Source organism: Nyctereutes procyonoides, unplaced genomic scaffold (assembly GCF_905146905.1).
Source record: "Nyctereutes procyonoides isolate TBG_1078 unplaced genomic scaffold, NYPRO_anot_genome, whole genome shotgun sequence".
Classification (NCBI taxonomy): Eukaryota; Metazoa; Chordata; class Mammalia; order Carnivora; family Canidae; genus Nyctereutes; species Nyctereutes procyonoides.
The window spans coordinates 48,103,886-48,175,974 of NW_026575131.1; the positions used below are offsets into that span (position 1 = coordinate 48,103,886).

The following is a 72,089-nucleotide window of genomic DNA, read 5'->3' on the forward strand; positions in this document are numbered from 1 at the left end:
CAGTATCATTGTGGAGAACCGAGAGGGCCTCTAACTGTAACAATGTTCATGGTTGTGATTTTTTTTAAATAAAATTCCAAATGTTTATAAACAAAAAAACAAAAATCCTAGAGGAGGACACAGGCAACACCCTTTTTGAACTGGCCACAGCAACTTCTTGCAAGATACATCCACGAGGGCAAAAGAAACAAAAGCAAAAACGAACTATGGGGACTTCATCAGGATAAGAAGCTTTTGCACAGCAAAAGAAACAGTCAACAAAACCAAAAGACAACCTACAGAATGGGAGAAGATATTTGCAAATGACATATCAGATAAAGAGCTAGGATCCAAGATCTATAAAGAACTTATTAAACTCAACAGCAAAGAAACAATCCAATCATGAAATGGGCAAAAGACATGAACAGAAATCTCACAGAGGAAGACATAGACATGGCCAACAAGCACATAAGAAAATGCTCCGCATCACTTGCCATCAGGGAAATACAAATCAAATCAAAACCACAATGAGATATCACCTCACACCCGTGAGAATGGGGAAAATTAACAAGGCAGGAAACCACAAATGTTGGAGAGGATGTGGAGAAAGGGGAACCCTCTTGCACTGTTGGTGGGAATTTGAACTGATATATATATATATATATATATATATATATACACACACACACACACACACACACACACACAATGGAATATTACTCAGCCATTAGAAACGACAAATACCCACCATTTGCTTTGACATGGATGAAACTGGAGGGTATTATGCTGAGTGAAATAAGTCAATTGGAAAGGACAAACATTATATGGTCTCATTCACTTGGGGAATATAAAAAATAGTGAAAGGGAATAAAGGGGAAAGGAGAAAAAATGAGCGGGAAATATCAGAGAGGGAGACAGAACATGAGGGACTCCTAACTCTGGGAAATAAACAAGGGGTGGTAGAAAGGGAGGTGGGTAGGGGTTGGGGGTGACTCGGTGACGGGCACTGAGGGGGCACTTGATGGATGAGCACTGGGTGTTATGCTATATGTTGGCAAATTGAACTCCAATAAAATAAAATAAAATAAAAAACCAATAACTAATAATAAAATAGAACAATTCTAAGAGTATCCGTAATGAACATTAGGTGAATGTGGTCTCTCTCTCAAAATATCTTATTGTACCATACTCACCTTTTTTCTTCTTGTGACGATGTGAGAAGACAAAATGCCTATGTGATGATGAGATGAAGCGAAGTGAATGACATAGGCACTGCAGATGTAGCATGAGGCTACTATTGATCTTCTGACGACACATCCAGACCATGGGCAACAAACTATGGAAAGTGAAACCACAGATAAGAATAGACTACTGTATCCCAGAAATGGACCCTCAACTCTATGGTCAACTAATATTCAACAAAGCAGAAAAGAATATCCACTGGGAAAAGGACAGTCTCTTCAATAAATATGGTGCTGGAAAAATTGGACAGCCACATGCAGAAGAATGCAACTAGACAATTCTCTTACACCATACACAAAGATAAACTCAAAATGGATGAAAGAAAAAAAACAAAATGGATGAAAGATCTAAATGTGAGACAAGATTCCATCAAAATCCTAGAGGAGAACACAGGCAACACCCTTTTTGAACTCGGCCACAGCAACTTCTTACAAGATACATCCATGAAGGCAAGAGAAACAAAAGCAAAAATGAACTATTGGGACTTCATCAAGATAAGAAGCTTTTGCACAGCAAAGGATACAGTCAACAAAACTAAAAGACAACCTACAGAATGGGAGAAGATATTTGCAAATGACGTATCAGATAAAGAGCTAGGATCCAAGATCTATAAAGAATTTATTAAACTCAACAGCAAAGAAACAAACAATCCAATCATGAAATGGGCAAAAGACATGAACAGAAATCTCACAGAGGAAGACATAGACATGGCCAACAAGCACATGAGGAAATGTTCCGCATCACTTGCTATCAGGGAAATACAAATCAAAACCACAATGAGATATCACCTCACACCCAGTGAGAATGGGGAAAATTAACAAGGCAGGAAACAAGTGTTGGGGAGGATGTGGAGAAAGGGGAACCCTCCTGCACTGTTGGTGGGAATGTGAACTGGTGCAGCCACTCTGGAAAACTGTGTGGAGGTTCCTCAAAGAGTTAAAAAGAGATCTGCCCTACGACCCAGCAATTGCACTGTTAGGGATTTACCCCAAAGATTCAGATGCAATGAAACGCCAGGACACCTGCACCCCGATGTTTCTAGCAGCCATGTCCACAATAGCCAAACTGTGGAAGGAGCCTCGGTGTCCATCGAAAGATGAATGGATAAAGAAGATGTGGTTTATGTATACAATGGAATATTCCTCAGCCATTAGAAACGACAAATACCCACCATTTGCTTCAACGTGGATGGACCTGGAGGGTATTATGCTGAGTGAAATAAGTCAATTGGAGAAGGACAAACATTATATGGTCTCATTCATTTGGGGAATATAAATAATAGTGAAAGGGAATAAAGGGGAAAGAAGAAAAAATAAGTGGGAAATATCAGAAAGGGAGACAGAACATGAGAGACTCCTAACTCTGGAAAACGAACTAGGGGTGGTGGAAGGGGAGGTGGGCGGGAAGTGGGGGTGATTGGGTGATGGGCACTGAGGTGGGCACTTGACGGGATGAGCACTGGATGTTATTCTATATGTTGGCAAATTGAACAGCAATAAAAAATAAATTTATTTAAAAAATAAAAGAAGTTCAAGCTCAAAAAAAATAAAAATAATTTATAAAAATAAATAAATAAATACATTTATTTTAAAAAAAGATGTGGTATATATATACAATGGTATATTACTCAGCCATCAGAAAGGATAAATACCCACCATTTGCTTCAATGTGAATGGAACTGGAGGGTATTATGCTGTGTGAAATAAGTCAATCAGAAAGGACAATAATCATATGGTTTCACTCATACAGGGGATATAAGAAATAGTGAAAACAATTATAAGGAAAAGGAGGGGAACTGAGTGGGAAAAATTAGAGAGGGAGACAAACCATGAGAGACTCCTAACTCTGGGAAACTTAGGGTTGCAGAAGGGGAGGTGAGTGGGGGGATACGGACACTGGGTGACAAGCACTAAGTAGGGCACTTGATGGGATGAGCCCTGGATGTTATACTATATGTTGGCAAATTGAATTTAAATTAAAATGTTTTTAAAGTTTTAAATTTTTAATAATAATAAAAGAGTAGACTACTGTACCAGGGGGAGTTGGTATAAGGCCAAAAATTAAAGTCCAGTATTATGTGCTGCCTTGATACCTGCTGGAAACTAGATGGACTTGAATGACCTAACCATGATTTTGCCTCCCCACTCTGCTCCTATGGAAAAGATCCGCTAGCCAAACAACCCTCTGTATCATGAGGACCAGGCACAATTGCTGCTCATTCCTGAGTAGTAGGCCCCAGCGCCCTGCCAGCCTGCAGAATGATGCAGACAAGCCAATCACATCTTCTCATCGTGGAGAACCAGGAGGCACCTCTTCCTCTTGTTACTACAAAGCCTGCTTCTCACGGCTCCTGGCTATTCACTCTATTCCCAACTGCAATCCTATGGGGCCCCATGTGGCATGTGCCATCCTCCTCCCCTGATCTATGAACATATGTAGCGAATAAACTGCTGTCGATCTCATCTGTCTGGTGTCAGAAGTCATTTGTCAGGAAGGAATCCCTCCCTCAGCAAAGAGGTGAAGAAGAGGCAATCAAAGCAGGAGGATATAAGTCATAAATTTTTTTAAAGTACCATTGGGACAGACCAATCACAAATTCAGATATGCTTACCTTTCTACTCGGTTCTAGTGAATTTTCCTAAAGAAATATTTACACAGGATCTTAGTGTCAAAACACATAAGGCTGTTCATTGTAGTATTTTTTGCTATAAGGTAAGCCTGGAAGCAGCTTACATGTACATCAGTAAGGGATTGAATAAGTAATTCTATTTAATGCAATATGGTGAAGTCATTAAAATTGAGGTGATAAAACAATGTTGAATGATACAGAAATAATTTCACAGTATATTTTATGGTAGCTATTTAAAATATGTCAATGTCATGAGTTAATTATGCAGCAACATCTTTATTTTTCTCCCATGGCATTTATCTATTCCCAAACTTGCCCTGCACCAATTCTATTATTTTATTTCCTAGAACTATTTCCATAAAAATGTATTTTTTAACAAATAAAGGAAAGAAAATCAAATTTTGTTAGTGCCATCGATGTGTTTTTTTCCACTGAAGAGTAAAGGAATTGGCAGGATTTTAAATGAGAGAAAATTAAGATTTAGTACAATTAATCAATGTGACATGAAATCACCAAACACAGAGACGGTATCTCTTAAACATTTGTTGGATGGATGGATGGATGATGGATGGATGGATGGATGGATGGATGGATGATGGGAAGATGGTTGGAAGGGATGGATGGATGATGGAAAGATGGGTGAATGGATAGATGGGATGGATGGATGGATGGATGGATGGATGGATGGATGATGGAAGGATGGATGGACTAATAAATGTGAATCCCAGGTTCCATGCACCTATTACTAAATTTAACTTATTAATTCAATAAGTATCTTTGGACCTGAATTCCCAAATGCAATAAGAATATAATAGTATATTTCAGAAACTAATTTTTAAAAAGAATATAATTACATTTTTACATTACATTAAGGTAATGTAAAAAAAAAAAAAAGTACCGGTTAGTAAATATCTCTGTAGGATTTGTCTCAACTCCTTATACCCTAAGGATTTATTTTTTTTTCTTGTATCTCAAAGATGTCTTCAATATATTGTTCTTTTTTTTAATAATAAATTTATTTTTTATTGGTGTTCAATTTGCCAACATACAGAATAACACCCAGTGCTCATCCCGTCAAGTGCCCCCTCAGTGCCTGCCACCCAGTCACCCCCACCCCCCGCCCTTCTCCCCTAAGGATTTAAATCTAAGGATTTAAATCTTCATTCTCAATCTTGCTTTATAAACCAAGCATTTGAAGCTACCTCAAATTTCTTATCCCTTAGTTTTCCCGGAAGGTGGCAGTATGGTATAAAGACTAACTTCATTGTATCTAGATCGAAATAGGATTTCACCAACATTTTCATCATCATCGTTGTCAATAAAATTATATTTCTAAGGGATCTTGCCTGTGCCTCATCATAATATAATTTTTCAATCTTGTTTCAAAGCAAAATCAGAAAGAGGAAACTTGAACTATTTTTTCCAATGTTATTTTGCTGACATAACTTAGTAAGGGAGGGATTGTTAGGTCAGGCTCCCAAGGATTGTGATTCACTGGAAACTGCTCTCAAGAGAGAGAATAAGGCAAGCAAGATAAGGCAGATGAAGGGATTGACCAAAGACAACAGTTGAGCTGCATTCAAATATCAACCTGACCCCATAGGGAGCCCTGGAGCATGAGTGATACCCCATAGGTGCTCCCCTTAGAAACAAGGGGCTGACCTTCTGTATCCCTACCTCAGAACAATACTGGCTATAAGATGCCCCCTAGGGATGAGGGTCATAACTTCCTAGAGCAGCTTCAGTTCAATTGAAGGCAATTCTCTAGAGAAAGGGGCAGATATGAGTAATAACAGCCAAACCAAAATAGCTGGGGTATGGAAACATAAAAATCAATTTATTCTTTAGGGAAAGAAATACATTCACGGGATTAACAATATTCGTTTTTTTTTTTTTTAATACACTTTAGTGGTGCCTAAGTGGCTCTGTCGGATAATGGCCAACTCTTGATTTCAGCTCAGGTCAGGACCTAGAGGTCCTGGGATGGAGCCCCACGTCCAGCCTCTGTGCTCAGTGGGGACAAAGAGTTCTCCCTCTTTGTCTCTCCCACTGCCCCTCCCTTGATGCATGCTCACTTGCCCTCTCTATATATATCTCTCAAGTAAATAAATAAAACTTTTAAATAAATAAATACACTTTCATGGAAATGGTTTTATGAAAGAGGCCAGGAAAATAGGATCTGGGTGAGGCAACAAAAGCATCCTCTATAGACATCTACACCAACGCTTGCATGAATTAATCCTAACTGACAAACTGTCTGCCATCATAATCCTTGAGACTTTAAAGTATTAAGAATCATGTGGATAATGTATAAACTTGTTCAATCACTATGTTGTACATCCCTGAAACTAATGTAACATTGTGTGTGAACTACACCCAAAAGAAAAAAAATTCCTTTATACAATCATGTGAGATCTGCTCTCTCCCAGTTTTATCACGTAATGATACAATGGGAAATCAATGTTATTTTGAGCACTTTAAAATAAAGAGAAAGTGACATTCATATTCTGCATAGTGATGTTTGAGGTAGTAGATATATATAACCCAGAGAAAGGTTTGAGCACTGTAGTGGGCGCTTCTGGTGCTCTGCCCAGATCCCATCCATCACTGTGCCTGTCAGGTTCTGTCCCCACTGCATCCCAAGGGGCAGCCCACAGCCAGTGATTGACTGGCCCAGGATATGAAAGGCCTTGCCTCGAGGTGGATGGGCTCCACAGTTCACACTCCAGACCTCCCCTGAGGAACTAAGCTGAGGCTAGACTCCTGCTGAGACCACCTCCCAATTTAGCTCCTTCCTCTGCCTGTTTCCTTAGTACACTTCTTCTGAGCGCATCCTCCTTCAAAAACTCATGTTCATCCCAGGCCCTATCCTGTGCCAACAAAATATGTGCATCCGACCCCTATTCTCCCCCCAACACATCATGTGCTTCCCAATTCCTACTTCAGGATCTCCTTCCAGGCAACTGGTCTAAGACAGCCATACTATGAAGGCTTTTCTATCAATTAGTATAGGCTAACTTTAGGACTATTGTGAGGGGTTTTCTGGGAGGAAATGCTTCTGGGTCTTGAGGAACTGGGAGGGGGACTAGTTATTAGAGGGAGAAAGGGAACTCCAGGTACAGGGAACAGCATGTGCAAAAAAGGCTTTATGAGAATGGGGATTTTTGTCTGTTTTGTTCACTTTTTTTTATCCCTTGTGCCTAGAATAGATCAGTGCTTTCTGGGATTAGAGTGTGGAGGTCGAGCTTGGACTCTGAAGTATGTAGGTGCCTGGAGATTCCCGCTGTTAGGAGCCAACCTGCTGGCCCCCCTCCACCAGGATACCTCTAGAGAGCTAGTCGGGAGAGTTAGGAACTTGAAGTCACCAAGGGCAGCCACTTCTGAGAGTAACTGATAACCACCCTCCAACCAGATCTTTGAGTCCATTCATTTATGAAATCAGTACTTAATGAGAATCTACTATGTGCCAGACCCTACAGCAATGAATAAACCAAACCAAATGCCTTGCCCTGTGGAGCTGGCATTCCAATAGGGCAGAGAGACAGCAAACAAAATTAATGAAGTAAATAAGCAAGTTGTCTTGTATATTAGAAGGTGGTGGGTACAATTAATAGAAATAACTAAGCAAAGTGGATGGAGGATGTGAGAGAGTTTGAGAAAGAAAAGGAGGGAGGGAGGGGGAGGGGGGCAGAGAGAGAGCGATTTTAGACAGGAAGGTCATGGGACACCTCCAGGGGACGCTAAAGCAATGACTTGAAGTAAGCCAGGGAGCCCTGTGGTTACAGGCGGTAATCTAAAGGAAAGCATTTAAGAAGAACAGCCTTAGGTAGAAAGCATTTAGGGAACAAGTACAAAAACCCAGAGGCAGGAGTGTTCCTGGCATGTTCAAGGAAAGGCAAGGAACGAGTAGTGTGGCTGAAGCAAAGAAAGCAGAGGACAGGGTGAGGGAGACTGGGAGGGGATGAGGGCAAGGTGGTGACCAGAGCAGATCACACAGGGTCCTATGGGCCATGATGAGGACTTTGGCTTTTATTTTAAGTGGGAGTTGTGAAGGCTCTCATCAGAGGAGGAACAGGATCTGACTTAGATTTAATATTATCTTTGGTCCCAGTAAAGCTTTATTAAACATCACAGCCTGGCTGAGATATTCCAGGAGGAAGCAGAGAGAACTGCATTTCCAACCTGAGTCTAGGGCTAGGAGTCAGCAGTAGGAATCAGCATAAGACAATGAAGAGACTGTTCACTGAAGTCAACAGTAGTAAAGACAGCAGTCAATAAGATGAAAAATATAGGAGGGAGGAAGAGATGGAGAAATGGATGGATGGATGGATGGATGGATGGAGCATAGAGGGATGGGTGGACAGACATAAAGGGCATCTGTGAGCTGAAACTGCAGGAGACTCTCAGAAATAACTGAAAGAGGGACGCCTGGGTGGCTCAGTAGGTGAGCATCTGCCTTCATGCCTTCAGCTCAGGTCGTAATCCCGGGGTTCTGGGATTGAGTCCTACATCGGGCTCCCCTCAGGGAGCCTGCTTCTCCCTCTGCCTATGTGTCTGCCTCTCTCTGTGTGTCTCTCATGAATAAATAAATAAAATATTTTTAAAAAAAGAAAGAACGAAGAAGACACTTTCAAAAGGTCTGATTTTCAGCAAGAAATCCCCTGAAGTTTCATGCTGTAAAGTCATTACAAAAAAGCATTATAATTTCATTTTCTATCATAAGTAAAAGGCTAGGGACACTCTGGTCTATACTTACCTGCTCTATGAAGCAATGTGACGGTAATAGAGAGCCAGCAGGTCAGGTGGGCAGCTCAGTGGTTGAGCGCCTCCCTTTGGCCCAGGGCATGATCCTGGAGTCCCAGGATCTAGTCCCACATCGGGCTCCCTGCATGGAGCCTGCTTCTCCCTCTGCCCGTGTCTCTGCTTCTCTCTCTGTGTCTCTCATGAATAAATAAATAAAATCTTTAAAAAAGAAAGAAAGAAAGAAAGAAGAAAGAAAGAAAGAAAGAAAGAAAGAAAGAAAAGAAAGAAAGAAAGAAAGAAAGAAAGAAAGAAAGAAAGAAAGAAAGAAAGAAAGAAAGCTAGCTAGCTAGCTGAGTCTGGAGAGGTGGACTGGGGCCAGATCAGGTGGGCTTTATGAGCCTGCTAAGCACATTTAGCCAGCAAAGTATCCATGGGACTGTGAGGCAGGCATGGGATGGGCTCAGATTCGTATTTCAGAAAGGTCTCCCAGCTGCAGAGTGAAGAATTAGATGGAAGGACAACCAATTAGAAGACTATTGAAGTTATCCCAGATCAGAGATGTCTGAGAGCAGAGAAGTTGAGTGACTTTCCCAAAGTCACACAACTAAAGTGGCAGAGCTAAGATTTGAACCCAGGTGGTCTGGGTCTAGAACTGACACTCTGCAATAGCAGAGGCCTGGCCATTAGGTGACACCACCTGTCTTTCCTAATCAACTCTTGCCTCCAACTATAACCACACTCCCAGAGGAACAACAGGGAGAAAGAACCGGAAGTTTCATTGCAGGACTGCTGGGCCACAGGGCATGGTGAGACGTTGAGAGCCTAACAAACTTATTATGCAGGACTTGTGATCTTGACAACCCCAAGAGCCAGCAAATTCCACCGTGCTCCAACCACCTGAGGAAATCCATTTGTTCTTTTTCCTTGCTCACACACTTGCCTCCAAGAGTCTCTGGAGTTGACTATACTTACTATCTCCCCTTCTTCACTTTTCATTTTCCCTCAACCAACTCTATTCTGACTTCCACTACCATCATCATCATCACTACCACTATCACCAATGCCACCTCCACCACCTTCACCACTATTATTACCACCATCGTCACCTCCACCACCTCACCACTGCCATCGTGTCCACCATTTTTACTACATCATCATCACCACTACCGTCACTGCCTTCATTATCACCACCAGCACAACCAGCACAACTGTCCCCACCACCACCATTACCTGTACAACCACCTCTACTATCTTCACCACCAACATTATTTTCACCATCACCACCACCATCTCCACCGCCTTCATCATTGTCATCTTTATCATCATCACCACCATCATCCTCACCACTGTAACTTCTTTTGATAAGAATATAACAACCTCCCGACTGCTCTGTCCTTTGAATATTTTTCAGTCTTAATTCAGTCTGATCTCTTTCCTTTCCTTCCATGACACCGTACTCTACTCATTTCCCCCATCTGTCTAGCCACTCTTGTCCTGTCCCCTCTATTCCCTGATATTTAAACTACTTACTCAGGGCTCTCTTCTCACTCTACTATCTCTTCTTACATGATTTCATCTAGTACCATGGCTACAATTACCACCTGGGGACTGGGGGGAAAAGCCTGTCTTTTGTGAACTAGGCCATATATGTAATGAATATTGAAATCACAGTACCTCAAAATCAACTTATCCAAAACCTAATGCCATCTCTCCCCAAAAACCTGCTTTTCCCGGATGCCAGGAGCTTATTTCCCCTTAGATGTTGTAGATGCCCAGCAGTTGAGCATCTGCCTTTGGCCCAGGGTGTGATCCTGGAGTCCTGGGATCAAGTCCCACATCGGGCTCCCTGCATGGAGCCTGCTTCTCCCTCTGTCTATGTCTCTGCCTCTCTCTATCTCTCTGCGTCTCTCATGAATAAATAAATAAATAAAATATAAAATAAAATAAAACCCTGCTTTTCCTCCAAGTGCCCTTTCTCTGTAGTTCTATATAGAATGTTAACTTTGTTCTGGTGTTGTAGCACAGATCCTGTCACTTAATAATATTTGTCTTAAAAAATATTTGTTGGGGCAGCCCAGGTGGCTCAGCGGTTTAGTGCCGCCTTCGGCCCAGGGCATGATCCTGGAGACCCAGGACCAAGTCCCGCGTCGGGCAGCCTGCATGGGGCCTGCTTCTCCCTCTGCCTGTGTCTCTGCCTCTCTCTCTTTCTCTCTGTGCCTCTCATGAATAAATAAATAAAATATTTTAAAAATATATTTGTTGAAGGAGGGAAGGACTTTGTTTTTATCCCAAACCCTGCAATTGGTTTGGATTGCCCCAAATAACCAAATAATTTATCACCCTCTACTGAGTTTACTTTGAGACTCTAGCCAGATCTGTTGAGTACCATCCACTAAGCGGGTAAAAATGATAACATTTGTGAAAAATGACTCCTCCAGTAACTTTATTTTTTTTTTAAAGATTTTATTTATTTATTCATGAGAACACACAGAGAGGAGAGAGAGGCAGAGACACAGGCAGAGGGAAAAGCAGGCTCCATGCACCGGGAGCCCGACGTGGGACTCGATCCCGGGTCTCCAGGATCGCACCCCGGGCCAAAGGCAGGCGCCAAACCGCTCCGCCACCCAGGGATCCCCTCCTCCAGTAACTTTAGATACCAACAAAGATACCCTAAGTTCTGGCTTACCCAGCTCAAAACCACAGGGTTATTTAAGCTTTACTTTGACCCCAAAGTCACTTCCCATTCCTCAGACAATGATCTATGACTAAAAACCATTACTTTCCTAGGGTCAATCGGTTCTCTCACCCCAAAGGCAATCAATAGTAGCTATGAAAACCTACCACCAAAGAAGCATATGAAAACAACTGTAGAAAATAAACAAGTAAAAAAGCAGAACCATGGGTTTGATGATGAAAGATAAGAATGAGTTCCCTTTTCTGATAGAAATTTCCTTAGTCAGCTAACCTATGTATATCAATTCTCATAAGATTTCGTTGAGATAGGATAAGTGGTCAGGATAAAGCAACAAAGAACTTCAAGAGCTGGCCAGCAAGGGTATTCTGAATGCAGGAATGCGAGGGCCATCATTCCTTCCAGGTATGTGTAACCTTGGGAATGACTGTATCTTAACCTACCCCCTATCAGAAGCTACTGGGTTCAACAATTACCTGTCTTTTCCTTAGCCTTTTTCTTCTGCTCCACTTTAAACATTCTCTTTTTCCCCTGGGATTATGGTTTCCTTCCTCACCACCCTGTTCAAACTGTACCGTCAAATATCCCTAAAAATTTTCCTGATGGTCCAATCCAACCAGTTGTTCATATTCATCTTCGAAGGTTTTGTTTTCTAATTGACATCCCCTTCTCCTTGATAATTCTGTGACTTAGCACTGCCCTGACTTTTCTCTTCCTCTCTTGCCATTCTTTCCTTCCCCTTCTTTTCCTCCGTACTGTACCAGGAATATTAATATTATCCCCATCTTAGGGATGAGAAAACTGGGGCACACAGAGATTGTACTACCTGCTCAAAGTCACACAGCTTGTAAATGGCAGAGTCAGGATTCAAACCTAAGCTGCCTGGCTCCAGATCTTTGCCATAATGCTCTTCCCACAGGATTCTGCTTGAGTTTTCTCTTTTTCTGCTCCCTTTCCTAGAGGAAATTCTTTTGTTTTTAAAGATTTTATTTATTTATTCATAAGAGAGAGAGAGAGAGAGAGAAGCAGAGACACAGGCAGAGGGGGAAGCAGGCTCCCCGCAAAGAGCCCAATGCAGGACTTGATCCCAGACCCCAGGATCACGCCCTAAGCCAAAGGCAGATGCTCAATCGCTGAACCACCCAGGCATCCCTAGAGGAAACTCTTGATCCTTTGGCTTCAGTTGCCACCTCTGTGCAGATGGTTCCCCAACCCGGGAGCCCCAACCATCTTTCTGGCTTCATATCAAATAACACTATTAATAGCCACAATATCGACCTTACATTTACTGAACACATACTTTAGCCTAAAATTGTTTTACCTTCATTATTGCACAACACCTTCGCATGACAGATGCAAAATAGCATTACAGAGAGATTATAAGATTTGTTTAACGTCTCAGAGCTGTTCAGTTGTAGAGGCAGGTGGTAGATCATGAAGTCTATCAAAACAATATAAGCTTCTTGAAGGTAAATGCCATGTGCTCTCACATTTGCAGTGCCTTCCATATCTTATATATAAGAGGTGTCTGATATTTATCTATGAAATCAAATTTAAGTGAGACAGTGTGCAATTTTTTATATATCTCAATAAAGCTTAAATAAAATGTAAAAAAAAAAAAACAGAGAGAAGCCCAAACAAGATGTTTCCTGCTTTTGCCAACTGGAGGCAGAGTCCTGGACACTTCTGGGATGGATTATTTGTGAATTCAGTTACCTGTGTACCCTCTGCCCACATCACTGGATGCAACAGGCAGTGTAACCGAATGAGCCTCTGGTCAAAAATAAGAATAGGATTCTAGTGCAAATAAAATGGTAACAGAAAAAAAAAAAAAAACAATGGTAACAGAGACAGCTAGCATTTATGGAGTGATTGCTGCCATACATTGTGCTTCATGCATGCCCTTGTTTATGTCATCACCCTTAACCCCAGGTAGTAGGTAATTCTGTGGCCATGTTTCATATAAGGAAACAAATTAAACAATTTGCACAAATAGAGTCCAAGCCACTTGACCTCCAGGGACCTGTTTCCTCATGAACAAAATGAGTCAGTGAATGATTTCTAAAGTTTCTTAGGACTCTTAGATGCAAGCATGCTCATGACTCTTAGGAAACCCTAATTTAAGACACATGTACGTATTATTGAGCACAGGGTTGCTGGCTGGACTTGAAGACTAGCCTTGAGGAAACCTGGTAGTGCCCAGACTGCCTGAACTTCAGGAACTAGGAAATGCTTTTCTTTTTTTTTTTTTTAATTTTTATTTATTTATGATAGTCACAGAGAGAGAGAGAGAGAGAGAGAGCAGAGAGGCAGAGGGAGAAGCAGGTTCCATGCACCGGGAGCCCGATGTGGGATTCGATCCCGGGTCTCCAGGATCGCGCCCTGGGCCAAAGGCAGGCGCCAAACCACTGCGCCATCCAGGGATCCCCAGGAAATGCTTTTCAATCTGTATGTTTTACCAACTGGCTCTGTGAGCTATAGTCATCATTTGGGCAGGTGTAGTGTTACTGCAGCTTCTGCAAATTAATTATTATACAAAAGTAGTGGAAGGGAAATTTAAATTCATTGGGAAATATGCCAGGGCCCTGCCATTAAGCAATTTACAGCTCAGCTGAGAATATTTTCACTGAACAATCAAAAATATTCACAATGCTCCATGAATGCAGTTGCATAAAGTATCTGATAACAACTGGCACCTTCTCTGATGAAAGATGGGAGCATGAAAGGATGAATAACAGCCCTCCAAAGATGTCAATGTCCTAATCCCCTGGAACCTGTGAATATGTTAGCATAATTGCATAGGGGAGAAAACACTTCACCTCTACCCTCTTAGGGTCTCTGGTTGAAAATCAGAATTGTGCTGACAAAAGACAAATTAATAGGAGAGAAGCAGACAAGTATTATTAAACTGAAGCATGTAAATGAAAGCCTTCACAAGGGAATGAAGACCCAGGGAAGTGGCCAGAGCACAAAGTTTTTGTGCCTTTTGGACAAAGAAATGATGACTTTGTGAAATGACAAAACAAAGAAAGGGATTTGGGCTAGGGATGGCGAATTGCAAGAAAGTACTAGGGGGTCTGTCCACAGGGTAACTGGAGGAAGACAAGAGCTATTTCAGAGAGTGTTGTACAGATCCATTTCAGTGTTCATGCCCAGTCTCTGGTGATAAGGACATTCTTTCCTTCCTGGCACAGGGAGGGCACCTTTCTCAGGGGAAATTGTATAGCCTGATTTTAAGTAGGAAAAGATAGGTCAGAAAACCCTTCCAACACATGCTGTTTCTCAAGTGCCTTCTACTCCAAATAAGCAACACACCAAAGTGGCATATTTTGGGGTGGCATGTCCTGAGCAACTTCACGTGGTCAAAGGGACTTTATAGATATGGATTAAGCTAAGGATCTTGAGATGGGGAGATTATCCTGGATTATACAGGCAGGCCCATTATACTCATGAGGGTACTTACAAAAGGGAGGCAGGAGACCAGAAAGGAAGGTGCTACTGGCTATGAGGATGGAAGAGGAGACCATGAGCATGGAATGTGGGTCACTTCTGACAGTTAGGAGTGGAAGGAAATGGATTCTACTCTAGAGTTTCCAAAAGGAAGCAGTCCCACTGATATCTTTTTTTTTTTTTTTTAGATTTTATTTATTTATTCATGGGAGACGCAGAGAGAGAGAGAGAGAGAGAGAGAGAGGCAGAGAGAAAAGCTCCCTCCATGCAGGGAGCCTGATGCGGGACTTGATCCCAGGACTCTATCCCAGGACTCCAGGATCACTCCCTGGGCCAAAGGCAGGAGCCAAACCGCTGACCACCCAGGGATCCCCATCCCACTGATATCTTAATGTCAGCCCAGTGAGACTAACTTTGGATGTCTGGCCTACAGAACAATATGGGAATACATTTCTGTTGTTTTTAAGCCACTAAATTCATGGGAATTTGTCAGCAATCAGAAATTTATACCAGGAAACCCAAAAAGAACTGGCATTGCCCTCCCTCCCACTGTTAAAGGATCACTGCTAGCCCATAGGGCTTTGTCTCCCAAATCTTGCATTGGTCGAGATCCCCAAATAACCAGGTAATATATTCCACCTCCTACTGGACTGTCACATCTGGGGAACACCACTCCTGGAAGAAAAGGCACCTTTTCCTCAAGTCAGCTGTCACTAGAAACATGCCAATCTCAACAGCAGCCCCATGCACTGGGCATGTGTGGGATTTCTGCAAGAGAGGTCATGGGTTGGGGGGTAGATTATCAGCAGGAACCCAGCACCTGAGTTTAGTCTCAGCTCTACCACTGACAAGCTCTGGGAAATGCAGCAAATGCCTTAGCCCTCTGTGCCTCTGTTTCTTTTTTTTTTTTTTTTTTTTTTTTTTTTTTTTTACATAGGAAATCTCTATTTTTATTCTTTCAGTTTTCAGTATGTTCCAAATTTTCCTTAGTGAACATTAAAAAAATTTTAAATATGCATTTTTTTTTATAAATTAATTTTTATTGGTGTTCAATTTACCAACATACAGAATAACACCCAGTGCTCATCCCATCAAGTGTCCCCCTCCGTGCCCGTCACCCATTCACCCCCACCCCCCGCCCTCCTCCCCTTCCACCACCCCTAGTTCATTTCCCAGAGTTAGAAGTCTTTATGTTCTGTGTCCCTTTCTGATATCTCCCACACATTTCTTCTCCCTTCCCTTATATTCCCCTTCACTATTATTCATATTCCCCAAATGAGTGAGAACATACACTGTTTGTCCTTCTCCGATTGACTTACTTCACTCAGCATAATACCCTCCAGTTCCATCCACGTTGAAGCAAATGGTGGGTATTTGTTGTTTCTAATGGCTGAGTAATATTCCATTGTATACATAAACCACATCTTCTTTATCCATTCATCTTTCGATGGGCACCGAGGCTCCTTCCACAGTTTGGCTATTGTGGACATGGCTGCTAGAAACATCGGGGTGCAGGTGCCCCGGCGTTTCATTGCATCTGAATCTTCGGGGTAAATCCCTAACAGTGCAATTGCTGGGTCGTAGGGCAGGTCTATTTTTAATTCTTTGAGGAACCTCCACACAGTTTTCCAGAGTGGCTGCACCAGTTCACATTCCCACCAACAGTGTAAGAGGGTTCCCTTTTCTCCGCATCCTCTCCAACATTTGTTGTTTCCTGCCTTGTTAATTTTCCCCATTCTCACTGGTGTGAGGTGGTATCTCATTGTGGTTTTGATTTGTATTTCCCTGATGGCAAGTGATGTGGAGCATTTTCTCATGTGCATGTTGGCCATGTCTATGTCTTCCTCTGTGAGATTTCTCTTCATGTCTTTTGCCCATTTCATGATTGGATTGTTTGTTTCTTTGGTGTTGAGTTTAATAAGTTCTTTATAGATTTTGGAAACTAGCCCTTTATCTGATATGTTATTTGCAAATATCTTCTCCCATTCTGTAGGTTGTCTTTGAGTTTTGTTGACTGTATCCTTTGCTGTGCAAAAGCTTCTTATCTTGATTGTGCCTCTGTTTCTTAATCTGCACAACCAGGATCATGCTAATAGCACTCACCTCCTAAAGTTGTTGCAAAGCTGAATTAAGTTCATGTGATGGTGCTTAGAAGAACAATGCCTGGCATTCAGTAAGAGTTTATTTCCCCTTAGATGTTGTAGAGGCTGGCCTTTGTATTTTGCCCAGCCCACTCTGTGTGTGTATGTGTTTGGTGAGAACATATAACACAAGATCTATTCTTTTAACATATCTTGAAGTGCACAACACCGTATTGTTAACTATTGGTACTAGGTTTTATGGCAGATCTCCAGAACTTATTCACCTTGTATAACAAAAACTTTATACCTATTGAAAAGTAATTTCCCAGGGTGTTATAATATATGTTGGCAAATCTAACTCCAATAAAAAATATACAAAAAATAATAATAATAATTTAAAAAGAAAAGTAATTTCCCATTTCCCTCTTCCCCTAGCCCCTACTGACTACTAATCTATTCTCTGCTTCCATGAGTTTGACTACTTTAGATATTTCATGTAAGTGAAATGATGCAGTATTTTTTCTTCTGTGTTTGGTTTATCTCACTCAGAATAATGTCCTCTAGTTTCATACCTATTGCCACAAACGTCAAGATTTTCTTATTTTTTTAAGGCCAAGTAATATTTCATTGTATATATATATATATATATATATATATATATATATCACATTTTCTTTACCCATTTATCTGCAGGACCCACTTTCTCAAGGGGTAACCAAAGTTGCAAATAAGATGACTGGCCACCAGAGCTAAATTTCAACCAGTGCACACTAGAAGAGCCACCAGTTGGTTGTTCATCTTGAAATATCCTCACACCATTTGTAAATAATCATTGCTAAGAACCAGCTCCCACCACATTCCTGCCAACCCAGACCCTGCCCTGGGACCCCACCCACCCCACAATTCAGTAGCTAAAATAACAAACATCTGCTATAACAGCAGAGAAGGATCTCCAGTGTCCTCTCTGATTGGTCAATTCCTGCACCATTCCAGCTGTCAATATTGTCCTTGCAAATGGCAAATAGATCTAGACATTAGTATGTAATAAGAGAATGAAAAAAAGGTGAGGAGAGAACTAGCAGAGTGGTGTCGGATTTCTCAGGAAAGAAAAAGAGAAGCAACTCATCTATCCAGGAGCTTTGGGTCTTTGTAGAAGGAGGAACATGGCTGCTGACCTCATGAGCAGTTGAAAAGGTTTGGGGAAGAGAAAAGAGCACTTTATCAACCACAGTAAATCAGCCTATATTTCCCAAGCTGGCCAAAACCATACTTCCCTTCCAAGAAGTGCTTTAGAATCTTGCCAACCTTCCCTCAAAAGGAAGAATGATTCTTATCCACTTGAATCTGAGTGGACTTGTAATTTGCTTGTAACCAAGAAAATGTGGTGAAAGATGAATTGCATGGCTTCCAGGGCTGGATCCTAAGGGGAGACGTACCCTTATTGGCTGGACCACTTCTACTTAGAGCTCTGAACAGCCATGCAAGCTGAGGTCACCATGTTGGGAGCAGGCCACACTCCTTGAGTCTGAGGCTATGGGAGGGGTTGACAGTGCACAGCCAGTTCCCAGCTGCTCTAGCCCCAGAACTACCTAACTGCAGCTGTACAAGAAACCTTAAGCCAGAATCACCCAGCTGAGCCTTTCCCAGATTCCCAAACCACAGAAACCATAAGAGATAGGAAAATGACCATTGCTCTTTTAAACCACTATATTTCATGACAGTTTTTATGCAGCTGTGAATAACTGACGAACAGCCCTTGGAGAATTTCCTGGAATCTTTCCTCATTTATTTCATGTGTCTCCTTTCTGCTTCCCTATTCCAGGACTCTTCTTTCTGCTGAGTTTATCAGAAGTCATCATTCATAAGACCAAAGGTAAGTGCTCAGTGCCTGACTTCTCCACAGCCAGAGACCAAGAAGGGTGTAGACCAAGGATGTACCTGGGATAACTCACATTCTCCAATGGACTAGAACAAAGGGGCTTGTTCTGGGAGCAGAATTTAGGGAGGCTTGCTCCTGTCATTCTTTTTTAATTCATCATTTCATCAAATTTTAATGCATTTGTTTAAGTTTCATTAATTTAAGTAATCTCTACACCCGACATCAGGCTCAAACTCACAAACCCAAGCTTAAGAGTCACATGCTCTTCCAACTGAGCCAGGCAGGCGCCCCTTAATGTATAATTTTATTTTATTTTCCTTTGTTCATCTGTTTTCAGTAACCACAATATGCCCAATGTAGGAATGGAATAGTGGCTAAAACATACAAAGTCTCACTAAGTGAACATTCTGGTGGGTAAAGACAGCATTATGGTAACCATTTCATTCTGATCATAAGTGAGTCACCAAAAAAAAAAAAAAAAGAATGTGATGATTTTAGACTAACTTTAATCCCTTGGAGCTCTCACCAGATTCTGATTCAGCAGGTTTAGGGTAGGTCCTGAGATTCTTCCTTTCTAGCCAACCTCCAGGGGATGCCTCCTGAGTAACCAGACTGTGCACTGTGGCCCCCATCACATTCCCAGCCCCCACTCCCTGTGAACACTGCACAGTTCCCAGATTTCTCCACTAGACCCAAAGCTCGAGATACTTTCTTAGCTCCACTCATTACCAAGGGGGCTCAAATTAAGATCTTTAATGTCTCTCTGTCCAAATGAAGTTATACATAGTGTTACAAAGATAACATGTAGGGATCCCTGGGTGGCGCAGCGGTTTGGCGCCTGCCTTTGGCCCAGGGCGCGATCCTGGAGACCCGGGATCGAATCCCACGTCGGGCTCCTGGTGCATGGAGCCTGCTTCTCCCTCTGCCTATGTCTCTGCCTCTCTTTCTCTCTCTCTGTGACTATCATAAATAAATAAAAATTAAAAAAAAATTAAAAAAAAAAAACAAAGATAACATGTATATATCAGAATATACCTCCTGTGGATCCCTACAAATTCAAATTTTTATAACCCTAACTAATACTTATTATGTGCCAAGCACTGCCCAACACATTTTATATGTATCAATTCACTTACTCAGTCTACAGATGAGGGTATTGAGGCACAGAGAGGTTAAGACACTTTTACAAAGACACACAGCTGGTAAGTAGCAGAATCAGAATCAAACCCAGGATCTTAACCAATTCATTCCATCTTTTATAAATTCTTCCAGAGAATAGCACAATTATATCACGTTGAAATTTTTGTGTTAAAATTAATTTAAGACCTTTATCATGCAAACGAATCTTTTGTTGTTGTTGTTGTTCTGTAACTTGGGTTTGGTATCTCTCATTTTTTAATGTACTGAAATCTCACAAGTGAAAAAGGGTATAGGCAGCTTCATCCTCTAGAGGGCCTGGTTACAGGCAAAGCCAAATGATAATGGGACATCCTTTAACCTCAGGGATGTTTGACCTACCCCTCCTTCTTCCTGCAGCTTCCTGTACCTGCCCCCAACATGCTTACTGTGTCAATGGCACTCAGTGTACCTGCGACCATGGATACGTTTCTAGGTCTGGGAATGAATTCTTCACATTCCCCTTGAACACATGTGAAGGTAAGGGATAATTTTCAAACCACCTGGAGCCGGGAGTGGAAAGGAAACACCATAGAGATCATGAGGAGATCATGAGGAAACAAATGCCAATAATGTGTACTGCTAAAAAGTCTACCAAGTCCACCCTCATGAAGAAAGAAACACTTATACAAAATCAGCATTTCCCCTTAAATGTTTTTTAAGAGAGAATGAGTAAGAATGGAGGGTGAGGGAAGGGGAGAGAGAGAGAGAGAGAGAGAATCCCAAGCAGGCTCCATGCCCAGCACAGAGCCAAATAAGGGGCTCCATCTCATGACCTGAGATCATGACCTGAGCTGAAACCAAAAGTCATAAACTTAACTGACTGAGCACCCCCTCCCTGGTGCCCCAGAATTTCCCTTTATATATTTTGAAGTTCTAATATACTTTCTAGTATATTTTTCCACCTCTTCCACCCCTGGTTACCTTCTCTTAACTTCATAACGAAACATGTGTTTCTCTACTATTATTTTTTTAACTCATCAATTATTTCCCCTTCCAAGATGCCTTGTTTTCCCCCATCATTTCAGGTGAAGGGGATGAGAATGCCCTCACCGTGATGAGCACTGAGTAACATATAGAATTGTTGAATCGCAGGGACCCCTGGGTGACTCAGTGGTTTAGCGCCTGCCTTCAGCCCAGGATGGGATCCTGGAGTCCCTGGATCAAGTCCCACATCAGGCTGCCTGCATGGAGCCTGCTTCTCCCTCTGCCTGTATCTCTGCCTCTCTCTCTCTCATAAATAAAAAAAAATAAAATCTTTAAAAAAAAAAGAATTGTTGAATTACCATATTGCACATCTAGAACTAATCTAACACTGTATGTTCATTATACTGGCATTTAAAAAAAAAGGATGCTTCATTTCACCCTCATTTCCCCTCTCCTAATAAAGAGATGAGATCTGTAAAATACTGTTATTTCACCCCCTCCCCATCTCCCCTGCCACATCTCATGAATTTAACTTTATCTCAAGGTTCACTGCTCACCCCTGCTTCCTCTTCCCTTCATCTCCCCTGATGTTGAGTGTTCTGTAGTTCCTGGTTTCATATTTGTTAATTCATTGTTTGTTTCCCACATGCTCTCTTCAAACCTGCCCGCACAGCTAATGTCTCTCACTCCATGAATGCACTGTCTCTCATTTCTTTGGCTCTAAGGAGTAGGTTCTATCCTGCCTCAGTGGGAGAACATTTTCATTCTGTCCTCTTCTCCGAGGGATCCATCAGTGAATATCCCAGCGATCAGAGAAGTATCTTCAAGCTCACAGGGATGCAGATGGGAATTCCAACAGCAGTCTGAGTCTCATTCCTTTGTAGTGATTTTTGTCTTGGGCTTAGGTTCCTTGCAGAAGCCCCAGGAAGATCAGCCTTACATTTCATTGGCAAGGGGTGTGGAGTGAAAGCTGGAGGAGAGGCTGGCGGAGAGATCGCCTAGGAATTGGGACAAAACTGCCATGTCTGGCCTCCTCAAAAGAGAATAGTTGTTGAGTGGACAACTGAGAGCAACTGCTCTACTATATCATGGTCTGAAAATTCCCGATTTCATGTTTGCCATACCAGATGGGGAAATCACACATCTTTACTACCTACCTGACATTTGCAAAGGGGGTACAGTAAGCCTTGGGACTGGAGACACATTGACTTAATCCAGACATCCTAACTCAATTAGTTAATCTAGCAAGGGTATTACTCTGCTCGGGTGGCTTTGACAAAACACCACAGACCAGGTGGCTTAAACAACAGAAATTTATTTTCTTACAGTTCTGAGGCTGGGAAGCCCATGGTGAAGGTTTTGGCAGTTCCACTTTCTGGGGAGGCCTCTATTCCTGACTCGAAGATGTCTTCTTGCTTTATCTTCACATGGTCTTTCCTCACTATGTGCACACAGTGGTCAGGCAGGTGAAGAAGCTCTTGTGTCACTTCTTCTACAGATACTAATTCTAACAGATCCAGGCCCCATTATTAGGACCTCATTCAACCTCAGTTACATCCTTAGAGGCCTCATTTCCAAATACAGCCACACTGGAAGTTAGGTTTTCAACATGTTGAACTGGGGGAACATACAAACATTCAGTTCATAACAGCATATACAGTCAGTTTCCCACTTTTATGCCCTCAGCACTTGCCATTCTTTTGCATACTAAGTATAAGGCTCTCTCTGGCTACTGGAGACCACTCAGTTCATGCTCAGGACAGGTGGAAGTACCAGTAACTATCCCTGCAAACACTTCTCTGCTGATAAATGATAAGATTTGGCAGATAAAAGCATTATCAACAATAGCCAAATTATGGAAAGAGCCCAAACGTCCATCGACTGTGAACGGATAAAGATGTGTTTAGGGGCGCTGGGTGGCTCAGTCGGTTAAGCATCTACCTTCAGCTCAGGTCATGGTCCCAGGGTCTTGGGATCAAGTCCTGCTTCAGGTTCCCTGCTCATCAAGGAAACTGCTTCTCCCTAACCCACTCCCCCTGCTTGTGTTCTCTCTCTCTGTCAAATAAATAAATGAAGTCTTTTTAAAAAGATGTGTTTAGAGAGAGAGAGATAATGGAGTATAACTCAGCTATCAAAAAGAATGAAATCTTGGGATGCGTGGGTGGCTCATTGGTTGAGCATCTGCCTTTGGCTTAGGGCATGATCCCGGAGTCCCAAGATCGAGTCCCACATCAGGCTCCCTGCATGGAGTCTGCCTCTGCCTCTGCCTATATCTCTGCCTCTCTCTCTCTCTCTCTGTCTCTCATGAGTAAATAAATAAAAAAATCTTTAAAAAAATGAAATCTTGCCATTTACAATGATGTATATGGACCTAGAGTATATTATGCTAAGCAAAATAAGTCAGTCAGAGAAAGACAAACACCATATGATTTCACTCATATATGGAATTTTAAAAATGAAACAGATGAACATAGGGAAAGGGAGAAAAAAAGAGACAAGCCATAAGAGACTCTTAACTATAGAGAACAAACTGAGGGTTGCTGGAGGGGATGTGGGTGGAGGATGGCCTAGATGGGTGATGGGGATTAAGGAGGACATTTGTTGTAATGAGCACTGAGTGTTGTATATAAGTGATGAATCACTAAATTCTACTCCCAAAACTGATATTACACTATATATTAACTAACTACAATTTAAATAAAAACTTAGAAGAAAAAAATTTGACAGGTAAATACCCTAGCCCCCTCACCCCTTGAGGAGTCACTCTGCAGCCTGTGCCCTCCTCTGTCTCCCAGAGGGTCCCAGGGGAATCAAGTCCCAATTGCCACAATGGAAACTTCTCTCTTTACTCTCTATCTGGCTTTCCCTGTCTCATTTCACCACTTCCTTTCCAGTGTTTTCTAAGATCACCTCCTACATAAGGTACCTGAACATGAATTCATGTCTCAATGTCTGCTTCTCAGAGAATCCAACCAAAGTCAATGAGGAAAGGGAAAAACAAAGACAACCCACTACCTTAACTGAGTTGTCCTGGAAAACCAGGACAGATTGAGTAGAAAGGGTATAGCCTCTGGCACATATCAGATGTTCCATAAATCTTTGTCCAATTAATGGCCAAATTCTTCTTCTGTGTTCCAGATATTGATGAATGTAAGCCACCCATTAATATATATTGTGGAACAAATGCTGTATGTCAGAATGTCGACGGAGGTTTCCACTGTCTCTGTAATCCTGGATACAAACTCCTCTCTGGGGACACACAATTCCAGAATTCCAATGAAAACACTTGCCAAAGTAAGGAAATTCTTGTCTTCTTGTCTGTCTCCTTTCTTAATTTTCATTGAGTCTAATGCCAGAAAAGGGGGGGGGGTGCGCGCGCGTGTGCATTCACACTTATGTATGAGGTGAGGCTAGTATGTGTTTCCACTTTCTGGAAGTAAATGGATGATGGAAAGAGGAGAAAAAGGGAAAGAAGGACAAGACAAGAGGACTTTGGAAATGGGGATGACAAGGCACCAACTGAGACAGGATTCTTTGAATTGCAAAGAAGAGCTAACTCGGGATAACTTAAGCAGAAAAGATGAGTTTATGATAAGAATGCGTGGATATGTCTTGGAACTCAAGAACAAGAATACAGCTGAGCTTCCTAAATGAACTGAAATGGGGACTCCACACTATCAAGACACCCTAGTATCTGAAGCTCCTTGGGTCTACTCCTTTCTTCTTTTTCAGTGCAAACTGGCCTTCTCTGCCTTCTTAGTCCACAGGACAGGAAATATGGCCACCAACACGTCCAAATTTTACCATTGTTAGTGACTCAATCACCCAAAGAGAGATCAACTGACTCTCTTTTGGACTTAATTGTAAATTCTTTGGAAATGTACCAATTAGTCCAGTTTGAGCTATGTGTTTAGTACAGTTTGAGTTATGTGCCCACCCTTGGATTTGTGTCCAAGAAGCACCATCTTGTATAAGCACTAGCACTTTCATGGAAACCATATAGACAGGGAAATCTATGCACAAGAAATATGGAGATACAGCTGGGAGACGCTCAAAAGAGCACAGCCTTACCAGTGAACAAGAATGTTAGTTCAAAAGAAAAAAAGGGAACAAACAAGATCCAGACTCATAGAGAACAAACCAGCAGTTGCCAGAAGGGAGGTTGAGAGCAGGGGGGAATGGATGGAATAGGTGATGAAGATAAAGAGTACATTTATCCGGATGATCACTGATGATCATGTACAGAAAATGTATGTTCATGTGCAGAAATGTAATGTACAGAATTGTTAAATTACTATATTGGACACCTGAAACTAATATAATGTTGTATGTTAATGACACTGGAATTTTAAAATTAATGAATAAATTTTTTTTAATTTAAAAAAGTGTGAGTTCAGACCTTCTAGATGCAAAGTTAGGCACCTTCCTGTCCACTTCTCCACCCTTTTATTCTCAGTTCCAGCAGTAACTTCCTTTGATGTCTTTTGCAGAAACCACTTCCTCAACAACAACCGAAGGCATGAAGAATGTGAGCAGAAGCCCAGCCCCTGAACCCAGCCAGGTAACTAATGTTTACAAATCCCAAAATTAGCAAGTGGATGTGGATACTATATATTATATGTCTACTATACATTGTATATTATATATGTATCATATAGGTGTGATATGTTGTTAATATTATATATTACATGTTATGGTATGTGACATACTTTAATAGTTTTATTTATAGGGCAGCCCGGGTGGCTTGGTGATTTGGTGCCTGTCTTCAGCCCAGGGTGTGGCCCTGGAGACCCAGGATCAAGTCCCGCAGTGGGCTCCCTGTGTGGAGCCTGCTTCTCCCTCTGTGTCTCTGCCTCTCTCTCTCTGTCTCTCATGAATAAATAAATAATTTTTTAAAAAAATAGTTTTATTTATAATATAAATCAATTATAATACAGTAGTACAATGTTATAAATCATTTATATTATGTATAAATTATGTATAATTTATATTATGTATAACTGTGAAGTATACAAATATATCACATTTATCACTATATGTATATTGCTAAATATCTCATGGTAGAGATAGCATATGTCCACATGGATGTTTGCATGTATGTATATTGCCCCCTACAGATAGGATCTAACCCAGACCAAGAAAGAAAGACTGAAACTATATCAAGTTATGCTGAGGGACACCTGGGTGGCTCAGCGGTTGAGCATCTGCCTTCAGCTCAGGGCATGATCCTGGAGTCCCAGGATGAAGTCCCGCATTGGGCTCCCACATGAAGCCTGCTTCTCTCTCTGCCTGTCTCTCTCTTTTTTTTTTAATTTTTTTATTGGAGTTCAATTTGCCAACATTTAGCATAACACCCAGGGCTCATCCCGCCAAGTGCCCCCTTCAGTGCCCATCACCCTGCCTGTGTCTCTCATGAATAAATAATATTTTTTTAAAAAAGTTATGCTGAGGGGATCCCTGGGTGGCTCAGTGGTTTAGCGCCTGCCTTTGGCCCAGGGCGCGGTCCTGGAGTCCCGGGATCGAGTCCCACGTCGGGCTCCCTGCATGGTGCCTGCTTCTCCCTCTGCCTGTGTCTCTGCCTCTCTCTCTATGTCTATCATGAATAAATAAATAAATAAATAAATAAATAAATAAATAAATAAATAAATAAATATTTAAAAAAAAAAGGTATGCCGAACTGCTGCAACAAAGAGACCCAAATATCAAACTGCTTGAAAAAGATGGATCTCTGTTACTTTCTGAGTTAACAGTCCATGCTGGTGAAAAGATTGTGCTCATGGGGTCATTAAGGGTACTCACATTCTTCACAAACAGCTGCCCCACCATCCCCTGGCATCTTGTACTCGATGCCATGGCCAAAACTGGGTTGTCACAATGTGGCTTTTGTACCAGTGGGTAGAGAGGAAATGAGTCCAGGGCAATTTGCCTGGAGTACAAGGTGAAGAGGGGAGAGTGGAGAAAAAGGGATACATCTACTCACTCCATCATATGCTAATGAAATTGTGATAATTTGCTTGGAGATCTCTTAAAGCAACAACCCAGAAGTTGAAGGTATAATGGCCAAAACTAGCTGCAAGGGAAGCTATGACAATGTAGTCTGTATATGGGGAACATGGTCCAGATAAAATTTGAGGAATTCATTCAATCAGTAAAAGGAAGGGGGAGAGGAATGGTTATTGTAGGCAGTTACAACAGACAGATCAAGAAAGTGCCTGTTTAGACAGAGAAGCATAGAGGAAAATAGAACAAGATGAAATCAGAGAGGGAGACAAATAAGAGACTCTTAATCATAGGAAACAAACTGAGGATTGCTGGAGGGAAGAGGGGGATGAGGTAACTGGGTGATGGGCATTAAGGAGGGCACTTGATGTAATGAGCACTGGGTGTTGTAGGCAACTGATGAATCACTAAATTCTACCTCTGAAACTAATGACACACTATATTTTAATTAATTGAATTTAAATAAATTAAGTTTTAAAAAAAGAAAGTGCCTATTAGGTAGTAATCACTTAGCACCTGTAAACTGACTCTGAATGTTAACAGAGAACGACCCATGTCTCTAAGAACCTAGAGTCTAGCAGAATGGCCTTGTCCCTTCAGTTGAAGTTTTGGGGAACCCTGCATGGAACAAATTGGTGCTATTTTTCCAACAGCTTTTGCTTGCTTCATGTCTCTGTGTCACATTTTGTGAATTCTCACAGTATTTCAAACTTTTTCGTTATTATTATATTAATTACGGTGATCTGTGATCAATGATTATGACTCACTGAAAGCTCAGGTGATGATTAGCATTTTTAGCAATAACGTATTTTTTAAGGTTTACACATTGTTTATTTTGATTGATTGATTGATTGATTGGCTGTTTTTATTTTGATTCGTTAGCTAACATAGTGTTATATTAGTTTTAGGTGTACAATATAATGATTCAACACTCCCACACATCATCTGGTGCTAATGGGTGAAATGCACTTGTCGTGATGAGCACTACGAGATATAACATTTGTACATTTTTGGGCAGCCCTGGTGGCTCAGTGGTTTAGCGCGGCCTTCAGCCCAGGGCATGATCCTGGAGACCCGGGATCGAGTCCCACGTCGGGCTCCCTGCATGAGGCCTGCTTCTCCCTCTGCCTGTGTCTCTGCCTCTGTGTCTCTCGTGAATAAATAAATAAAATCTTTTTTTTAATTTTGTACATTTTTTAGATAGAATGCCGTTGCACACTTAATAGACTACAGTATAGTGTAAACAAAACTTTTATATATACTGGGAAACCAAAAACTTTATTTGAATAGCTTTACCATGATACTTACTTTATTGCGGTGGTCTGAAACCAAACCTGCAATACCTCTGAGGTGTATGTACCCACAAATCCCCTAGGGAATGTGTTACAGTACAGATTTGGGTTCAGCCCACCAAGAGACTGCATTCCAAATGGGCTGCCAGGTGATGCTGATGCTGCCAGTCCTTGTTTAAGTACAAGGATACATACAGGGATTCACATAAAAATTGTCTTCCAAATCACCTATATTACAGTTCTATTACACTTATATTTATAAAACTTCACCTTGGCTCTTCATTCTTCTCACCCTGTGGCTCATCTCTTTGCTTTACTTCATAGATAAATTTCTTGATTTAAAAAGGCCAATTAGTGGGATGCCTGGGTGGCTCAGCGGTTGAGCGTCTGCCTTTGGCCCAGGGTGATCCCAGAGTTCTAGGATCGAGTCCCATATCGGGCTCCCTGCAAGGACCCTGCTTCTCCCTCTGCCTATGTCTCTGCCTTCTCTCTGTGTCTCTCACAAATATAATAAAAATCTTTTTAAAGAATAAAATTAAAATTAAAAGGCCAGTTAGGGGACACATGGGTGGTGCAGTTGGTTAAGCATCTGTCTTCAGCCAGGTCATGAACCCAGGGTCCTGGGATAGAGCCCCACATCAGGCTCCCTGCTCAGTGGGGAATTTGCTTCTCTCTCCCTCTCCCCATCTCCCTGCTTGTGCTTTCCCTTTTTTTCTCTCTTAAATAAATAAAATATTTGTTAAAAAAAAAAAAAGGCCAGTTAGAATGCCTTTTGAGCTATAACTCTACTTCACATTTTCTCAGCTTTGGCACCATTGATATCTTAGCCTGGGTCACTTTCCTGGGAAGAGGGCTGTCCTGTGGATTATACGGTATTGAGCAGCAACCCCTGGCCCCCACCCACTAGATACCAGTAGCATCGCCTCAGTAGTGACAATCCAAATGTCTCCAGACATTACCAAATGTCCCTGGAGGCTCAAAATTACCCTAATGGAGAAACACTGGTTCATTTCTGGCAACCTTACCACTCCTCTGTTGGTAAAAGATGTTCATAATAACTAACTCTCATCTGGTGCTTACCTGGCACAGACACTGTTCTAAAAAGGTAGCATCTCTTAATTCATTTAATCTTCCAAAAAAACCTATGATATTCTTTTATTGTCCCCATCCTAACATGGGGAAACCGAGGCACAGAACATTGAGTGATTTTTCCAAGTTCACACAGCCAGTCGGTGGTGGAGTCAGGATTGAAACTGGGTCCTCTGGCTCCAGAAGCTGCATTCTCATGCTTTCTACTTTCCCTCAGGGTGTGGGATTAATCAGATTGGATTTTTTTTTTCTTATTCTTTGTATCTTCAAAGCTGCAACGTGTTGTTGAGACATTCAAGTCATTTCTCACTAATTACACCACTCTACCGGGAATGGGAGAGAAGGGAGAAGTCGCATCTTGGGCCACGACTGTTCTCCAAGATATGGAATCTGAGGCTCTACAAATTGCCTTGAAATTCCCGGAGCAAAAAATCCAGAAAATCCACAACAGTATTATGGGTAAGAAGAGGATATGGCCTGATACACACAGGGGGCTAGTTACAAGCTGGAATCTGGGTTACACAATTAGAAAAATAAATGTCCTGTTTGAGTCCACTTATATAGACTTCTAGAAAATGCAAGGTAATCTATGATGCCCCAGGGGCTGGAGGGTGTGGTGGAGGGAGTAGGGAAGCAGGAGTAAAAAAGCATGAGAAAATTTGAGGAGACTGCTGGGAATGAGAGACATGTTCAGTACCTTGATTATGGTGTTGGTTTCACAGGTATATACTATATATATGGGTATATATGTTCAGTAAGGCTCATCAAATTGTACACTGTATTATGTGCAATTTATTGCACATTCATCACACCTCTGTAGAGCTGTGAAAGAGAAAAAAAAAGAGAAAGAGAAAGAAAAAGAGAAAGAGAAAGAAGAGAAAGAGAGAGAGAAGATTGCCAATGGTATCCAATCCTGAGTCTGGGATTTTTGCTTAAAAGTAGTCTTGGTTTTTTTTTTTTTTTAATCCAGTGCCTAATACCTACGGGCACATGTCATAATGATGCTACTTGTTCCATCCCAGAAGGAATATCTTACTACACATTTTTTTAAGATTTTATTTATTTATTCATGAGCAACTCAGCGAGAGAGGCAGAGACACAGGCAGAGGGAGAAGCAGGCTCCATGCAGGGAGCCCGATGTGGGACTCGATCCCAGGTCCCCAGGATCACGCCAAACCGACCAAAGGCAGGCGCCAAACCGCTGAGGCACCCAAGCTGCCCACTACATATCTTTTAAATAAAAATACTTTCATCATACTTGTCATACATATTCGTAATGTAGCCACCTGAGGAGATGATATGTTAAATAACTTGACCGTAGTAATCATTTCTCTATTTTAAAAAATAAGAATACATAGGTGCAGCGGTTTGGTGCTGCCTGCAGCCTGGGGTGTGATCCTGGAGACCCGGGATCGAGTCCCACATCGGGCTCCCTGCATGGGGCCTGCTTCTCCCTCTGTCTGTGTCTCTGCTTCTCTCTCTCTATGTCTCTATGAATAAATAAACAAAATCTTTTTAAAAAAATAAAAATAAATAAAATATCATAGCAAAGCCAAGTATTAAATTTTTTTTAAATAGGAAAAAAACATATAAACAAAACTAAGTTTAGACTAGCCAAATCTGCTGTCTTCCAATCTTATAACCACATAGGTGCATGTCTGAGGAAGATGCATATTTGCTGTGTATGTGACATTGTAACATACGGTTTTCACTCATTACATCACTAACATCTTTCCATGCAAATTATATATATCCTCGTTACCTACATTATTGTCTTCAATGGTTTATCAAATTGCATTGTATATAATTTATTTACATTGTATTTATTCCCTATTCTGGGAAATGTGGGGTTTTGCCAAACCCTGTGAAAAAAGACCATTGAAGATCTGTCGTGCATATTTGTTTGGTATTTTCTTAGGATAAATTCATAGAATAAGAATTGTTAGGTCAAGGAGAAAAGACACATTTTATATAGACTCTGATACACATCACCATATTCGCTTCCAGAAATACCGTTTGCTGTGTTTTATTCTGCCCGAAGATATCTAAGGATTTATGTATGACTAACTAACCATTTTGTTTTACCAATTTGCAAGATAAGACAGTTTATGCTCTATAAAAATAATAACTTTTTAAATATAAAACAAAATCTAGTGCCTAACCTTCTTAGGAAACTGGAATTGAGACTCATTCATTAATTTATTCATTCATTCATTTTATTCATGCATTCATTTCATTCAAAATTAAGCTATTCTTCAGATTACAATAGCTCTCAGCATTCCTGACTTGGCCAGGTCCCAACTGATGGGGGAGACCAGTGCCTTCATTTCACTGGGTTTCATTCCCCTCATCTGTGAACGGGGAGACACAGGAGGAACCCGACTGTACCCGTCACCTAGTTTCAACAATTTCAAACCCAGAGCCAGCCTCTGGCCATCTGCTAATATTTAAGTTAAATATTTTCATTAGTTTGTTTCTTGATGGCAATTCCCCTGTGACTTCATTTTCATGGAAGCATGGTTCCCCATTATAGAGACAAGCCATCAATTATTGAATCAATTCCTCCTGTTGAACATTTAGGTCATTTCCTATTTTTCACACTATCATCTATGCTGTTGTGAACTTCCTTGTAGCTAAATCTATCCTCCCGCCCATGATTATTTTCTGAGAATAAATTTCTAGAAACATAGTTGTTGCCAGAAAGATGGTTGCTAGAGGGGGCGCCAGAGTGGCTCAGTCAGTTGGGCCTACAATTCTTGATTTCAGCTCAGGTCATGATCTCAGGCTTGTGAGATCAAGCCCCACATCAAGTTCCACGCTGAGCTTGGGACCTGCTTAAGGTTATCTCCCTCTCCCTCTGCCCCTCCACCTGCTCATGCTCTCTCTCTAGATAAATAAATAAATAAAATCTTTTTTTAAAAAAACAAAGATGGTTACTAAAGAATGTTAGTTAAGAACTTGTATTCCAGGAGTTAAGGTTTTACTTAATTTCTGAATTTCAGTTTCCTCGTTTGGATAAGGGTCCCTTTCTGGGTTATAAGACAATGTACAGTGCCTGGCACATCCTAGACATTCAGTAAACGTAACTTGTTTATGTTGCTATACATGTTTTTAAAGCTTATATTAAAGGTAGACTTGCCTGTTGCCTTTCTCACCAGCTATCGAAACTCGAGTTGTTACAGACAATTGCTCTGAAGAACAGATCTTCAGCTTGAACACCCACATGAACTCAGTGGATATCCACTGTGATGACATCGTACAGGAAAACATGCAAGGTACACATGGTGGCTCTATTCAGAACCTCTAAGACACATAGATCAGTATCATACATTGATACTGATAATGAGAGTCCCCAACAAGCTCCTTCCTAATGAGTTTGTTATCCTAAGACTGTGTCAACTGAGTCTTTTCCTTAGGGAAAAAAAACTCCCCAAAGTGGAGGCTTTCTAGTCTTCAGCATGGAAGATACTTCTTTCCAATTTGGGGGCTGTTCTGTCCAGGTCTCGTTGGGGTTCATGGAAATGCAGTCCCTGAGAGAAGTGTAAGTTTATTTGGGAGGTAATTCCAGGAAGCATCTGTAGGTGTATCTGTCAGACTTCTCCAGAGAAACAGAAATCAATCTGGTGTGGGGGGTGGAGGATGGAGAGAAAGAGAAACAGAGATGGAGACTTTAATAAACTAGCTCCTGCAAAAAAAAAAAAAAAAAAAGAAAGAAAGAAAGAAATTAGCTCCTGCAGGGACACTCAGATGGTTAAGCATCTGCCTTCAGCTCAGGTCATGATCTCTGGGTCCTGGAATCGAGCCCCACATCAGGCTCCAAACTCAGTGGGGAGTCTGCTTCTCCCTCTCCCTCTGTCTCTCCCCCTGCTTGTGCTGTCTATCTGTCTCTCTCTCTCTCTCTCTCTCTCTCTCTCAAATGGATAAATTAAAGATCTTAAAAAAAAAGGAAAGAAAGAAATTAGCTCCTGTGTTTGTGGAAGGTAGTAAGTCTAAAATCTAGCCAGTAGGCTGGAGACCCAAGGAAGAGTTGATGTTGTAGCTGCAGATCAAAGACAGGCTAGAGGCAGAATTCGCTTTTATTTGGGAGAACTCAGCCTTTTTCATGAGGCCTTCAAGTGATTGGAGGAGGCCAACCCACGTGGAGAGTGGGTGTAATGGAGAGTAATCTGTTTTACTCAAAGCCATTGATTTAAATGTTCTTCTTATCTAAAAAATTCCTTTACAGCAACACCCAGACTCATGTTTGACCCAATATCTGAATAGCATGACCTAACCACATTGACACATAAAAGCAACCATTCCAGTAGAGAAGAGAGGAAATGAAACAGAAAAGAGAGGAGAGCCAATACAGATATTATTATGGTAGTGAGCAGGTCACTGCTGGTGGTAACTGTGATTCAGTCTGCTGAGGTCTCCCATTCAAGGAGAGAGAGCTTCTCTGACCCATCAGTGGTTGAGGGCCCTTCTACAGGGGTTAATTCCCAGGCCCTGCCACTCTGCCTTGTGTACAAATCCAACACATTTACTGCTCCCAGGAATGCTCCTAGGCAGAGAGTTGCAGTTGCTTGCAGTAGAATCCATCAGCATATAAGGAACACAAGAGTGCCAAAGGAATAAAGTCAGGGTGCATACAACATTTGCTACAGCCTGTGTTCAAAGGAATGGATTGTTACTATCAATTGTTCCACTGTTGCCAGACTTTCTGATTTTTCAAAAGAAACCAAAAATTTAGTTGTTTGCGTGAATACCTTCCGTTTTAAAATTTGGTCTTACGATAGCTGCCATATTGTTATAACTATTAAGGCATGATAAATGAGGTCTTAGAATCCAATCCTGTAAACGTGGGATACAGCAGATCTATACCATCAGTGAAAGTCCCTGAGTAAAGGCAACAGAATGTGGACAACTAAACACGTGCTGAACTGAGGAAGTGTCATGAAACAATTAGTTCCTATCACTTCCTCTCCTCCCCCAAGAAGATAAGAACTTGAACTTGCCTCATTTGAGAATGGGCCAGGTGGAGGATGGAAGCCAACCTCCAACCACACAAGTTCACACTTGCCTTCTTACCAAAAGTTTTTTCTGAAACTCACAACTTGTAGAGAGTGTGCAAGACTTCACATTGTGGGCCAAACAAAACACATCCACAGCCTGGCTTGCTCTTCAGTCACATTCTGGGGCTACTGGGGATTAGGATTTCACATATGAGTTCAGAGAGGACACGACTCAACCCATACGAACTGCCTATGCTGACTTGTTTTAAGAAAGTTACAGACATCATAATGTGATTACATGTGCCTGAAGAGGCACCTGGCACAGAAGTGCCCAGTGAAGGACTATTTACCCTCCCCCACCATGGGCCCTATAGTCTCACTTCCAATCATTTGCATTGGCTGTTCCTCTGCTAGGAATGCCAACCACCACGCCATTGGGTGAACTATTACTCTTCAACATGGTTCAGCCTTCACCTCCTCCCAGGACTGCTCACTCCTACCATAGCACCAGAGTCAGGCCTTCCCTCCTCTACACTCCCCCAGGCCCTTGAACCTACATTATCCTGGATCTAACGTGTTGCATTGTCTTGATTGCCATACCTTGTCTCCCCCACCATGCTGGAATCCCCATAAGGATGGCAATCATGAATTATGTCTCTCTAGAGTCACCATTATGGGTTCATTACCTACAGAACAGTGATGAAGATTCACTGAATTAAATTCACATTTAGGTGGAGGTCTCAACATTCCTAATGAAAGAAAGGAATCCATCGACCAAGGTGTGACAAACTCAAAGAGGGATGTTTCTCTATCATTCACATCCTATCTAGGGCAGGATCCTTCTTTGTCGTGTGGGCCATCCTGTGCTATGTAGGATGTTGAGCAGCATCCCTGGCCCTTATTCTCTAGACACCAGAAGTGCACACTCAATGTGACAACCAAAAATGCCTCCAGATATTGCCCAGTGTCCCCAGAGGGGGCAGAATGGAGCCCCCCACCCACCCACCTCCAGTTAAGAACTGTTCATGTAGAGCACCCTTATAATTGACCTTCAAACAGTAACAACTTTAAGACTGAAAGGAAGTGCTATCGAATTGTACCCAGACACCCACCAGAGGTGAACCAAGACTGTCCTAGGTAACCCAAGATATTAACCCATGACATAAAATCCATATAACCCATGACACCTCCTCCCTGTAAAACATCTCAGAGAACAAAACCCAGGTCATGGAGGTTGACTGTGGACACCTACAGCCACTCTTCTCTTTTTTGCTTGTGATTTTGCTCTTAGCCAGAATACTTCAGCCCAGAAATAAGCTATTTCTAAGTACGAGAGCAGATGGACATATCACCTGCCCATCTTTTCCAACCACTCACCACTGTTTCATTTTGACAAATGGAAACTGTCATTAACTTGGAGAAACAGAAATGAATTGCTTCTGATCCATCAGACCAGACAAGACAGAAGCCTGATTAGAGAAACCTACCGAGGAATTTATTCCAATAGGATGGGCTGCATAGGCTAGACAGTGATAAAACTGGGATTTTAATCTAGAAACCTATTAACCTATTTCCTGTCCCTACAATCCTAACTGCTTCACATATATGGCCTCTGTAGTGTGGACTTGTTGGCAGCTACAAAGAACAAAGAAAACTTATTGATGCGAGAATATGGTCATAACATCTTATAATCCAATAACCCATACTATAGCCCTATAACCCACATATTCAAACTAACTACAAATATACATATTTCTGGAGGCTAGAAGCTTGAGATCAAGGCATTGGTAGAGTTGGTTTCTTCCAAGGTCTCTCTCCTTGGCAGATGGCCATCTTCTCCCTGTGTCTTCACATGGGACAGGTACACATCGCTGGTCTCTCTTCATGTGTCCACATTTCTTCTTTACTCTTTTTTTTTTCAAGATTTTATTTATTTATTTAATTTATTTATTCATGAGAGACACAGAGAGAAAGAGTCAGAGACACAGGCAGAGGGAGAAACAGGCTCCAGACAGGGAGTCTGATGTGGGACTCGATCCCAGGTCTCCAGGATCATGCCCTGGGCTGAAGGCAGGTGGTTTAGCACTTGCTAAACCACTGAGCCAACCAGGCATCCCTCTTCTTTACTCTTCAATGCAGGTCAACTTTCACCTCCTTCATGAGGCCTCCCAGGACTGCCCACTTCCATCATAGCAACACAGTCAGGCCCTTTCTCCTCTGGCCCTATTAAAGGCCCTGTCTTCAAACACAGTCACATTCTCAAGTTCTGTGAGTTAGGACTTCAACTTGATTTGGGGGGGATACAATTTGGCATATAACAATATCCTACTGATATATATCATGTTAATGTTCTTCTAATATATGATAAAATTATAAATACATGATATAAATATATCCCATATGCATATATTTTAGTCTATTGAAGTATGTTGACCTGGGACAGCCTGGGTGGCTCAGTTAGTTGAGCGTCCAACTCTTGATTTCAGCCCAGATCAGGATCTCAGGATTGTGAGATAGAGCCTTGTTTTGGGCTCTGAGCTGGGTGTGGAGCCTGCTTAAGATTCTCTCTCCCCTTCCTTCTGCCCACTCCCCTAAATAAAAATAATGATAAAGTATGTTAAATTACAGCATTCCTTTGCTTGACATCTTTCAATGGCTTTCCACTTGCAAAAGTCCTCCTCAAGGCTATAAGGCCCTGCAGGATCTGCCCCCATCACATCCCGGCCCTCACCTCTTCTCACTCTGGCGTGTGCGCACACACACACACACACACACACACACACACATACCACCCTTCAGCCACACTAGCCTCCTCCCTGTTCCCTAAACCAGCTGGGCACATTCATGTCTCTGGAACTTTGTCCCTGTTATTTCAGATCTACCTAGAGTAGAGCACTCTTCTGTTGGATACCCACATGGCCCTCCCTCCCTTCGCTCTGCTATCTGAAATCTGTCTGAAATAGCATCCGACAAGTCCCTCTGTCCCCTAACCTCACTTAATTTTCTCCCTAGGACTGATTGTTCTCTGACATATACTTTTGCTGATTTATTTATATTTGTTTGTCTCTCTCCTGCATCAGAAAGTAAGATCTATAAGAGCAGAAATGGCTTCTTTGTCCCTCACTGTACACCCAGAATAGTGTCTGGACCAGAGCAGGCATTCCATAAAAAAAAAAAAAAAAAAAAAAAAGTTGAATAAATAAATAGATAGAAGTATTAGCATATTATGATTTCTATATACATTATTTATTTCTAGATCTAGTTTATGTATATAACATATGGGAGGAGGGATCCCTGGGTGGCGCAGTGGTTTGGCGCCTGCCTTTGGCCCAGGGCGTGATCCTGGAGACCTGGGATCGAATCCCACATCGGGCTCCTGGTGCATGGAGCCTGCTTCTCCCTCTGCCTATGTCTCTGCCTCTCTCTCTCTCTCTGTGACTATCATAAATAAATAAAAATTAAAAAAAAATAACATATGGGAGGAGATGATTACATTCATAATACATACAAAGAGATAGACATACATGTAACCTGTTAATGGATTTCCTTGAGTCCAGTCTCAACATTATGCTTCATCTGAAAGGAATGCAAAACCACTTCTAAAAGTCTTGAAAAATAAGTCTGCCTTTCCGGAAGTCTCTTCAGGAGGCAGCAGAGGAAGTGGAATGACATCATGGAAGACTTACCTAACTCCCTAAGCTTCCTCTTCACCACTGACCTTCCTCTCCTCCCCCCTGAAAATTCCATCTGCCTCTTCTTGGCCCTTCTCCCATTTGACTTTACAGCATTTTCTCCTAAGGCTACAGTCATGTTCTTTCTTATGCAAATCAGCTTAACCTCTCTTGGTTTGTCCAGTTCTCCTCTTACCCCAAGTTTTATCCCATTCAATATGAAAAAAGGGTTCAAGGCCACAAACACAATGTGTGTCTCAGAAATGAGAAAGGGAGAGACAGTGAGAATCTCTATTTAATTTGACCCTCACTGGCAGCCCCAGTGGCCCAACGGTTTAGTGCTGCCTGCAGCCCAGGGCGTGATCCTGGAGACCCTGGATCAAGTCCCATGTCAAGCTCTCTGCATGGTGCCTGCTTCTCTCTCTGCCTGTGTCTCTGCCTCTCTCTGTCTCAATGAATAGATAAATAAAGTCTTTAAAAAATAATAATAATAATAAATTGACCCTCACATAGGTGAATATGCACATCCATATATACCTGTGTGTATGTATAGGTGTGTGAGGATGGTAGGTGTGGGGAAGAATGGTGGCACTATTAAAGACCTCCATTTTTCTGTTTTCTCAGGTCCCAGTGCAATTGCCTTTATTTCTTATTCTTCTCTTGGAAACATCACAAACGAAACCTTTTTTGAAGAGGCAAATGAGAAAGAGCAGGTTTACCTGAACTCTCAGGTAGTGAGTGCTGCTATTAGATCCCCAAGGAATACATCGCTCTCCAAGTCTGTGATTCTGAGTTTTCAGCAGATGAAGGTGGGTCAGAGCTGCCACTTGAACGTGCTTAGTTTTCTTGGAGATAGACTGAACAAAGTGTATACGCTCCCCAGTCAGTGCCTCTGGACTGTGCTGTCCAGTGCCGTAGCCAGGAACCTCGTGTAGCAATTGAGCATTTGAAACGTGGTGTATCTGAATTGAGATTTTGAAGACTTAGTATTTCTGGATTTAGACTTGATATTTCCAGATTTTGAAGCCCTCATAAGAAAAAAAAAAGCAGGGATCCCTGGGTGGCGCAGCGGTTTGGCGCCTGCCTTTGGCCCAGGGCGTGATCCTGGAGACCCGGGATCGAATCCCACATCGGGCTCCCGGTGCCTGGAGCCTGCTTCTCCCTCTGCCTATGTCTCTGCCTCTCTCTCTCTCACTGTGTGCCTATCATAAATAAATAAAAAATCTAAAAAAAAAAAAAAGGAAAGTCTTCCCTTTTAAAAAAAAAAAAAAAAAAAGAAAGAAAGAAAGAAAAAAAAAAGCATGCAAAATATCTCATTAATAATTTTTAAGGGGCTCCTGGGTACACATCTCTTGATCTCAGGGTTGTGGGTTTGAGCCCCATGTCGGGTGTAGAGATTACTTAAAAAAAATAAAATCTTTTTTGGGTGCCCAGTTGGTTCAGTCAGTTAAGCGTCTGCCTTCAGCTCAGGTCATGATCACAGGGTCCTGGGATCAAGCCCCACATCAGGTTCTCTGTTCAGCAAGGAGTCTGCTTCTCTTTCTCTTTATGCCCCTACCCCCCTGCTCACTTGCTTGCTCTCTCTTTCTCTCTCTCTCTCGTGCTCTGTTTCTCTCTCTCTTTCTCTCAAATAAATAAAATCTTTGAGAAAATAAAATCTTCTTTAAAAATAATTATTATATCGATTGCATATATTGATATATAGACATACTGAAAGATACTGTTTTGAATATAGGGGGTTAAATAAAATATATTATTAAAATTAATTTGAACTGTTTATTTAGTTTTTTTAATGTGGCTAACAGAAAATTTCAAATTACACAAGTAATTCACATGGTATTTCTCTTGGGCAGCATAATTCTAGTGCATGGGATTATTTTAGTTGAAGTTACCTCCAAATTTATGCCTGTGAAATTTGAACTGAGACATTATATTCATTCCTACACAAAAGCCTGGAATTAATTATTAACACTACATAACTTGATTGGAAAAAAATTTTTCTTTAATCCATTCCCCTTTCCCCTTCTCTGCCCAAACTCTTAAAGGCAGGAGGGTCAGTAGCCAGACACAGACATAATAAAATTAATCTGTTCCCTCACATTTCAGCTCTTTCATGAAAGCAAGAGTTGAAAGAAATCCTGCCATTTGCAACAACATTGATGAATTTTGATGGCATTATGCTAAGTAAAATAAGACAGAGAAAGAGATACTGTATGGTCTTACTTATATGTAGAATCTTAAAAAGCCAAAATCACAGATACAGAAAATGTGTTTTTGGTTACCAAGGGTGAGGGATGGGAGAAATAAGTGCAGGATACCAAAGGTACAAACTTCCAGTCACAAGTAGAATAAGTTCTAGGGATATAATGTACAGCATGGTGGCTCTGGTTGACAATACTACATTGCATACTTGAAAATTGCTAAGAGAGTAGATTTTAAGTACTCGCCACAAAATAAGAACCGTAACTACATGAGGTGATGGGTATTAATTGTTTTGCAATATATGCATATGTCAAAAACTTGTGTTGTCTACCTTACACTTACATAGTTTATATGTCAGTTGTATCTCAATAAAGCTGGGAAAAATAAATAAAATTATTTTTTAAGTTTAAAGAAAATAAGAATGGGAGGAATGGGAAATGTAGGTTTTCTCTATTTGATGCATAAAACTGAAGTATGAAACTTTTCATATATGGCATGGGGGACTGGGAGTGGTGCAAGAAATCTGGAGATGGTCTTGTGGATTATCAGAGGAGATACAGCCCTCCAACAGGAGAGTCTGACTTCTCTCCTTGGCTCCATGAAGTGTTGCTCTGGAAACCCTTAGGACAAAAAGAAGAGGTTGAAGGATAATTCTATTCTCTCTCTTCCTCTCTCTCTCTCTCTCCATTTCTTTCCTAAGCTTCCCCTTTCCTTGCATGAGCAGTTTTTGTGTTGTGAGGGGTGAGGGACAGAATTGGTGTGAAGAAATCAGGGAAATTTGCTTTAGAGAGTGTTTAGGAAAAAACTCTGTATGAGTCACAGACCTTCTTTTATTTTTTTATTTTATTTTTGTCTGACTTCCACAGTGGGGGATAAAGCCCTGAAACCAATGACATCCTATAAAATTCTGGCTCCCAAAGAGCCATGATCTTGTTTTATGGTACCCTAACAGAGCTGGGACTATGGGAGCAGGTGTCCTGGCAGGCAGCCATCCTCTTCACTTAAAATAGAAATCATCTGAGTCACTTCTAAGCCGTGTGTCTCTTTGATGGCCACCCCAGTGTAGACTGACACTCTAAGGGTTTTCCCTCCTGAGGAAGAACATAATAAGCCCCTTCTACTTTCAGATGAAGACCAGTAGCAGAAAGGCCATCTGTGTGTACTGGAAAAGCACAGGGGAGCACAGCCAGTGGTCCAGAGATGGCTGTTTCCTGATACAAGCGAATGAAAGTCACACCATATGCAACTGCACCCACCTGTCCAGTTTTGCTGTCCTCATGGCCTTAACCAAACAGGTACAATGTATACATTTAATTCCTCCAGCTAATTAAGTATGAGCTCCTACTAGATATGTACTCTTTTAAAAATGGGGAAAAAACATAAGTGACCAGAGTGAGTGAGTGCTGATAGCATGCTGCTTTACATAGAAAGATAGCATTTGAGCTACAATCTGAATATTGAGTCAGTAGTGCTGCAACAGAGGTGAACCTTGAAAACAACACACTGAATGAAATAAGTCAGACACAGGAGCACCTAGGTAGCTCAGTGGTTGAGCGTCTGCCTTTGGCTCAGGTCATGATTCCAGGGTCCTAGGATCAAGTCCCACATTGGGCTCCCTGCAAGAAGACTGCTTCTCCCTCTGCCTATGTCTCTGCCTCTCTCTGTGCATCTCTTATGAATAAATAAATTAAAAATCTTTTTTAAAAAAAGGAGAAGAAGAAGTCAGACACAAAGGGCTACCCGTTGTATGATTCCACTTATATGAAATGTCAAAATAAGCAAACCCAGAGAGTCAGAAAGTAGATTACTGCTTGCCAGGGGCTGGAGGTAGAAGAAATGGGGTAAATGCTTAATGGACATGGGATTGTAATTTGGAGTGATGAAGATGTTTTGGTGTTAGACACAAGTGGTAGTTGCACAGTACTGTGAATGTACCAAATGCCACTGAATTGTATACTTTAAAAAGGTTAATTTTATATTGTTTGGATTTTACCTCAATGGGGGGTGGGGGAAGCCATTAGGTAAGTCCTTTGAGGTAAGTCCTCAAAGAAAAACATCCCAAGAAGAGGTATGTATGTGTGTAAAGGCCCTGAAAAGACAAAAAATTTAGTGTGTTCCAGGAAGAAGTGTGGCCAGAGCAAAGTGTATGATGGACAAGTGGAAGGAGATGCAGTTGGAAAGATGGGAGCATGGAAAATGTGTCAGATCTGCAATGCCATGGTCAGGAATTTTGATCTCATTCGAATTGCAGTGGGAAGGCAATGGAGAGTCTGTATCAGAGATGCTGCATATTTATGTCACTAGAACTTTCCTCTGGCTCCCAGGTTGGCCATAGTTCATGACACAGCAAAAGTGGACTTGCAGAGAGATAGATGATGGTGGCCAGAATTTGGGTGTCAGGAGTAAAGGTGGTGGAAGAAGGTTAGACTGGACACATATCCTTGAGGTGGAGTCAGAGGACTCACTAATAACACAGGCTGGGTGACAGTTCACAGGAAGTCCTGAATCCCACACCTCCTCACAAAGATAGAGGGAATACCCCCCAAAACAACACCGGTGGAAATCTCTGACCGCTCCTATTATGGAGGGCAGTATAGGCAAGTTAAAATGGGTTTGAAAATAGAAAACACTTCATTCATTCATCATTACATTTATGAGTTGGGCATATCTTTTGTCCATTTATTTTCATTGCCATATAATATTCTCTTGCATGGCTGTACTATAATTTACTTATCTATTCTACAGTTAATGTGTATTTAAGTTGTTTCCCACTGGGAGCTATTGAAAGCAATGCTACATGTGGGTGGAAGATGGGTTAGATGGTTGATGGTTATTAAGGAAGGTACTTGCTATGATGAGCACTGGGTGTTTTTATTAGATAAATTTTTTATTATTTTTATATGTATATTTTTTATTGGAGTTTGATTTGCTAACACATAGTACAACACCCAGGGCTCATCCCATCAAGTGCCCTCCTCAGTGCCCATCACCCAGTCACCCTATCCTCCCACCCACCACCCCACCCCACTACCCCTTGTTCATTTCCCAGAGTTAGGAGTCTCATGTTTTGTCACCCTCTCTAATTTTTCCCACTCATTTTCTCTCCTTTCCCCTATGATCCCTTTCACTATTTTTTATATTCCCCATATGAATGAACCCATATGATTGTCCTTCTCCAATTGACTTACTTCACTCAGCATAATATCCTCCAGTTCCATCCACACTGAAGCAAACGGTGAGTATTTATCCTTTCTAATGGCTGAGTAATATTCCATTGTATATGTAGACCACATCTTCTTTATCCATTCATCTTTCAATGGACACCAAGGCTCCTTCCACAGTTTGGCTATTGTGGACATGGCTGCTATAAACATTGGGGTGCAGGTGTCTCAGCTTTTCACTGCATCTGTATCTTTGGGGTAAATCCCCAGTAGGAGCACTGGGTGTTATATGTAAGTAATGAATCACTTAATTCTACCCCAGAAATTAATATTGCACTGAATGTCAACTAACTAGAATTTGAAAAGAAAAAAAAAAGCAGTGTTGCTTTTCTGGGATGAAGTATAGAAAATCCCATGAGACACACCTGCACCCCAATGTTTCTAGCAGCGATGTCCACAATAGCCAAACTGTGGAAGGAGCCTCAGTGTCCATCGAAAGATGAATGGATAAAGAAGATGTGGTCTATGTATACAATGAATATTACTCAGCCATTAGAAACAGCAAATACCCACCATTTGCTTCGACCTGGAGGGACCTGGAGGGTATTATGCTGAGTGAAAAAAGTCAATTGGAGAAGGACAAACATTATATGGTCTCATTCATTTGGGAAATATAAAAAAATAGTGAAAGGGAATAAAGGGAAAAGGAGGAAAAAATGACTGGGAAATATCAGAAAGGGAGACAGAACATGAGAGACTCCTAACTCTGGGAAACTAACTAAGGGTGGTGGAAGGGGAGGTGGGCGGGGGGTGGGGGTGACTGGGTGACGGGCACTGAGGGGGCAATTGATGGGATGAGCACTGGGTGTTATGCCATATGTTTGCAAATTGAACCGCAATAAAAAAAAATTAAAAGAAAAGAAAAATTGAAACAATAAAAAGAAAAGAAAAGAAAAAAAGAAAAGAAAAGAAAAGAAAATCCCATGTGGGATCCTCCAGGATAACAAAGAAGCAACATACTCCACAGAGTGTAGCTACCAGATGGTGAAGCTTCTGTTATCATGGGTTTCTGAGTGACTGTGTGGAACAGAGTATATTTCCACCTGTACAAAGTTTAAAAACAGACACAACTAAACCATATTCTCAGGGGTTGCATACTTAAGTGGTAAAACTATAAAGATAAGCAGGAATTGCTTATCATAAAAGGATCATGGTTACCTCTGGAGGAGAAGGTGTTTTGCAATTAGAAAGAGCTTCTGGGATAATCTCTACAGACTAATGATCTCACCAACCATTTAATAATTTTTAAACATGTGATACATGTATGTGTATGCTCTTTTCTGTATGTGTGTTCTATTTCATAATTTTTTAAGGTTAAAAAGGCAAAGGAATGAGGTACCTGGGTGGCTCAATTGGTTAAGCATCTGCCTTTGGCTCGGGTCATAATCCCGGGGTCCTGGGATCGAGCCCTACATGAGGCTTCCTGCTCAATGAGGAGCCTGCTTCTCTCTCTGTCTGTTGCTCCCCCTGCTTGCTCTCTCTCTCTCTCTCTCTCTCATATGCTTTCTCTCTCTCAAGTAAATAAAATATTTTTTAAAAAAGTAAATGATTAAAAAGTTCTATAAAGTGACATTGAAACAAGTGAAAATCCCCATATCATTGTAAGAGATGGCAACTGTCATTTCCTACTGATGGGTCTTACTAAGTCTGTGTGGCTCATCAGATTCCTGGCTCCTGTCTTTAAGGAGATGAGCCATCAAGAGCTGAATTATACAGATGTCTTAGTTTGAGATCTCCTGCAAGCAGATTCTGAGACAAAAATTTGAGGGCAAGTAGTTTCTCTGGGAGATAACTCCAAGACACATGAGTAGAACAATAGGGAAATAAGATAGAAAAAAAGAAGGCATCCAGTAAAGGATGTGTTAAAGAGAAAGTTACTCCATGGACAACTGAGATTCAATCCCATTGAGTACTTCTGGGAGATATCCTAGAACATGCATTTCAGACCCTTCCCACATAAAGATGAGGGAGTTGGGGTATTTATCCATCAGTGCTGTAACTTTTATTGCTTGAGGGCAGCTTTCAAGGAGCATTGACATCCTGGTATTGACTCCTTCTGGTATGTCCAAACAGGAGAAATACTCTCAGGTAGGGTCCCTGGATTTCATAGAAAGCAGCCAAAGGACAGGTACCAATGAGTGTGAAGAGGTTAATAGCCTCTGCTACACAGGATTTCCTACATTTCTTGGTGGCAAGACTTAGCCTAGCATATTCATTCATTTCAATGTGAATCTGACATACAACATAAGCCTATAGTTAATACAGTATAGTGCACTTAAAAACTTAAGAGAATACATCTCATAAAAGAAAGCAAGAGGACACAAGATCTTAGAAGTGATGGATATGTTTATTACTTTGATTGTGATGATGGCATCATATATATGTGCCTATGTCTAAAAGCATCAAAATGGGGATGCCTGGGTGGCTCAGCAGTTGAGCGTCTGCCTTCAGCCCAGGGTATGATCCTGGAGTACCGGAATCGAGTCCTGCATCGGGCTCCCTGCATGGAGCCTGCTTCTCCCTCTGCCTGTGTCTCTGCCTCTATCTCTCTGTGTCTCTCATGAATAAATAAATAAAATCTTTTTAAAAACTAAATAAATAAAATAAAAACATCAAAATGTGTGTATTCAATATGTGCAATATTTTGCATATTAGTTATCCCTCAATACAGCTGGGAAAAAAGTACTTAGTCTGACCGACACTTATACTCTCTATCATGCGGAGTCATGCCTGTGTTTGGGAAGCTCCCATTCCAAGGGGGGGGGGAGGATTAATCTTGGAAACTGACCATGATGTCCTTTTTGCTGGGTCCCAGGAGAAGGATCCTGTGCTGGATGTGATCACCTATGTGGGGCTGGGCACCTCTCTGCTGTGTCTCCTCCTGGCAGCCCTCACCTTCCTGCTGTGCAAAGCAATCCAGAACACCAGCACCTCCCTCCACCTGCAGCTCTCAATCTGCCTCTTCCTGGCCCACCTGCTCTTCCTCACGGCCATTGACAAGACCAAGATCAAGGTATTGACACGGTCTCAAAGGAGCCCCAGCCCTGCCACAGAGGCTGCTCAGTTCATGGAACTGTGCTGCATTGATATCTTAATAAAATAATCTTGGGTCCCAGGGTTATTTTGAAGAGTAGCCTATTCCACATTGACTAACGAACTAGAAGACAAATCCTCCCCTGACAACTCAACCATATACATGAGCTCTCTCCAATGGCAAGGTATGGAACAGGTCCTGGGGCCACCCTCCTCTCTGACAATCCCTCCTGGTGGCACCTTTCTCCTCCCCCAGGTGCTGTGTGCCATCATCGCAGGTGCCTTACACTATCTCTACCTGGCCTCCTTCACCTGGATGCTGCTGGAGGGTCTGCACCTCTTCCTCACTGCACGCAACCTGACAGTAGTCAACTACTCCAGTGTGAACAAGTTCATGAAGAAGCTCATGTTCCCTGTGGCCTATGGAGTCCCGGCTATAATTGTGGCCATTTCTGCTGCATCCGGGCCTCACCTTTATGGAACATCTGATCAGTGAGCTCAACTCTCACCCTGTGCTGTGGATAGTTTTAAGGGCAGTGTTAACGATAATGATTGGAATATCCGTGTCAAACTCACTCTCCTTTTCCCTTGGCTGTAATAGCTCTAACCTCTTTCCTGGTGAGGCAGAGAAAGGTGATGGTAAGAGTATGGAAGGTTCTGGAAAGAGGGCATTTTGTGATTAGGTCCCAGCTTCTTCCTTCCCATAATATGGGACCTCAAGTCCTCAAGTCTTGGCCACCCCATTAGTGAAATGGGAATAACAGTTGTCCCCATGGCCCCACCCTCACCATGGTGTGACTAATGTTTAGCGTAAAATGTTTACCGTAGCATTAACACATGATAGTAAAGAATCGAAGCCTTTGTTGTCACCGGCTGACCTTTTCAGATGTTGAAAAGTGTTAGGAAAAGGTGTTTATTTCATGTTCTTCTCTGATCTCTCTTTTGGCCCCTTTTCCCATTGTTCCCAGATGCTGGCTCAACCTGGACAAGAGATTCATCTGGAGTTTCCTGGGCCCTGTCTGTGCCATTATCTGTGTGAGTGAGTATGTGGCTCCAGTATTACCAACCAAAGAAGCACCAGGCACACATTTTTGTCAGTTCTATGAATTGACTTCCCCACCTACTACCCATTCAATCCTACATGCAGGGAGGTACGAATTGTGTGCAGTTTATAGTTTAACTTGCATTCTGCATGATCCATGTCATTCCTGCAGGTGAATTTAGTTATTTTTCTCCTGATCCTTTGGATTTTAAAAAAGAAACTTTCCTCTCTCAATAGTGAAGTGTCAACCATCCAGAATATAAGGTAAGGTGGGGTAAATGGTATTTTCTGACCGCACTCCCCTTTTTCTGTACTTAGTCTCACTGGTTCCTCTTGTATATCCACACACACATACACCCCACAACCAAGCTCCAGGACCTAGCAAAGCCAACTGCCATCCCCCAGTGTCACCGTTAATGAGAGGCATTATTATACAGTATTAGCTGTACTACAGACTAAGCTTCAGTGACAAAAGAGCCCCAAAAAGGAGTGAAATAGAAGTTTATTTCATTTGCCTGTCACAGTCTAGAGGTGAATAAACCAGGACCGATGGGGAAGCTCTGCTCCACAAAGTAATCCAGGGACTCGAGTCCTTTCTATTTTATTGCTCCACATTTCCCAGGATGTTTCTTTGCCAGTATCGCATCCATGGAAAGAAGTTGAGCTGCATGTTCCCCATTTGCCCGGATCTCAAGGGCTAGACCTTGATCACACAGTGACATCTACCTTCTACTATCGGGAAATCTAGTCTCTAACTGGGTAGCCATGTGTCCTTGATAAAATTCAAAAAAGGAAGGATCCAACACTAAAATGAAGAAGAGGAGAACGGGAGGGGAAAAAGCCAAAAATTTCTGCTACATAACATATGTAATAGCTGTGGGTAAGATTTGGATTTTTTTTTAAGTTTTACTTTTTTTAAAGATTTTATTTATTTATTCATGAAAGACACACACACAGAGAGAGAGAGAGAGAGAGAGAGAGAGGCAGAGACACAGGCAGAGGGAGAAGCAGGCTCCATGCAGGGAGCCCGACGTGGGACTCGACCTGGGTCTCCAGAATCACACCCTGGGCTGAAGGCAGCGCTAAACCGCTGAGCCACCTGGGCTGCCCTAGGATTTGGATTAAAATACATTTTGTATGATACTATTTTGAAACATTTTGAACGATGAGCAGCATCCATTTTATGTGAACATGTAATTTGTTGTTGATTTCACTGTAATCACAAAAATAGTGCATTTGTTAAATATTTTTTCAAAGTTTTTAAAATATATCAAGTAAAATCTGAAAGCAGCTAGCTCCTTCTTTGCTACTTCCACGTCTCAGGAAAGCCAGAGGTAACTGTATGATATGTATAAAATTTTCCCCAGGCCTTTTTCTGGGCTGTGAATTTTCTCTAGAACAGATGGGCATGCACACAATAGCGCCACACTATGCAAATTGTTCCCCAACTAGTTTTTCTCATTTATGTATTACTATGTTTTCTAATTAGGGATACATAGATACATAAGTAAGGTGACCTTACATCCTAGTTTGCCTGGGATAGTCCATTTATGCTCATTGTAATTATAAATTAGCACTTCTGTCTCAAAAGTCTCCCTGTCTGAATAATAAATTATATGACACTTCATCTATAAGTGATATAATGAGAGAGATAAAGAGCACCTGGTTTTAGAATGCTTTATGTATGTACTAATTTTGTTCTACATACTGTCCAAAACACTTTACATATGTCAAAATCCCATTTAATCTTGGCAGCAAACCTGTGAAATAGGGCTATTATAAAGATTAGGAAACTGAGTTACAGAAAGGCAAACTGATTTGCCCAAAGTCACCAGCTGGTTAGTTCTGCCTTGGATTTAAACCCAGCCAGTCTAGCTCCAGAGTCCCTGCCATTAACAACTACATGATAGGGTGTCCATGTCCACTATTAGCCTTTTCACGTCATTGTGAATGACCCCTCAGGATGCTGACATTCAAGGCAACAGCTCAGCTCTTCATCTTGGGCTGCACGTGGTGCCTAGGCATCCTGCAGGTGGGTCCAGCTGCCCATGTCATGGCTTACGTCTTCACCATCATCAACAGCCTGCAGGGCGTCTTCATTTTCCTGGTCTACTGCCTCCTCAGCCAGCAGGTAAACAATAACCCCTTTTGTTATTGTCATAAAGTCAAGAAATATTTGGAGGTAGGTACTTTAAGGAACATTTAAACCTATGTTCTCTAAATTTTCATATGAGATGTGAGCCATGTGTAAACACTATCCATGTTTTCTCTTCTTTAAGATGTTATCGATTGTAAGATGCATCAACTTATTAACAGCTTTCAGAAAGCAAACAATTGCTACATCAAGGAAATATTTTTTCTTCAGCTTTCCCATTTGTAATAGTCATCTATTGCTGAGTAACAAACAACCTCAAAAATCTCAGTACCCTAAACACAAATATTTGCTTTTCTCATTTTCAAGTCTGAAGGTTGATTGAGGTTAGCTGATCTTCTCTGGGTTCAGCTCAGCTTGGTTCCAGGATCCAGATCATCAGATCATGTTCAGGTCTGCTCCTTGTGACTCATTCTCAGGCTTGGCATAAATGGGACAGAAACCTAGGATATGTTCTCTCGTGATAGTGGCAAAATCACAAAAAGATAAGCCCTACTGGGCGAGGCCATTTCAAGCCTTGTGGTCCTCCTTGCATCCCTTCCACTGATATTCCATTGGCCAAGGAAAGTCATATGTCCAAGCCTGAAGTCAAGGGAGGATAACCCTCCACCCACCATGAAACTAATAGTAGAAGGGAAATGACAGCTTTGGGCTTCTTGCATACCATGACATACTTACTAACAGAGGAATGAATCATTGAAAGCTGTAATGCAATCTGCCACACCACTTAAACACACGAATTCTTAAACACAGTTCCATGTGATGTATAGTCTCCATACTAATATGTGTTAATAGCTCTATGACAGCATTACATAATAAGTTAATTTTTCCCGACATGTTACTATGGACATTTTCAAGCATACCAAAAAGGTTAAATGAATTATGCAATGAACACATATATGCCAATCACTTCAATTACTGTTGTGCTATATTTGTTTTGTCACATGGTCTATCCATATTTCCATTCTTCTACCCATTCTGCACTGCTAAGTCCCTGGTAACCACTATTCTAATTTCTGGCTCAACTAATTTGACTATCATAGGGATCTCATATATGTGGAATCAGACAGGATTTGTCCTTTTGTGCCTGGCTTCTTTCACTCTGCATAATGTCTTCAAGGTTCATCCATGTTGTAGCCTGTGTCAGAATTTCCTTCCTTTTTAAGGCTCAGTAAATAATATTACATTTTAAAGATATGCCACATGTTGTACAGAAAGTTTTTCAATAATGTCTTTATTCTCTTCCTGATTCACTGGCTTTTCTCTTCACCAATGTTAATAAAAACAATTCCAGTATTTTCTTTGATGTTTCAGGTCCGAAAGTGGTTTGGAGAGATCATAACACCTAAATCTGAGTCTGGGACTTACACACTTTCCACCAGATTTGGCACTGACTCAAAGCCTAGTCAAGTAAGAGGACTTGTGACTTATTCTAATGCTTGCCCCCGCAACACCCAAACCCCCTCTCCTCATCTTAGTATGAGCTCACTTGCCCAGAGAGAATGACAAAGAGCTCTTTTCCTGATGACCTGGCTTGCATTTCCCATTCTCACCATATTGTTCCTCAGTGACTCTTCCCTGATCATTGATAGTGCTAAAGCTATGTTCTATGTTCCTGGGATCAAGTCCCACATCATCAGGCTCATTGCAGGGAGCCTGTTTCTTCCTTTGCCTATGTCTCTGCCTCTCTCTGCATCTCATATGAATAAATAAATAAAATATTTTTTAAAAAAAGAAGGTATGCCCCCTAGTTAAGCAAGATGGGCTCCAAAATTCATAATCCATAAAAATTTTCCCAGTTTCCTTTGTTTACTCCCGTGTGTACACCACCACATCTGCTAGCCAAGGAGCCTTAGAATGTGTCATTTTTAAAATAAACAAAATTGAGAAATTTCTGACACATTGTCTTCTATTTTTCTTGAGCTAATATATGATATTCTCAGCATTGGAAATACTGAATCACTAAAAAAAAAAAATCTATCCCTATTTTGGAGGACGGAAAGGAGAATTCACTAAATCTTTCAAAAGAGGCCAAAAGGAAAACAGGACTAGGGAAAAAGGCTTAGGACATTGCAAGTGATCAGAAAAAAGATGTATAAATATTAGGTTAATCATTTCCAATAAGAGTAAACTCATAAAAGGTGCTGGCTACTGACTGTGACCTTTGAAAGACTTCCTAGATAATCCAAAATAATTCCCAAAGTTTCTGGCATTCCAGTAACTTGTTTCCCATGATGTATATAAGGAAACTTTTTACTAGTAGTACTTAATATTGTGGAAGTTGAATAAGATGATCGTATCCTTTTTTTTTAAGATTTTATTTACTCACTCATGAGAGACAAAGAGAGGCAGAGACACAGGCAGAGAGAGAGGTAGGCTCCCTGTGGAGATCCCGATGTGGGACTTGATCCCAGGACCCCAGGATCACAACCTGAGCCAAAGGCAGACGCTCAACCACTGAGCCACCCACACGTCCCATAATTGTATCTTTGAAAGGGGAATATATATAAATATATTAGCTCCCTGTAAGAAATACATTGACTTTAATTAAAAGAATGTTGGGTTTGTATTTTTCTAGGCACAGGATATGATTTAAAAGCTAAAAGAAAGAAAAGAGAAAAAAAGAAAACACCAAAATTCTTTCACTCTCCATGGACAAATTTGCCCTTGGGTTAAATTTCTAGCTCTGTTCCCTAGAAACTTGCTAGCATTGAAAGGCCAGTTGTGTAACCAGGCAATATTGTTTGTATAAAAAATCATGTTTGACTGGGCAGGGAGTTGTGTGAATGAACCATCAATAGTAGAAAGGAAATGACAGCTTTGGGCTTCTTGCATACCATGACTCATAACGAGGCCAGGAATCTCTGTCCTCTTGGGCTCCCATAGGAGGTATTGGTTTTCTTGTAGGGCTTGGGAATTTAAACCAAACGCTAACTTGTATGTGGTAAAAATGATATTTGTTGAGTTCTACAATGTGTCAAGATACTGTGGTGAGCAATGGACATACAAAAGGAACAAGACCAGCACAGTCTGCCTCCATGGGCCTTAGAGTTTAGCTTTTCTTCATAGATACAAACCAACTTAAATTCTGGAGCAGGATACTGTGTCTGAATTTTTTTTTTAATTCTTCATCTAGGAATTTTGAGAAGTCTTCTCATATAAGCTGAAGAACGCCACACCTTACCTAGGATTCCAAATGCTAGGAGATCATGTCATACTTGCCCGCTGAATGGAGCTCCTGTCACCAGGGACTTACTAACAAGCTCTGAACTAACCACAATAACCCAGTTTTCGACCTGTTTGATCAGACACCATTGTTAACTCTCCAGATGACCTCAAGATTGTTACCCTCTAACTGCAATAATAAAAAACACACCTACCAGCAACATGACAGATCCCACTGTGCCCATTTTAAGAAGGAAAAGAGGTGACATTCTGATTCCTAGAAGCCTTCTCTTCTTCTCTTGAAACACCTTGACCCCAGGTCAGCTTGCTTACCAGTCCCGTAACTACCTTAACCCCATAAAACCCTGACAATGAGACCTAATCGGAGAGAAGGTGCCTTTCAAACATAAGCTCCCCTTCTCTGTTTTCTGGCCGTTGAATAAATTACCTGTTTGCCATCAAATACTGTTTTGTTATTTGACTACTTGGCAAATGGTATTGAGTAGGCAAAGAACCTACCACTTCAGCAACACTCTCTGCCTTTAATCTACTTCTGCTTTTTATCTCTGTTTTGTTGGTGATGGTAGTTTATTTTGTTACATCTTTACATCCTTACATCTACCTTCAATCTAAACATCTTTTGTGGGGGGGATGTTTTTCCAGAGCAGGTGAAGAGAAAATATTCAAACTAGAATATTCGACTCCACTTGGAAAGTCATGCCCATGAATCTGGTTGGTTTGGTGAAGAACAAAGCTGAGGATGAGGGAAATTATTACAGCTGGATAGAAAAGATTTAGGCTTTATTTCCTGAAATGTTTGTTCTGCATATTTGGCTCTCAATAAATGTATGTTGCATTGGATTTCCCTTCACTATGATGTATTCCCTGGATGCCCAAATCATGGCCATTGCAAATACTCTTTTGATGTTTTGTTAAGAAGGAAGCCCCTTGAAAGGAGAAAAAAAATGAGTGGGAAATATCAGAAAGGGAGACAGAACATAAAGACTCCTAACTCTGGGAAATGAACTAGGGGTGGTGGAAGGGGAGGAGGGCGGGGGTGGGGGTAAATGGGTGACGGGCATTGAAGGGGACACTTGACGGGATGAGCACTGGGTGTTATTCTGTATGTTGGTAAATTGAACACCAATAAAAATTAATTTATTAAAAAAAAAGAAAGAAAGAAAGGGAGACAGAACATGAAAGACTCCTAACTCTGGGAAACGAACTAGGGATGATGGAAGGGGGGGTGGGGGTGATTGGGTGACGGGCACTGAGGTGGGCACTTGACAGGATGAGCACTGGGTGTTATTCTATATGTTGGCAAATTGAACACCAATAAAAAATAAATTTATAAAAAAAGAAAGAAAATAAAATAAAAAAAGAAGAAGAAAAAGGAAGCCCCTTTCAAGGCCTTTCCTCACATTCTTACACTCATTCATCCTGACCTTGCTCTTTAACTCATTCAGTCCTTCTGACCATCAACCTCTCCCAAGCCTTCAGTTTTACCTCCTTTCTTATCCAGGCTCAATCTCATGATCAACCATGTCAAATTATTTTCTCCTATACTTTCAACACCTTGCTCCCTTGTTCTTATTCTTTAACTACTTGGGAAAACTTCAATCCAGGACCAATCCAACAATGGCAGTACTGCAGATTGTCTGCTCAGCAGTCATCACCAAATCATATGCTCCTTATTTAAAAAAACCTTGGTTGTTTGCAGATTTGGGATGGTGATATGCTTGGACACGGGGGGCCAGTTAAAATTGGTCTAAGCAGTAATTCTCAACTAGAGGCAATCTCCCACCCCTACTAGGACATTTGACAATGTCTAGAAACATTTTTTGTTGTCATGACTGGAGAAAGATGGGAAATGCTACTGGCATCTATGTGGTAAAGGCCAGGGATGTTGCCAAACATCATAAAATGCATAAGACAGCCCCCACATAGACACAACAAAGGATATCAATCCCTAAATGTCAGTAGTGCTAAGATTGAGAAACCCTGGTCTAAATTAACCATAGTGATCATACTCTTATTTGCTAAAGGTTGTTTTAGGATGGGTACATTTGGACCAATTCTAGACAATGGGATATAATAAATACCTATTGGAAAATACTTTTTCTCCTTAATAAAAGAAGGAAAACTCAAGGGGAGCCTGGCCATGACTTCCTGGTTTGGACCACTATACAATAATATGATGCTTGGAGAGAAGGTAAATAGAATGGGAATGGGAGAGTGGAAAGATGGAAATAATTTGGGCTTTTATGACATTGTTGAGCTACTAAACCGAACTTCCAGCTTCCTTCTATGTGAGACAAATTGTTGAGCCACTTTGGGTCAGGTAATGTTACTTCCAGTTCAAAGCATATTTCCTTAGGAACAAACCACATCTCTTAACCACTTCTCCACCAGGCCAGTGAGATCCCAGAATCACTTATCTTGGAGTCATTATAAATATATGCTTTCTGATCTAAACAAGACTCTCCACGCTACCTGGAACTGGCTCTTCCTATCCCTAGTCAACTTCCCCTTGTGGAAGGTTACAGGTTTTCAGTTCCTTCCTCAATCCTCATAACCTTTCCCTCTATGTTTCCTCCTACTTCACAGAGATGATAAACACCAGCTGATGAAAACAACCTCAACTTCCTGATATTCTTTACAAATATATCCACATCCATACCCGCCCTTACTTCCTTCCCTCATTGATTCCCATAGTCCTCTCTTCCAATCTTCCACAATAGCAAAGGGGTCCCTCCTTGTGTTTAAAGCTAACCCTTTGCTCTGTGATTTGCTCATCCCCTCCTGCCTGTTTGGAGACCTTTCTCTACTGATATCTTCTCTCTCTGTCTTAAGTCTTCCACCTCCCTGACATCCTCTCTCCTGGTTCTTCCCCAATGGTATTTAAATATGATAATAAAAAAAAAGGCAGGAAATTTTTTCTGCAAAGGGCCAAATAACAAATATTTTAGACTTTTCAGAGTATGTGTATGTGGGTGTGGGTGTCCCTTAGAAATGTAACATTCATTTCTAGCTCATTGGCCATACAAAAACAGGCTGCCCTCAGGATTTGACACACACACAAACACACACCACCGCCATGCTATAGTTTGCTGGCTCTTATGCAAAAAAAAAGAGAAATGGTAGATTCCAGGAAAATGGCCACTTGTACTTTTCTCAATTCCTCTCAACCCCCTACACTAATATATCTACCTCTTTGAACCAAAAGTCTGCTGAGGCCAATGACAGCTGGGTAAGGATGAGGGTGGTATCTCTAGGGAAATCCCCAAAGGAAAATCTGGGGTTGAAATGTAGTCCCATGCAGCAGGTGGAGAGTCCCAAGACAAGCTGAAGAGCATTCAAGGATAAAGACCAAACACCATCCATCCCAGGAAGAGTCTGGCCCACAGGAGTCCATGGACCTTCCAGGATAGGCCAGCATCACTCCTGTGTGTGTGTGTGTGTGTGTGTGTGCGCGCGCGCGTGCGCACACGTGCGTGCAATCCCTCCAAGAACTCCAAGAGGAGCCCTGATCCTAAATCTAGAAGAGAGCAAGGAAACTGGGGAGCAATGAGGTGCCTCTGCACACCTGCCTAGTATGCATGTGTATTTCTTGGGGTGGAGAATCCATCTCCTCCCATCACTTGGGAAACTGCCCTTGCTTAGAGTTCTCAACCCCAGGGTCTGAGCCCCAAGAAGAAATGGCAACACCAAGAGGTCTCAGCAACTGAAAGAGGATGGTCCAATGTAATTGAAATTCATCAAAATAGAGTTGCTGGAGTTGACGGACAACTTAAAACAAGAATAATTCCAATAAGAATTGAACATAATCACAAAAGAATGCAAGGAGATTCCAGTGTAGCACCAAAATGCTCTCTGGAACTAAGTAAAAATGGAATAGAGGTGCCTGGGTGACTCGGTTAAGCAGCTGACTCTTGTTTCCAGCTCGGATCATGATCTCACGGTAATAGGATCGAACCCCACATCAGACTCTGCACTCAGATTCTCTCTCCCTCTCCCTCCAGCGCTCACTCTCTCTCTCTCTCTCTCTCTCTCTCTCTCTCTCTCTCTCTCAAATAAATAAATAAATAAAATATTAAAATAAGTAAATAAATAGGATGGAATAATTAAAAAGAGAATTTTTTCTGGATGAATTAAAGAGTGCGGTCACTATGAAGAGCCAAATTAGTGGCTTGGAAGACCACGTGGACGAAATCTCTCAAGGAACAGAGCAAAATGCCAAAAGATGAAAATTATGAAGGAAAAAAATTAGTCTGGGGGTCTCAAGAGATCTAAGAGTAATAGGGGGTTTGGGAAGAGTAGGGCGGAGGCATTTGGGTCCCTTCTACCCAAAAAAAAACCCTCCCTTCCACAATTACCTCTCTCTTTCTCCCTCTCTCCCCACCCCCTTCACAGTCAAAATTCTCGAAAAGTTGTTTACGCTCTGCTGTCCCTGCTTCCTCCCACTCTTTCACTGTTCAACCACCACAGTCTGATTTCTGCCTCTAACACACCCAGGATTGGCTTAATGTCCCAAATGCTTCCTCAAGGCTAAAAATAGATGCTTGTCAATCTTTTCTAACTTGACCTTTGGGTCACACTTGACTGCATTGGTCCTCTTTTACTCTTTTTTTTTATAATCACATATTTTTATTTTTTCCAGGTTTGTTGAGGTATAATTAATAGATAAAAATTGTACTACGTGATGATTTGATCTACATATACATTATCCCCTTTCCTTCTTGAGGCTTTCTCTTTTCTTGGTTTTCCTGGTGCCATGCTATCTTATAAGGGTGGTCAACTTATCCCAGTTAGCCCAGGATTTTCCAGCTTTAGCATTGAGTGTCCCACATCCTAGGAACCCCTCTATCCCTGGCAAACCAGAACCATATCACAAGGTCATCTTCTCCTGTCCCAGTGTGTCTCAATTTGTGCTCCCCCAAGGGCAAACTCTGAGAGAAGGATTCAAGTGTAAGCAGTTTATTTTGGAGGTGATCCCAGGAAAGACCAAAGAATGTGAAAAGTGATTCAGGGAAAGAAAGGCAGCCAGTACAAGATGTGTTCAAAGTGTGTTATTGAGCGACTACCACTTAGGCGATGGAAGCTTAATCCCATTGGGTACCTCTGGGTGACACAACTCAAACCCATCTAAGGGATAAGGGAGTTGGGGTATGTGTACACCAAGTCCAGGCTTTGGTTGAGAGCTATTCTAGAAAGCATTTCCCCACTGGCACTTCTCACCTGCCATGTACCAGACCAGGAAGACTCTGGGAGCAGCTGCCGGCCATTAGAAGTCACTGAAAATGTGAGGATCAAGAATATTAGTAGTGCATGACTACATCTGCTACACACAAGATTCCATTCTTGAACTTCAGCAAAATTTCATGAAACACCCAAATCTAAATGTGTTCAGGTGTGTCTGGCTGGCTCAGTTGGCAAAACATGCAACTCTTGATCTGAGTTTTGTGGATTTGAGCCTCACATTGGGTGTAGAGATCAATTAAAAATAAAAAATATAAATAAACAGATAAATGTATGTAAGGGGATGCCTGGGTGGCTCGGTAGATTAAGCACCCGACTCTTGATTTCAGCTTATGTCATGATCTCAGAGTCTTGGGATTGAGCCCTGCATCAGTCTCCATGCTCAGTGGGATGTCTGCTTGGGGATTCTCTCTCTCCCTCTCCCTCTCCTCTTCCTCCTGCTTGTACTCTCGCTTCTCTCAAATAAATGAATCTTTAAAAAAATGTTTTAAGATTTTATTTATTTATTTGAGAGAGAGAGAGAATGTACAAAGGAAAAAACAGACTCCCTGCTGAGAAGGGACCCTGACATGAGACTCGATCCCAGGACCCCGGGATCATCACCCAAGCCGAAGGCAGACACGTACCTGACTGAGCCGCCCCTAAAATTTTATAAAGAAATAAACATATGTGTTATAAGCATTTTTTTTCTTCCTTAACTCTACTTGCTTAAGTTGAAAACTTAGGGGTAATTCTTTACTCCTTTCTTTCTCTCATACCCTACATCCAAGCCATCAGCAAATGCCATTAGCTTTATCTTCAAAACAGATTCATTTTCTTCCTACCTGATCCCCTTCCTCTCCGGTCTACGTTATCATTATAGCCCCAGGAAGGCCACATAGATCATTATCAACAGATCCAGAACTCCATTTCTAGTCTCCTACTTCAGCCCAGGATATCTGTTCCACCACACCACACTGTTCCTTTCCCATAATTGCCAGCCAAGATAAGAGCTACAAGGTTGGGGTCCTCAGGGATAATTCAGGTTTACAGAAGTCCCTTGAAATGTGGCAGGTGCTGCAGAAAGAAATCAACATTTGTAGGCATAGACTGAGTCCAAATACCAGCTCTGCCACTTACCCATCTCATTCATTTGGGGAATATAAATAATAGTGAAAGGGAATAGAAGGGAAGGGAGAAGAAATGAGTAGGAAATATCAGAGAGGGAGACACAACATAAAGACTCCTAACTCTGGGAAACGAACTAGGGGTGGTGGAAGGGGAGGAGGGCAGGGGGTGCGGGTGAGTGGGTGACAGGCACTGAGGGGGGCACTTGACGGGATGAGCACTGGGTGTTATTCTGTATGTTGGCAAATTGAACACCAATAAAAAATAAATATATTATTTTTTAAAATGATAATGGGCAAGCCTCAGTCTCCCTAGCTATAAAATAGGGTTGTAATGACCTCACAGTGTCATTGAGAAGATTCAGTGAGAGCTACTGTTTATCTAGCACACAATATATGCTTGATAAACTGTGGGTTTTGTTATCTTTATCCACCAAGAATGTCCAACCTTTGCTCCCCTGAACCCAAGGTGGTAAAGGGGACCTTCATACTTATCTCTCTACCTAAAATTATACAATCATGAGAGATGTGGAAGGGAAATAGGTGATAGGTTTGAGCCAGGTGCCCTGTGGAACACCCCCAGCATGACTCAAAGATGTGAACACAGCCCCATTTCCTCATTTTTCAATACACTGGGGGAAGCTGAAGTTTCCTCTTCTGAGATGAAGGAACTTCCCCTGACCCAAATAAACAATCACTTGGACCAACAGCACCCTAGGTAGAGGGCTTAGAACAGGATGCCCACCCACTCTGCAATCTATGGGGTACATGGGGGGCTGTTTTCAGTATTGGTGAGTTGGGGCAGGTGTGGAGGTGGAAGGAGGCAAATAGACACGGAAACAAGAAGTGAAGTGAAAGCTAACCTCCCCCACTGCCCTTTTGCTCAGAGCCTCCTTGCCATAATCACCTGCTCTCACTCAATGCAAGGATTCTGCTACTCATCAAGGGTAGCTGTTGGTCAATAAATTGATCAGGTTGGAAAATGTCTACCTACCTTTGAATACAATTCAGAGATTGTCCAAAGGGATTGTTGTGTTACATTGTGTTCAACTGCAAAGTAGAACCAGCCCCATAGGGGGGTTTTCATTGTCATAATCACTGGAGGAGCACCAATTAGTGGGTATTAGAGGCTGAAATGCGTCTCCCCCAAAATTCACATGTTGAAGTCCTAACCCCCAGTACATCATAATGTAATGTATTTTGAGGTAGAGTCTTTAAAGAGGTAATGAATAAAAATGAAGTCATTACAATGGGCCCTAATGCAATATGACCTGTGTCTTCATAAAAAGAAGAGATTAGGGGATACCTGGGTGGCTCAGTGGTTGAGCGTCTGCCTTCAGCTCAGGGTGTGATCCGGGGTCCTGAGATCAAGTCCCACATCTGGCTCCCCATGGGGAGCCTGCTTAGCCCTCTACCTTAGCCCTTAGCCCTCTTAGAGACTACCTTAGTCTCTGCCTCTCTCTGTGTATCTCTCATGAATAAATAAATAAAATCTTTTTATAAAATAAAATACAAAGAAGAGAATAGGACGCAGATACACACAAAAGGAAGTCCATGTGAAGACACAGGGAGAAGAGGGTCATCTAGAAGTCAAGGAGAGACCCCTCACCAGAAACCAACTACTTTGACACTTTGATCTCTGACGTCAGCCTCCAGAACCATGAGATAATACATTTCTCTCACTTAAGCCAGTCTATGGTGCTTTATTATGGCATCCCCAGCAAACTAACACAGTGGGCAAGTTCATGCAGTCAACACAGTTCACACAGTGAACTGACATTTTGAGTACTAACATTGCAAGAGCTAATAGCCCAAGAAGGTCCACTCAGAAGTAAAATGAATTACTTCATCAAAGATCTTTACAAACCACAAACAGCCTAAAGGCACATGCCGGTAGATAGCTCCACTGCTGTCCTGAGAATCTGACCACACATTAAGTCTTGCTTTTCAGCTGGTCTGCTTTCTAGAAGTTTCACAAGTCTTGGCAGAGGCCTGATTCTGTCACCTTAGTTGGGCAAACCTCACCTGGGACATTGAGAAAATTGCCTGTCAAGAATAATTTTTCCCCACCTGCTTCCCAGAAGCTGCTCCACATCAGGCAGGCATTAAGGGAGCCCTGTCCCAGCACACCATGGTCCAGTGGAACCAGGGTATTTTCAGCTCCAGCTCAGTCATTGTCAGACCCAGAGCCCTCAGGGCCAGCACTGCTTCCTAAGAGCCACATTCAGGGACTTGGTGAGCTTCCTCAGACCCCAGAACTAGGAGACAACCTCTAAGACCCAGTACCCCTCCAGCTCACTACCTGCTACAGACTGCATTGTGTGCCCTCACTCAATTCATTTGTTAAATCCTAAGCCTCAGTGTGATGGCATAAGGAGGTATTGCCTTTTTTTGGGGGGGGGGTGGTGATTAGGTCATGAGGATAGAATTCTTGTGCCCTTATAACAAGGACCCCAGAGAGCTCTCACCCTTTCCAGGATGAGAGAACACCACATAAAGATGGCAATCTATGAGTCAGAAAAGTGGGCCCTCACTAAACACTGTGCCTTGATCTTGGACTTCCCAGTTTCTATGACCTCAATAAATAAATCTGTTGTTTATAAGCCATCCAGCTTACAGTATTCTGGTATAGCAGCCTGAACAGACTAAGACATCATCTGATTGAACAAGCCCTCAAGTCCTCGTAGAAATGCTCTCACTTGCACCCTGGGGGACTTGCAACATCCAAGCTCCTGGTTGCATCTTAGGTATAACCATGTTGGTCCATGGAGAGGTAGAGTCTTCCGTGGAAAGGCAGGAGGTACTCATTACCCAAGAGCCAAGGGGCACTGGGTATAGACCCACACCCACCCCCAGCTGTGGGGGTCAACAGGAACATTTCCGCTCACAAATCCAATATGTGGTCTTGTCACAAGACAGATCATTCCAGGTGCCCCCTTTGTTCATGCTGGCACAGTCCTCATCATGGAGGTTGTTGGGTTCCTCTGGGTCCCAAAAGCTGGAAGGAAGAAAAGTGGACATGGGGAGGGATGAATAGGTGGAGCACAGGGCAGGGCAGAGGGGAGTATTTTCAGAGCATTATATGTGATACTCTGACAGTGGATACATGACATTGTACAACACTTGGAGTGGACCCCAATATAAATTCTGGATTTGAGTTCATAATAATATATCCATATGATTCACCAATTATGACAAATGTGCCACACAGAATGCAAGAGGTTAATATGAGGGGAAACTGTGCAGGAGAGAAGGAATATAGGAAATATTTCTCTGTACCTTCTGTTCAAATTTTCTGTAAAGAATAGTCTATTAACTAAAGAAAGAATATGGCGGGGGAGGGGGGAGAGGAAAGGCCTTCATGGTTCAAGGCTCTCCCATCCTAATCATCTCTTCAGCTTTTCAGAATTACCTAAAGCTGCCACTCTACCCCCTTCATCCCCAGTTTGTCTGCCTTAACTCAGGCCCACCTCCCCATTCACCAGGACAGTCTCCTGCTCCTGAATCTGTTTCCTGCATCTGCTGTCAGTTTCTACCTCCTCTTACAAAGAATCCTTCCTTCGCCCCACCAATTCTCCCAACCTTCCAGGTACTGTAATGTCTTAGATCACATTCCCTTAAAGCGGAGACTGCTTTGGCAATTCAGGTGCATGAGATTCATTAAGGGATACTCTCAGGAGAGAAGGAGTAGAAGAAGCAGGATGGGCCAAGGGTAGGAGTTGAGCAGGGATGTGGGTTCAGCCCAATCTGATCTGACTGGGAGCTGTGGAGTATAAGTAGCACCACAGGGTTGTCTGGACTTGTGACAAAGGGTCCAGGCTTCTCTCAGCTGCTCGTTGGCTATGGACTGACCCCACTGGCAGTGGAGAAATCTTCTAGATGGGCAGACCTCCATTCAACAGAGGACAACTCTCTAGAGAAAGCATAACGCGAGCCTTTAGCAGCCCTAGCCCTGCTAGGAGAGGGCCACACCACGCCTTCTCTATCACAGAGCTGTGCCTTCTTTCAGGAATCTTTTTTTTTTTTTTTTTTAGATTTTTATTAATTTATTTCAGAGGGAGAGAAAGAGAAAGAGAGAGTACAAGTGGAAGGGGCAGAGGGAGAGACAATCTCAAGCAGACTTCATGCTGAACACAGAATCCAACAGGGGGCTGGATCTCACCACCCTCATGACCTGAGCTGAAACCAAGAGTCAGACATTTAACCAACTGCGCCACCCAGGCACCCCATTCTTCCCAGAATCACTAATAAAAAATGAGATCCCCTGCCAGAACACTAATATCCCTAATATATAAAGAGCTCTTAGAAATAAATAAAAAGGGGCACTTGAGTGGCTCAGTGGTTGAGCATCTGTCTTTGGCTCAAATCATAATCCCAGGATCCTGGGATCTAGTTCCACATTAGGTTCCCCACAGGGAGCTTGCTTCTCCCTCTGCCTATGTTTCTGCCTCTCTTTGTGTCTCTCATGAATAAATAAATAAAATCTTTTAAAAAAAAAGAGAAAGAAAGAAAGAAAGAAAGAAAGAAGAAGAAGAAGAAGAAGAAAAAGAAAGAAAGAAAGAAAGAAAGAAAGAAAGAAAGAAAGAAAGAAAGAAAGAAAGAAAAAAGAAGGAAAGAAAGGGCAGCCTGTGTGGCTCAGCAGTTTAGCGCCACCTTCAGCCCAGGGTGTGATCCTGGAGATCCCAGATCGAGTCCCATGTCGGGCTCCCCACATGGAGCCTGCTTCACCCTCTGCCTGTGTCTCTGCTTCTCTCTCTCTCTCTCTCTCTCTCTAATGAATAAATAAAATCTTTAAAATAAATAAACAAAGAAAGAAGAAAAAAATCCCAATATAAAAATATACCAATGATGTGAATAAACATTTCACAGAAAAGTCACTACCTAAAGCTATTAAACATATGAGAAGATGCCCAATCTCAGTCATTATAAGAGAAATGCAAATTAATACTATATTGTGATTCCATTTTCACCTACAATTTAGCCATCAAAATTACAAAAATTGGATGAATTTTTGGTGAAGAAAACCATAGTCAAGCCAGCAAAAGAATAAATTGGTATAACCACTATGGGGGGCAATTTGTTAGCAACTACTCAAAACACAAATACATACACTCTTTGAGAAAGTAACGCATAACAGCTAAGAGTATAGACCTTAAAGCTAGGTTGAAAGCACATGAGAAAATGCTCCGCATCACTTGCCATCAGGGAAATACAAATCAAAACCACAATGAGATACCACCTCACACCAGTGAGAATGGGGAAAATTAACAAGGCAGGAAACAACAAATGTTGGAGAGGATGTGAAGAAAAGGGAACCCTCCTGCACTGTTGGTGGGAATGTGAACTGGTGCAGCCACTCTGGAAAACTGTGTGGAGGTTCCTCAAAGAGTTAAAAATAGATCTGCCCTACGACCCAGCAATTGCACTGTTGGGGATTTACCCCAAAGATACTGATGTAGTGAAACACTGAGACACCTGCACCCCAACGTTTCTAGCAGCAATGTCCACAATAGCCAAACTGTGGAAGGTGCCTCGGTGCCCATCGAAAGATGAATGGATAAAGAAGATGTGGTCTATGTATACAATGGAATATTACTCAGCCATTAGAAACGACAAATACCCACCATTTGCTTCAACGTGGATGGAACTGGAGGGTATTATGCTGAGTGAAGTAAGTCAATTGGAGAAGGACAAACATTATATGGTCTCATTCATTTGGAGAATATAAAAAATAGTGAAAGGCTGAGAGGGGCACTTGACAGGATGAGCACTGGGTGATATGCTAAATATCACTGGGTGATATGCTATTTTGTATGTATATACACAATAAAATAAAAAAAATAAAATAAAGCTGGGTTGGTTGGCATTGCCACCTGCTAGCTCTCTGACCCGAGGCAGGTTGGTTAACCTCTCTGTGCCTCAGCCTCCTTATCTTTGAAATGGAGATTATAAGAAATAAAATAAAATAAAATGGAGATGATAATAATACTTTCCTTATAGGATTTTTTAAAAGATTAAATAAATGGGTTAATATATGTAAAGTACAGAAAGTCAGAGACAGAGACACAGAAATTCTGCTCATCGTTTTGGCAAATCAAAAGCTTCCTTTTCGTCCTGCCCTGTAGCCACCCTTCTTTTCTCCAACCCCTCACCCCATCCCAACCATTGACCTGTGGACATGTTGTATTTGACCAGTTGTGCTAAAAGGAGATATTACAATGGAGGAACATTTCAAAGGTACAGAGACCAGAAGCCCTGTAGGCAAAACAAAATTAAAAAATGACCTTGGGCCTCCTCTTTCCTGCCTGACCTGGGATTCTAGAGAATCTTCTAGCTTGGACTGTACAAAGACCCACAGGGAGCAGAGGCGCCAAGAGCCCTCAATACTTGCCTCAGAGTGACAGGTGACCCATCCAGCCACTTCCAGTTCCCTTCATGGTCCCTGTCATTCAGCCCCAGCCAGTATACCCGTGGAGAGCCATGAGCCTTGGCCACAAAATTCTGCAAATACAAACTCCACTCAGCCACCAATTCGACTACATCAAATATAAATGGTCTAAAAACACCAATTCAGAGCCAGAACTTGTCAGATTGAATTTGAAAACCAAGACCCAACTATATGCTGTCTACAAAAAAAAAAAACACTGAAAATAATGACACGGAGAGACTAATGTAAAAAGATGGGGAAAAATAAACCATGGCAAACATCTGGGCTCAAATCCCAGCTCTGACACTCACTAGTTGTAAGTGACCACAGGCCAGTTTCTTAAGTGTACTGTGCCTCAGTTTCTTCATCTGTGAAGTAAAAACCATGGACAAATGGTTTTACTATCTAGCTGTGGTAGCACCAAATCATTGCAGTTGCTTACAAAATGCCAATTCTGCTCCACAGGTAGGACTATTTTCCTACCGCCCAAAAGCATAGGAGGACTCGCCTTGTGAGCACAAGTAAGTGGAAGCTTTCAGAGTTGCCTTTCACCATCGAGCGACCGGGACTGTCTGTTACTTCAGCGTAACATAACCTCTCCTGAATCACACCCTAATTTACAGGGTTATTGTGAGGATTATGTTCATGTAAGATGTAAGATGTTTGGAGTGCAGCCTGGAGGATAGAAAGTGCCATGGTTTTATCTCCAGGTTAGAGAAAAAACAGAAACTCGGGATAAGAAACACAATCAGGATTTGAACTCAAGTAGAGCCTGTCCTCTTAACCTTGCAATTAAAAGTCTTAGTGGCTCAAAGGCAATTCCAATTTCTCTCCATGCAGACCAGGGAAGGCTATGTGAATCCCACTGGTTCTCAAGGGCTCGGAAGGGACAGATCACCTGTTCAGCAAAGCTACTGATGATGACCAAGTGAGAGTAGTTCTCCTGGCAGAACTTCCGGGCTTCATCCCAGGACTTGGTGCTTGGGGAGAAGTAGTAACACTTGCCCTCAAAGGGAAGCCAACCCTCTGGGCAAGTGACCCTGGTACACTCTGGGGACAGAAGAGGATGCTGTCAGAATGGCCCGCAGAGTCAGAGTCATGTACATAACGTGCCATATACAGTTGTGCAGGCTGTGCACTGCTCAGCTCCAGGGGCACCATTCAGATAGACTGCACTGAGAATTGCCCCCATGGATTCGTGCAGTGTGCCAGCTCTGTCATGCCCCCCATCTCAGGGTCGTTCCCCAAGCCCCACTCACCTAATAAGCCCCGAAGTTCTCCTAGGGACTTGTTGGTGTTAGTTCTTACGTGGTCAATGTCCTTCTTCAGGCCAGCTAGTCCTGCCATGCCAGTCACTGTCAGCAGAGATGGGCTGGAAGGTTAGAAACCCAAACCTTCATCTACTCACCCATCCACCATGGACTGCAAACACACCAGACAGAAGTAAGATCTATGCCAACCCCACCCCTCACCCTCTTTCTAGTGGGTGGTAGTAGAACTCAAAATGACATACACAGTGCCTAGAGGGTCCTCGAGTGGTTGGTTCAGAGGGACTGATGGCCTTGAGGAAGAGTGGAGATGGTGGACTTCCTGGAGGAAGTGGGTCTTGTTTTTCTTTAATTTTTATTTATTTGTTCGTGAGAGACAGAGAGAGAGAGAGAGGCAGAGGGAGAAGCAGGCTCCATGCAGGGAGCCCGATGTGGGACTGGAGCCCAATGTGGGACTCGATCCCAGGTCTCCAGGATCATGCGCTGGGCGGAAGGCAGATGCTAAACCGCTGAGCCACCCAGGGATCCCCAGGAGGTGGGATTTGAAGGAAGATGGCGACTCAGTATCTGTGAAAGGGAGAGGGAGACTCCACAGGCAGGGGTCACCTTGAAAGCCAAAGTGCACGGGCAAGCGTGCTGGAGAAGGCTATAGTGGTAGAGGTCAAGGCAAACCTTACAGGAGCTAAAGTTCAAAGTAGGATGAGGTCCGATGTCCAGGGCCTTGAATGCTAAGCCAAGAGTTCCGTGTTGGACTCTGGGCAGTGAGAAGCCATCAGTAGGTTTTGAGCAGAAGAGTGACTTGATCTGAGATGCGCACAGAAGACATGCCCATAGGATGGAACAATTTTCAGACTTCAACAATCATGGTGAAGGCCATGCCAGCCCAGGAGACTTCTCTACAACTAATGTGTATATTCCCACTACTCCTACACAAACGTGCCTTCTTCCAGCCTGACACCCTTCTCTCTTACCCACTGCCATTCCCAATCCATCTCCAGGTCCAATCAGTTTTACCACCTAAACCTTTCTGCTCCACCCATATCTCTCCATCCTCATGGCCACAACTCTCAGCCACCATCACCTCCTACCTGTCCAACTGCACCACCCTCCTCCCTTGTATTTATGATGCTACCTCCTACCACAGGGCCTTTGCATATGAAACCCTCAACCTCTCACGTGGTTAATTTTTTTTTCTCTTCCTTCACTCAGCAGTAGCATCCATTCTCTAGGGAAACCCTGTATGACCCTCCCAAAGATAAGGTCAAGATCCCTATGAGATTTTTTCATAGAATCGTCTTCCTTTGGACTATTCATTGAGATGTGAAACTTTATATTCATTTGAGTGATAATTTGGTAAATGATTCTCAATACCTGTGCTGTCCAACAGAAATAAAATCTAAACCACATACACAATTTCAAATGTTCCAATGGCCACATATTCTAAGAGTCAAAAGAAGTGGGCAAAATTAATTTGAATATTATTTATTTATTCCAATATATCCAAAGTATGATTTCAATGAGTAATCAATACTAAAGGTTATTATTATTAATATTGTTGAGGTATTTTGCATTCTTTTTTTGTAGCAAGTTTTTAACATTGGTGTGTACTTTACAATTACTGTACATCTCAGTTCGGAATGACAACACTGCAAGTGCTCAATAGCCAGTGACTCATGGCCACCATATTGGACAGTAGAGGTCTAGACACACACACACATATGCGCACACTCCTCAGGAACAGGAACTGTACCTGATATGTTTACTATCTTACCCATGCCCTGATACCTAGCACAAAGCTTGGCAACGATGGAATTGGAAATGGTCTTGGAGTTGGGTTTGGGGGTCATGTTGGGTGTTCAATATGCATGGCATGAAGGGTCAATTGAAAGCACTCACCATTCTCTTGCCACGCCATCTGCTGAAAGGTCAATATCCTCAGTTCTTCCACCACCTCCTGGTCTATAAGGAAGAATCCATCTTGAGCCCAAGTCCTCTCATGCCCCATGATCAATCTCTCCCCATACCCCATCCTCTTTCTACTCACACTTAATCAGGGTCACAGCCAGACCAGTGCAGCCCAGGAGCAGTGACACCACCACCAGCAGACACAGGTACACCACCAGTCTCTCCTCCTGGTAGCACCCAGGACACCTGGACTTCTGACTGAGCTGGGATGCTGGAGTTGTTGGGGAATAAGGGTGGGGACAAAGAAACCAGTATTGGAGCTTCAGAGAATGAGGAAGAGACACTTGACCCTCTCTCCAAAAACAGAGGGACAGACATATATGGCCATGACTGTATCACCAGATGGGGTCAGCAAGAGAGTGTCAGGATAAAAGAACCCTGAAGAGGGGATCCCTGGGTGGCGCAGCTGTTTGGCGCCTGCCTTTGGCCCTGGGCGCATTCCTGGAGACTCGGGATCGAATCCCGCGTCGGGCTTCTGGTGCATGGAGCCTGCTTCTCCCTCTGCCTGTGTCTCTGCCTCTCTCTCTCTCTCTCTCTCTGTGTGTGTGACTATCATAAATAAATAAAAAAATTTTAAAAAAAAACCCTGAAGAGCTCTACAAGAGTACATACTGTGCTTCAGGGCCACACCTCCCCAAATATAGCCCCCTCCCCATTTCCAAATGAAGCCACACCTCCATTCCCATCTCCACTTACAAATCCAACACCATCACCATAACCTAACACAACTACGCCCTAACCTAGAACACTGGAGAGAACTTACTGTGTGCCGAGCATCCTGTCACATCCTTATTATCTTATTGGATCCTCACCCTTATGACACAGATGTAACTATAATTCCCAGTTTGCAAATAAGTAAACTGAGGACCTCTCCAAGTCCACTGCTGCTCCTAACATTTATGATGCATGATCTAGACTCTCCAGCAGCCCCTGCCCAAGCTGCTCCCCATTCTAGGACCTTTGCATTGGGGACAGAGAATGTTTCCCATACCTCCTGGAAGTAGGAAGTGAGGCCTGAAGGGTATCAGGCAGTTACCCTGGGTCCCTCAGGATCTGGTCTAGATCAGAGAGGAGAAGCTTCTTAAGGAGACATTTCTCTGCTCCAAGGTCTCCTTCTGGGACTCTAGGTCTGAATCTAGCATACTTGCGACCAAGAAAGGGAAGACAGAGGTACACCTGGAGGGCATGAGGACTTACTAGCTAGGGATGGCTGGAACGGAGGATGTACCAGATTGACACCTGGGAGGAAGGGAGAGAAATTTTATTCAAAAGTTGTAGAAAGACTGTCTTCCAAGATCAATACCTCCCCCATCCCATCTGATTTGTTCTCTGGTCAGAACTGGAGAACTAGAGGGAGGACTTCCAGATGTCCCCTCCCAGGCTTATTAAAGGGTTTTCCCACTGCTCACCCAGTTGAGGAGATGTGCGAGTGACAGGGGTGATGTCCAGACCTAAAGAGGTCAGAAAGACAATGGTTATGCAGACCAGGGCTTCATCCAGGTAAACCTAAAGGCCCCAGCCCTAGATTCTCACCTTTGATCTTTGGGGACTTGTAGGGAAGTGGGGGGTTCTCTGTTTTCTTTCCTGGGGGAGGTAGGGGGAGGAATTGTTGCTCAGGCCCAGAGCAGGATAAGCCAGCACTGGGTCTCCTGTACCCCTAGCCCCAGCTCACCTGCCCTCGGAGGCCTAGGTGGAGCCATTGAATCTGTGAAAGAGAAGGTCAGAATTAGAACTGGTCTGAGGGTCGGAATAAGATCAGAGGCAGTAATGGAACCAGGACTCAGACTAAAATGGAGGGCTAGGGATAGGGTTGAACATGAGAATTGAATTGGGGTCAGGGATGGGGACAGGATTAAGAAAGAGCGACCAATCATCCTGGATCACCCAGGGCTTGCCCAGTTTTAAAACTGGAAGTGACAGGCACTGAGGGGGGCACTTGATGGGATGAGCACTGGGTGTTATGCTATATGTTGGCATATTGAACTCCAATAAAAAAAAGAAAAGAAAAAAAATAAAACTGGAAGTCTCACATGCCAGGAAATCACTCAGTCCTGGGCAAATTAGGACAGCTGTTAACCCTAAGTTAAAGACACAAGTGAGGGATCCCTCGGTGGCGCAGCGGTTTGGCGCCTGCTTTTGGCCCAGGGCGCGATCCTGGAGACCCGGGATCGAATCCCACGTTGGGCTCCTGGTGCATGGAGCCAGCTTCTCCCTCTGCCTATGTCTCTGCCTCTCTCCCTCTCTCTCTGTGACTATCATAAATAAATAAAAATTTAAAAAAAAAAACTAAGAAAGTTTAAAAAAAAAAAGACACAAGTGAGTCTGGGCTAGAGTTGGAGTCAATGCTGTGGTTGGATGAGGATGGGATTGAAGATGGGTTGGGCACAGTGATGGACATGGGAGTAGGATTGTGATTTCGGATGTGGTGGAGATAAAGATTGGGACTGGAGCTGCACTGGGGTATGAGGGGAAAGTCACAGACCTGCTCCCTGCATGGAGCCTGCTTCTCCCTCTGCCTCTCTCTGTGTCTCTCATGAATAAATAAATAAAATCTTTAAAAAAAAAAAAAAAAAGAAGTGGTGGATACAGCACCCCACCCCTCATGGAATGGCCACTGTCCAAGGCTACCAACACAACACAGTCAACACTCAGGGGCCCTGATGGGAGTTGGCTCAGGGAAATCTCAAAGCATTAAGTCTTTTTTTAAAACCTTCACTTTTGGGATCCCTGGGTGGCGCAGCGGTTTGGCGCCTGCCTTTGGCTCAGGCCACGATCCTGGAGACCTGGGATCGAATTCCATATCGGGCTCCCGGTGCATGGAGCCTGCTTCTCCCTCTGCCATGTCTCTGCCTCTCTCTCTCTCTCTCTCTCTCTCTCTCTCTCTATCATAAATAAATAAATTTTAAAAAAATAAAATAAAACCTTCACTTTTATATCCACTTATCAGACTCTCGTTGAGCCCTGGGCCAGGCATGGAGCACCCAGGTCTAAAAGTCAATCTGGGCCCAGAGTGTGAATGCAAGGAGGCTGGGGAGCCACTGGTGCACTCACAGTTTTATGAAACACCAGCTTTCATGTCTCAGGACCTTTGCTTCCTCCACTTCTCTACTGGGCTTCTCTTCCTAACAAACTCCAACTCATCCCTTAAATCCCACTCCAATACCCCCTCCTCTGACCCCAATACTCCAATACTCCTACCACCTAATTCCCCTCAAGATTTCCTTATTCTCTTGATCACTCCCTCCTCAGACCTGCTCACCTGAGGCTGTGCCCAGAACTGCCTCTCCCATCAGACAGAGAGATACTCCCACCAACATGGTACCTGGCACAAGCTGGGTACACAGGAGGCTGACTCTGTGTCTCTCATGCCCAGGTAATGTCCCTTGGGGACCCTGCTTTCCCCAG

The 72,089-nt window shown here is 42.4% G+C and overlaps 2 protein-coding genes across 2 annotated transcripts in view; one reads left to right on the top strand and one right to left on the bottom strand.

Moving 5' to 3' along the window:
* Positions 1-11,585: 11,585 nt before the first annotated feature.
* On the top strand, positions 11,586-53,107 carry ADGRE3 (adhesion G protein-coupled receptor E3). Its single transcript, XM_055344090.1, has 16 exons — positions 11,586-11,690; positions 18,639-18,689; positions 20,232-20,351; positions 23,937-24,092; positions 25,289-25,359; positions 29,452-29,638; positions 32,338-32,454; positions 38,469-38,653; positions 41,174-41,341; positions 46,083-46,280; positions 46,557-46,792; positions 47,269-47,335; positions 47,515-47,606; positions 49,305-49,473; positions 50,809-50,904; positions 52,631-53,107. The coding sequence occupies exons 1-16, from the start codon at positions 11,666-11,668 to the stop codon at positions 52,637-52,639; spliced, it is 1,947 nt and encodes a 648-aa protein (XP_055200065.1). The 5' UTR covers positions 11,586-11,665; the 3' UTR covers positions 52,640-53,107.
* An 8,782-nt stretch (positions 53,108-61,889) lies between these two features.
* The window catches only part of CLEC17A (C-type lectin domain containing 17A), a 10,511-nt gene continuing 311 nt past the window's right edge, over positions 61,890-72,089 (bottom strand). Inside the window, exons 3-12 of the mRNA XM_055344336.1 lie at positions 70,357-70,389; positions 70,218-70,268; positions 70,094-70,135; positions 69,880-69,923; positions 68,764-68,902; positions 68,616-68,678; positions 66,711-66,806; positions 66,350-66,501; positions 65,416-65,525; positions 61,890-62,022 (exon numbers count right to left, since the gene is read on the bottom strand). Coding sequence (XP_055200311.1) covers positions 61,890-62,022; positions 65,416-65,525; positions 66,350-66,501; positions 66,711-66,806; positions 68,616-68,678; positions 68,764-68,902; positions 69,880-69,923; positions 70,094-70,135; positions 70,218-70,268; positions 70,357-70,389 — 863 coding nt within the window. The remainder of the gene's footprint in view (positions 62,023-65,415; positions 65,526-66,349; positions 66,502-66,710; positions 66,807-68,615; positions 68,679-68,763; positions 68,903-69,879; positions 69,924-70,093; positions 70,136-70,217; positions 70,269-70,356; positions 70,390-72,089) is intronic.

Bases quoted from the DNA above. Each gene is read 5' to 3' on its own strand.
- ADGRE3 (XM_055344090.1), top strand. From the start codon at position 11,666: ATGCGAGGGCCATCATTCCTTCCAG. The intron at 25,360-29,451 runs GTAACTAATGTT...GTATCTTCAAAG, and splicing joins CAGCCCCTGAACCCAGCCAG to CTGCAACGTGTTGTTGAGAC. The intron at 47,607-49,304 runs GTAAGGTGGGGT...ATGACCCCTCAG, and splicing joins TCAACCATCCAGAATATAAG to GATGCTGACATTCAAGGCAA.